The following is a 72,089-nucleotide window of genomic DNA, read 5'->3' as shown; positions in this document are numbered from 1 at the left end:
CCTTGCAACCTTGGTGGCTTACTCTTGATTTCATAATCAAATTCCTGCAAAGTGATTAACCACTTCGCTAAACGATCAGGCGGCTGTAACTTATTCATCAATAGTCGAAGTCCCTCCGCCTTCGTATAAAGCACGACTTTCTCATAGAGAATGTAATGCCTGAATTTCTTGGTCCCAAAGACCATCGCTAGACACAGCTTCTCCATGTAGGTGTAATTGATTTCGGATACCCCCAGCTTCCGACTAGCAAAAGCAATCGGGTGGTACCACTTCTCTTCCCAAATTTGGGCTAAACAGCAGCTGATACTATACATGGTGGCTGCTGAGAATATATAAAACGCCTCACCTCTTTTAGGTGCTTTTAAAACGGGCGCTCTTGCTAGCTCTTGTTTCACATCCTCGAATGCTACCTTACAAGGGTCACCCCATACAAACGAACAGCTAAAGGACAATAAATTTGTAAGTGGCAACGTTCTTTCTGCTAAGGCGTTAATGAATCTACGGTAGTAACCAACCGAAGACAGAAAGCTATGAACTTCTTTCGGAGTGCGTGGTGGACCCATGGCAACTATGACTTTCACCTTCTCGGGGTCTGTCGCAATTCCTACCGAACTGACCACATGGCCCAGCAATAGCCCATAAGGTACTCCAAAAGCACACTTCCGTGGGTTTAGGGCGATGCAAAATTGTCTACAGCGCTCAAAGCATTTTCTCAAAATGATCAACTGCCTTTCTCTCACGGTGGCGGCCCCTAAGTCATCAATAAACACCCTCAACTCTTCAGGGGATATGTCACCGAATGTCTTATCGGCTGTTCGTTGCCACGAACCAGGCGCATTGCATAAACCAAAAGCCATCACGTGGTAAGCAAAAGTGCCAAATACAGTGATAAAAGTTGTTTTCAACTTGTCCTCTTCTGCAATTGCCATTTGGTTGTATCCTGCAAAGCAATCCATAAACGAATATATCTCCCTACCCGCTAATTGATCCAAAATCTGGTCAATAAATGGTAATGGGTAGTAGTCCTTAACTGTCTGCTTATTCAGCTCCCTAAAGTCTACACATAAACGGATCTGATTATTCTTCTTCTTTCTAATCACAACTGGCGAACACCATTCCGTGTGTTGTACAGGGAAAATCAAACCCGCTTTTCGAAGCTTCTGTAACTCTTCAAACAACCCGTCCCTTAATTCGAAAGGCATACGCCTGACTTTCTGCCGTACAGGACGACTACCCTCTTTCAACGGAATTGTATGAACAGCAAGACTGGGAGGGATGCCTCTCAACTCATCATAACTCCAGGCAAAGATATCACGGAATTCCTGGATCAAGGCCACATAGTCCTCCCTTTCTGCTGAGCTGAGCATAGAGCCTAATTTGATTGGCCGCGAATCATCAAGCGTACCAAGGTCTAGCTCGATAACATCTGCATCTCTTATACGATCTTGGGCCTCTATCGGCTCGTTCAAAGTGATCTGATAGATGTCCTCCGTGGTGGATCCCTCTTTGGACTCATCACTCGATGATGCCTCACTAACAGATGAATCTTCTAATGTCTCCAATTCTGTAGAAGATAGAGGAGCCCTCTCACTCTGCGGGGACTCAGGATAAGCATCAACCACCACACGCTGGGCACCTCTGCCGAATAACAATCGACCGGCGGGTATATCCACTTGGCAATCCGCTTGCAAGATCCAAGGTCGTCCAAGTAATACTTGGTAACTTGGCCGCCCTGCAAAACGAATCACCCTAAAGTCCAACAGGCATTCTACATTTGCAACAGTGACATGGACCTTAGTAATGCAGCCTTCCGGCTGTCTCAAACTGTCATCTGCCATTCTGAGAATTGTGGAAGTATCTTTCTGAATCGCAAGACCCAACCTTTCCATCAGTTCAGAACTCATAATGTTAACAGATGATCCCGTGTCGACAATGGCATAATCTACTAATATCCCATCGACATAGGCTGCAACCCTTGGGCAATGCTTCTCAGCATGCTCGAACCAGTCATCACCAACTCGCGCAATACCCAAAGGTTCTACAATATACCCGGTACGTAGGATCTTTCTAAATTCCTTACGTACTCCTGGGGAAAGCTTAATAAGCTGCAAAAGGTTCACATCCGGCTTGACTTCGCAAAGAGAGCCCGCCAAATCGAATTCATGATAGTTCGATAGGGCTCGCTTTTCACGCCAAACCATCCGCTCTTTAGGTCGCTGAACTGGCTTCATTGCCTCTTTCCTAACTTTCACCTTCTTCTTTGGTGCTTCCTTATCGGCTTTACTCTCTACGGGCTTCAAAGGTCCCCCTTCTAGGGCAGGATCCAAAACTTGCGTTCCTTTGTCGCCTTGTTTAGGGTTTCCGTCGACAGGCTTATCCATGTCGGCTTCTCTACCCTTTTTACCTCTTGTAAGGACAGCTCGTAGATTAGAGGTTTCAGCATCATTAACGCGTACAGCCTCAATCAAACTAACCCCACTACCACTTGGTAGTTCTTCCACCGTCGTCTTTGGTCGTTGAAGTATTTGTTTAGGCCCATTTTCTGGCTGGGAATCATTTCCTTGGGCACGATGATTAACAGGCCCTGGTTGCCGACTACCCCGCTGGAGGGAACTGATCTTACTCCAGCAAGTAGCTGCTAGATGGCCGGATTTTCCACAAATGTCGCACTTAACATTTGGGCAATTTCTTGGATAGTGCTGCCCGCCACACCATTTGCAACTAAACCTCGACGGTGCACCCTCCTCCGGGTATCTACTTCCTATCAAATTTTGTTGTTTTTTAAGGAAGTTGACATCAACGGCTATTTGTCGATACTGCTCCGTAATCATGTCGGTATAATGCTTCATCATGTCCTTAACCTCGCCAAGAACATTGGAAGAACTCGACTCATAGCCTTGGTCATTACCGTGTCTTTCAATCGGCCTAACAATTCGATTAGGCACAGGCTGTTGAGTCACAGGCATGGTATTGGAATTGACCGCCTGGCCTCCACCACTTGGAGCCATTTGGCTGCCCGTCGGCATCGACATGCTAGGAGGAGCTGGTAATAAAGGGACATTCTGTATCATGTTCCCTCTCCCATTAGGGTTAGCCATCGCTATCCCTTGGCCACTACTGCCATTGGCTATTGCCATATTGTTTCCCAATACTAAACCCATGTTCGAATTGCCTCTAGAAGCATAGGCTGCTTGTAGTCGGGATTCCACCTCTTGTGCTCGTGTAATGGCAGTATCTATATCCCCCAAGGGAACACTACTCAACTGCAATTGGATATTAAAGTCCAAACCATGTAGGAAATATTGCAATTGGGCAGCTGCGGGGATAGGAATAGAGGTGTCCAACTTACGGAAGACCTCTTTTATCTTCTTCGCATAAGCACGAATATCCTCGTGTGGATCTTGGCGGGTCACGTTGAGTACACGCAACCAATATTGCCCACCCCTTTCAGGGGCAAACTCCCTTCGAAAAGCTCCATAAAATGCATCAATGTTCAATATGGTTCCGGCTTCTAAACCATGATACCATATAGCGGCTCTTCCTTTGAGAGTCATGTTGAAGAACATCATTAAATGCCCTTCTTCTTGAATGCGACAGTTAAACATCAGCTTTTGAAACTCCCTAATGTGGAGTTCCGCATCTTCCTCAACTAGCCCATTAAAAATGGGCAGCGGGTAACCTAGAGCCGGCAAATCTGTCGTTCCTGCTGGAATTGCAATAGGCTGCGCCATGACGAGGATTGGATTTGCACTAGGAATAGGGAACGGTGGGGTTACACCTCCCGCAATTGACGTGGACTGACTTATGGCAGGAAGGGGAGCACTAGAGCTTCCACCTTCTCCTAACTTACTGCTTGTGGTCCTAAGACCACTAGATCCACTCCCTCGTAAGGGTTCAGCACCGCTACGCTTAGGGGAATATCTCCTAAAAATTTCAGCACGTCGCCTAGCTCTTTCGTCTCTTTCTTGCTTCTGGATTTCTGCTAGACGATGCTTATCACTAAATAACGGATCAAGCCCAGTATCCTCTGGCATAAACTGCTAGTTGGTCCTTAAACAACCAGGATTCGAGAACCGCCACTTTTAAGCAGCTCCCGGCAGACGCACCACTGATGGACCTAAAAACGGGCCGGCACTGGCTCATGCACTAGCCGGACCTCGTCACTATGCGCAAGACAACCCCTCGGCCTCGCGGCCAGGAGCGTCTATCAAAATCTCTGCCTTCCTAAACATTGCGTTTGTAATACGTTGTAGTCCAACTAATCCTAACCCAATATTACTCCTCAGAGGGAGTCCCTTTCACATAGCCAAAAGGCTCGAATCACATACACATGGGGTTCCTCCTACGGCTGAATGCCGACAACCCTCTGCGACTCTCCTACACCTTGGGGATTGGCCCCTCGATGCGCCGCTCAACATTTAGACATTTCGCACAACCGTCACTCAAGGTACCAAATAAACGTATCCAGGAATGTACCATTGTCCTTACTTGACTTCCCCTTTAACCCTCGTCTATCCTACAGCATAGGAACCTCACGCTCTCAACGGTGGGTCACAGGCCTACTGAAAACAATTGCTATGCATATCCAGGAGCTAACTCTGATACTTTTAATTTCCTCTAAATGATCATGCAAAGAGGTGGATGCCTAGTGCTCAAACATTTTAAAAACCACCAGCGTGCAAGTGCAAAACATCTCTTTCATGCTTTTCTTTCTAACCGCTTTGTGCTTCGCTGCAACACCTAGCACCAAAGTGATCTTCGTGCTACTAGGTTTTAATTTTTATCATTATTATTCCGTCCTAGATGCAATGCATATAAAATCAGCAAATTATTCCTCATGCTCAGCGGCATTTAACCATTTTTTCCACAACTCTACCCTCCCCCGCTGATAGTGCATCATTATATTCATTTCTTTTTAGGGTTTCCTTGTCATTTTATGTGGAGAAAGGAATGAAACACGCACCAAAACATATAAACAAGGCTGAACTGAAGCATAACTTCATGCCCCAACCTTGCTATACATCAACAAACATAAATCCTATTTTTCTGTATTTTTCGTAGCCCCAAATGTATTTTTCCCCTATTTTTCATGGTGTTTTTATCATTTTTCCCCATTTTCTTCATTTTCTTGTATTTTTTAAATTGCTGAAAATGAAAACCAGTTTGTGGGCTGTGGCCCTTAGTTCATTTGCAACAAAATTGAAAGATTAGTTGATGTGTATCGACGGTTTTCCCCATTTATATGCCCAAAACCCTTGTTTTTCCCCATTTTTATGGTTTTTCGTGTCTCGGTTCCCTATTTTCTGCTATCCCACACATGTTTTCCTGATTTTTAAATGATGAACAGCTAGAAACCAACTCAAAGCACGACATACTCAAAACTCAATCCATATGAACACATTTTTATCAACCAAATTTGCATCAAAAGACCATTTTCCTTGAAAAAACAATTATTACCGTGTCTTGCGGGTTTTTTCATTAAATTTGGCACGTCCCACGATTGATTTCCAGCCATGAATTCTGCTTGGAATCAGCAATCTACAATGGTTTTGCATTGCTCTTTCATCCCGTCAAGAATCGGCATCCATCCGGCCGTCCATCTTCATCCTATTCCTTCAAGCACGAACGGGGGCTAAGAGGAGAGAGAGAGAGGAGAGAGAAAGACTGGTTTTCTCTCTCTTCAACCAGTCCACCATTGCGGGAGCGGAGACCGGCGAATTGATCGGCACATCATCTTCATCAGGCCTGGAGGTCCATAACCATGGCTTCTTTGTGAGCCAGCAATCGATTGTGGGGGGGGGGGGTCGCGTTTTTTTCGGCGGCTGTTTTCAGCCGCCGCCCCCCCTCCATATCCACGATTTTTTGAGGGGGGGGTGCCAAAGGTCACCCCCCCTCCTTCACACCTTTTCAAATTTCCATTTTGGACCCCCTCTTGGGCACCCCGGCCGGTTTCGGGCCATCTTCCGCACCCGGACTCGGAACTTCGATCTGAAAATTCCTATGAGCTCGTCTCAACATCCCGGACAGGCCTGCAGCTTCACTGACTGGCACAGGCGCACGGAAAAATTATGAAAATTCACGGAGTGTCGCACGGGCGCCCGTCAAGCACTTAATGCTTAAAATCGTCCTAGGTCGAGCTGCCGCCTTCGTGGTTGAGCATTTTCCCCCGCATTTCCATATTTTTCCCCTATTTTTAGGCATGTTCCGGGGCCTAAAATCCATCCTTCATAAGTTTATATTGTTTTTAAATTTCATGTTGTATAATAAAATTATAGATATAGGAGAAAAATTACACATGTGATGTGTAGAAAGTGGCTTAAGAGAAGTAGCAGGGCAAGAGATTAACTACTTCAAGGGCAAAGACAAATAGGGTGGTGGTCAAGGAATTGATCGAGGCCAATGCAAGGAAGGGATTGTGAGCTACAAGGGTAGTAGCTCTCATGAGAGATGGCCTCATATATTTTTCCATATTATATACAAGGATTTTGTACCTAATTTTACGTCACAATCACAAGGATTTGATATATTCACATTATGCTTTTATAATTTACATATTTTTTTTGTACATTAACTATCATACACCATATTAGAGAATAATTTGGGAATCTCCCAAGTCCCACTTTCAAATAAGGGGTAAAGATTTGGCCATGTGGCTGAATCCTAAACCATGCTTCAAAGTGGGACTTGGAAAGACAACCTATATAGTAATTAGGGTAGATTTCACTTTCAATCAAGGAGACATGATTGGATAATGTGGTCAAATATCAACTATATTGGGAATTCCCAAACTATATGAGAATTCCCGAATTCCCTCATATAGTGTCTAGACTTCAGCTCTTACTTTCTAGCTTTGGTATCTGCACCAAAGAGTTTGATCAGGTTATTCCATGCTTTTGTAGGACTATTTGTATCATGTATATGCCTAACCATATTATCTAAAAAATTGATGGAAAGTTAGTACATAACTTTATGAGAACCTTACTTCCATTCCATAAATGTTGTGGCCTACTCAAGTGTTGCATTTTCCTCTCATCATTTTGGAGCTTGAACATTATCTCCTTCAATATAGTTGTAGTAATCTTTATTGATAATGAAATTTTCCGATCTAAACCTCCAAGGATGGATGTTGTACTTGTCAAGTTTGTCACTGACAATTTGATTCAATCCCTTAGACATTGTGTAGTAGAACCCATAAATTTGCCCTTATCAATAACTTCTTACTTCAGGTAAATTGTCACCCATATTGAACTCAATACATAAACATACCTTGAGAAACACTTGTAATGCCTAATAATATCCAAAGATTGTCTGCCACACCCATTACTTACAACCTATTTGCAAAATGACAAGGCTTCCATAGTGCATGAATCTTACTAGACTCGCATACGAACAAGCTCAAATTCCCAAACGAAGGCCAAATTTCAAATCCAACCACACAAAACTAGATTAAATGCTTGTAACACTCCCTCAAGCACTTCAAGCTTGCGAAGAGGGGTCGTCAGTTTGAGATCATATAAGAGAGACCTCCACTAGTATACTCCACAATATGGTTTCCAACCATATTAGCGATATGAATGCGAAAACAATCATCTAGGTACGTGTTAACTCATGTTGAGCTTCACATCTCAACACTAAACCCATTCTACAAGTCTAAACAGGACTTACTCATGCTTGGCCCTTTTTACCAATGCTTGAATTTTAATTAATAAATTTTTAGGGGTGATTTTTTATCGTATGAAATTTAATTTTTAAAATTTTTATATATGTTTTGCTTTTTTATGTTCATTTTGTCTTCTATGTTCATCATTAGAATTTGATTGCTATCTTTTGAATGCTTGCACATCATATTTTGACCTTTTCTTTTTCCACCACTATTTTTGAGGATGAATTTTTTACTCCATTAAGTCTCGTTTTTATGTTTCTTCAATTCCAAAGTATCCCTGGTTGTAGTTGGTTGGTTGAGTTGGTGGACTTTATATGTATATTTTCATTTTTTTCCTCTAGCTATTTTTAGCTTGGCCTATTTCTTTTGTTTCTTTAAATTGTTAACATTGAAAAGGGTGCTTTATTATGATTGATTTTGTGTTTGATTTAATTAGACCAAAGATTATGGTACCTTTTTCACTCTAATAGAGATGAAGTACATGAAATAGAATGGTTATCAAGCCCTACATCTGATTGTTTCTTTGGTGATCTATTGTATAATTGTCCTATCTCATTCTTAAAAACATTTCTTATTGTTGATAAGTTTATATTGTTTTTAAATTTCATGTTGTATAATAAAATTATAGATATAGGAGAAAAATTACACATGTGATGTGTAGAAAGTGGCTTAAGAGAAGTAGCAGGGCAAGAGATTAACTACTTCAAGGGCAAAGACAAATAGGGTGGTGGTCAAGGAATTGATCGAGGCCAATGCAAGGAAGGGATTGTGAGCTACAAGGGTAGTAGCTCTCATGAGAGATGGCCTCATATATTTTTCCATATTATATACAAGGATTTTGTACCTAATTTTACGTCACAATCACAAGGATTTGATATATTCACATTATGCTTTTATAATTTACATATTTTTTTTGTACATTAACTATCATACACCATATTAGAGAATAATTTGGGAATCTCCCAAGTCCCACTTTCAAATAAGGGGTAAAGATTTGGCCATGTGGCTGAATCCTAAACCATGCTTCAAAGTGGGACTTGGAAAGACAACCTATATAGTAATTAGGGTAGATTTCACTTTCAATCAAGGAGACATGATTGGATAATGTGGTCAAATATCAACTATATTGGGAATTCCCAAACTATATGAGAATTCCCAAATTCCCTAATATAGTGTTTAGACTTCAGCTCTTACTTTCTATCTTTGGTATCTACACCAAAGAGTTTGATCAGGTTATTCCATGCTTTTGTAGGACTATTTGTATCATGTATATGCCGAAAGATGAGCTCAAGACATAGCATCAATACCATGGGATCTTGCATATCCCTTGACAAGTGATTCATCAAGTAGTAGAGCACTATCCACCCTTCCTATGCCTTGGGCTAGGCCAACAGAGTACAGGTAGAAATCATCCCCAAAATACGTGATCTATTTGGAGATATGTTTACCTCAGACCTGCTAGTTATGAAGATTAGCACCCACTTTACCATGCCCAACCAAGCTTCTCTAACCTTTACATAGCATTGCTCCTCCTTCATGAGCAATAGAGTGCATCAATGGATGACTTGAGCTGTCCAGTCCTTCCAAAAAAAAATTAGCGTAGAAATTCGAGCACCACATCTACATTTTTCTACTCATGTTGAGCATGAATGACATCATACATAGGCTCTCCTACATTTTTTTGATCCCTTAAGCAACCGCCAATAAGCTCGGACAATTCTAGAGACTCAAACTGAAATGCATACTTTTCACATGAGATTAATGGCAGCATGCTTCTTCAAGGAACATGCTTTGTCTTCAAGCTTCATGACGTGCTCCACCAATACCATCCTCCAAAGAGCCCATTCATGGCTCTGATACCATGTTAACAGTGAGAAAGATAGAGACATAGAATAGAAACCACTGTGTGGAGCTGTATGCTCTCACTACTTCTTTTATGTTTTATTACCCATATATATCAAATGATTACAACACACTAAGATCTATTGGAAAAATCAAGGGACACTACAATTGGGGCTGAAGTAAGTCCTTTAATTGGTTGAAACTCCTATCTACAATAGCATCCCAGAAATAATCTTCCTTCTTAAGTCTGTTAGTATAAGAGGCTGCAATAGTTGCATAATGCCTGACAAACCTGCGATAGGAGGAAAGACCCAAAAATCCTCTCAATGAAGTAGTGTTTGTAGGGGTAGGTCAATCACCACATTGCACTTTCTTTGGGTCAGCCTTAATGTCTACCTCACTAAAAATATGGCCCAAGTACTCTACCTCGGTTTGCATAAAAGAGCATTGTGACTCATTGGAGAAAAGTCTATGGTGTCTTAGTATATCAAACACTTGTCTCATTTCTGAGACATGAGCTTCCAATGAATGGCTATAGATAAGGATATCATCAAAGAAAACCAATACAAATTTGAATAAAAATGGATGAAGTATCTTGTTCATTAAGTTTTGAAAAGTTGCAGGTGCATTGGCCAATCCAAAGTGCATGACTAAGAAATGATAAAGCCCTCAATCAGTCGTGATTGCTATTTTGACCTCATGCCCTTTACGCATACTGATTGAATGATAGCAAGATCTTAAATCAATATTTGTAAAGTACCTAGCCCCCTTGATTTCATCAAGTAGATCATCCACCCTAAGTATGAGATACATATTCTTCACATTAATCTCGTTTAAATCATGATAATCAATACACATCATGAATGAGTCATCTTTCTTCTTCACGAGTAAAACAGGTGAAGCATACAGGGATGAGCTAGGCTCGATGAATTGCTAGTTCAACAGTTCTTTAATTTACTTAGCAAGCTCTTCTTTGTCACATTTGGACTATCTATAGGGTGGTTTACTCACTAGCTTTGAATGTGGCTCTAAATCTATGGGATGATCAAGTGCTCTTCTGGAGGGTAGTGATGTGGGTAACTAGAACAAGTCCTTATACTCTTCAAGGAGGGCTTTCAATGCTAAATTATTCACTATTTTTCTAGGCTGATCTGAAGTATTGTTATTTAAGTACAATATAAAGAGTTAGGAACGTCTCTTAAACTCTTTATTGAGTTGTTTGGTGGTAATGAGATGAAATTCAATTTTTTTTTAACTCCCTACATATGAATGAGATGTCTAGCATTAACAAAATCCATGCAAAGCAATGAGAAATCCATGGTAATTGTGCCTAAATTTTTCAGCCACTCACAACATAAGACTACATCTATAGGCCCCATCTCTAATGCAATTAAATCCATTTGCTGTCCAAAAATTTCAGCCAACTATATATGCACGGAAGGGCACTTTTAAGTGCTTATTTCCTCATCTCCATTGGCAAATTGCACCTTAAGATGTTGATGTAATTTTTTGGGAAAACACTTCAGCTTATCCATGATTTCTCTATTGATGAAGCTATGTGTACTACCACTGTCTATTAATATAAACACATCCTTGCCATGAATTTTGCCTTCAATGTGTAGTGTAGTAGGACTTCTTGATCCTGTCCAAGCATCCAATGAGATATCACAAACAGTGAAAGCATGTAAGTCACTCTTTCAACCCACATCCAAAGACATATGACCACTTGGGTCAAAGGGAAAGGTATTTGTGGGGTCAAGGAACTCCTCTTGACCAAGTAGGGAATTTGCATCCTCATGATCATCCTATGAATCCTCAAATACCAATATACTTTAAACCCTTGCTTTTTCATTTCGATAGGCACATTTTGTGGCATGTTCAACTGTATATTTTTCACCACGTTTAGAGAAAAGTCATTTCTCTTTTCATTCCTTGTACAAGTCCATAGGAATGGATTTTTGGCTACCAAAAGCTAAAGCGTTTTTATTCTTACTATCCCCTTTTGTATTATCCATTCTTGCATTGTTTGCTATCATGAAATTACCTTCTTGTCTCGAGATATTGAAGGTGGGGTATGTGGGGATTTTAGGAGTGTTGAATGGTGTATTACCACCACCATAAGTAGTCCTGAACTGTCCCTATTTCACAACGCCTCTTTTTGCTATCCAAAAGATGACTGCACATGCCCTCTTTGCTATCCAAAAGATGGTTGAGATACTCCCCTTTGTTCTCCATAATGTGATTGAAATGAAGTATCCCTACGATACTTTCCAGAGTATCTTTCAGCTAATTCAATGGCCTTAAACTAATCTGAACAAGATTGTGTTGAAACATGTAACGTGTCCACTAGAATCCTCTAGGACACGTCTTGGCAGTCCATCGGAAGGCTGTCTACAGAACTCCGCCCGGCACTCCTATGGAATGTTACGGGTTTTGTAATCTAGGTCTTTCCGCGTCTGCCACGTAGCGGAAGTGTCCTGGCCGTTTCCCACTTAGGATCGACCGAAATTAAGGTTTTCTAGTTTGGTCATTAGCTAGCAGTAACTAGCGTCAGACCCGAGCGAACTACTTTACGCAGAAACGCCAGGTACGAAGCGGATTCACGCTGCACTTGGTTCAAGGAGAATGGGAAACGAGAGGGATGCAAGGCTCGACCTCTCTGCCATAAGGCATAGTCCCATTCCGTTCCCCTAAAACAGCGTGAATTGGGTAATAGTTAATTCTAAGTCATCGTTCTCGTTACTTGTTTTGGAGATGACGATCATCCTCTGTTTGCCGAAGACTTTGAGAAAAGTTCCCGGCTAACCGGGACCACCCATCCATAGGACGGACCCATGGTCCATCCTCCGCACTTTCCTCGGTTTGTTTTAGTTATGTAATTACCTACCACATTAGTTTGACATATAACAAACAGCTTCTTTGATTAACCCTGTTATGTACTAGTTCCTTCACGTAATCTTATCACAGGACCTAAAGAAAAACAATGCCAAACAACTTCTTTGTTATCATTTTATCCCTTTATCTTTGAAATACAAGGAGTTCCGCCCGTAGGCGTATTCATAATCCGCCCGAAGGCTATCCAGTAATCCACCAGGGATCACTAATCCAAGATTCCGCCCGTAGACTAGTATGCGGGCCTCCAGATCCAATCTCGAATCACGTTAGCCTCTTGTGCAGGGCCCGGAAGGCGAGGGATTTACGGCCAGAGCCCCCTCTGGCACCCAAGAGTCCTCCTGCTCCAAGTAGAACTCAACGGAGAGACCTCTCACGGCGGGTTCGGTCCACGTTCCCGGCGCGGTTAACAACCCCCTTGGTAAGGGTCAGGCAGGCAGTCGGGGGTAACTGAAGCTACCTCTCCCTTCAGGCCTTCAACCTGAAGTATTTAGATATCTTTTCATCCTTTAGTTCATTGAGCAAACAATGCAAACAGTGCTTTCTAAACTGTTACAAGCACAATCAATTCCAATGGTCGTTTAGCTGGCAAACTGTTAAGGAGTGACTCCTTTTCTCCGAATGCAACCCGCATTCGATCCGGAATCAATTGCAACTTTGCAAGATTCCTATCATTCTTGGGTTAGGGTCATACCCTACCAATACTTTAGGTTTTGTTATGGTAGGTTCCAGCGACATGTCGCTTCAATCTATTGATTGGTCAATTGCTTCCAGGCAAATACCTAACTTTCCTTTTCCTTAGCAACTATTTCCCAGGAAAGGTGATGTAACAGGATGATTACTAATCCTTTTGTAGGTTAACTTAGCGCAATAACTTGCCAACATCATTTCCAAGAAATGACAAAACTCTCTCGTGGACAAATCTCAAGTCTATGCGATGTTGCAACTTTTTGTACATGTGTTGTATCTATTCCACGGGATCATTTCACCCATTGAATGGCGTATTCAGGTGCGGAATTAACTTCAGGCGAGTAGCAGGGTTTAGGGTGTCTTCTTACCCAACCCATTCCTAATTATATTGGTCCACGGTCCTAGGAATTTCCAACCCAGTCGGAGTTTCATCATTTGAACGAATGATCCTTAGGATAAAACCTTAGATCATTTTATGCATGAGCATCCAATTGATTCGACATCTCGTGAATGTGTGTAAGATCTTTGGGTTTGCGGGTTTTGACTTGGCAACCAGTGTAAAACTAGGTCGAATTCTTATTGCACTAAACCCTAGTTAGCACTTGAGATACCTATCATATCGACCCAACCATGTCCATAAGAATCCTTGTGGTTTAGGTGACTTAGTCAACTCAATATACTTGTCTTGCGTCACGGATGAACCTTTCCTAAAGGTAATAAACTAGATCTAGTGGAGATTAATAGTTACAATTATACCAATACGTGTAAACATGCGATTCACTGCTTCTACGCATCACATGGTTCACAATAACCCTATCCTTCCTTGGTAAGGTAAAAATGCCTGATAACCTGGACACTAACTTTCCTAGGTCCTACTAGGACTTACATTAAATAGTCATGCCTACAACCTTATTGTCTATACTTAGAATCTTATGCTTTGACTCCTAAATGCGGCTCCTAATGAATGACATTTTTTTGCATGATGACTATGCAATACGCAACGTTCTCCTAGCTACAATGAAGTTCATACAAAACTACAGCTAGTGATAATTTATTCCATTTTACATGCCACTTGCAAGCCCATAAGATCATTTCCGTACTCTCTTCTATTTCTTTTCGGATAATATCTTATGGGTGTTAACTTTTCCTCATGAAATCATTACGAGGAGGATGTTGCCTAACATGCGGCACATACTTATTCCTACCATGTCTAAGAAGAAAAAATGCACTTATAAATTCCATTTCTTTGCCTAAGTAATATATGTTTAGACTCATTACTTTAATAATGTACCAAAATAGCATCATGCAGCTAGTCTCCTAAGGCGGGCAACCCGTTTCGAATTCATGACATACTTCAACCTTGCCTAACGTTTCAAGAGATACTTTATCAAATGTCTTTTTACCACTGCCACATGCATTAAAAATAAGCGTAAAATGCATTCTTCCCTTATGGAATTAAGCGCACCTAATCATTTCTTTAAGCGAAAATAAACTTGAAAGAACCTGGACTTGTGGGCTCGGGGAGATATCCACTTGTATGCTCGGAGATGAACCTCCCGCAGGCGCACCTTGTGATCTTTTTGGGGCCATCGTGGGCGTGGTCTCGGCTTCTGGTTAGCCTTTGCGGTCTACGAATTGACTTGCCTTGGCATGCAACCTCCCGACCTTTGCCATTTTCCCTCGTATGCAGGAGATTCCTTTACGAGATTTTGGATAGATGGTGCTTGCGGAAGAGGGCTTTATGAGTTCTTTAGGGAAAACCCGGGTTGGCACGGAATTGATTCACGGATGGCTTGTGGGCTTTGAAGTCTTTTTGCGAAAAGCCTTTTACGAAGGGTCTTGTGGGAGGTCTTTATGGGCTTCACCTTCTCCTCTTCAAAGTCCCGGGGAGGGGGGGGTATGAATGGGTCTATGGGGGATGTAGTGGGAAGGGGGATTAAGGAAGGCCCCCCCTTAGAAGCTTCTTAAGAAGCTTCTGAGCTTCTGCAGCGACGTCGAGGGGGGGGGAGTCGTAATCCAGCGGGCGGCGGCGGACTAAGGTGGCCTGGCGGTCTGGGGCGGCAGCTATGGCGGCTGGCAGCCGGCGGCTGGCGGACTGGGGCGGCAGCGTGGTGGCTTCACGACGGCGACCTTCTCCTTCTCATAGCCCACCCTCCTCTCTCCCTGACTCCCTGGGGAGGGGGGGGTTTTTATAGGCCTTGGGGGGGGGGTGGGGAAGAGGGCCTCCACACACGTGGAGGACTCCCCCTCATGCAGTCCAACTCACTCCTCCTTGGCCATTCCCCCCCCCACACTCCCTCTCCTCTAGCCATGCATCGGGTAGGGGAAGGGATAATAATTTAAAAAAAAAATTGCCTTGAATTTATCCAATTGCCCCTTCAAAAAGGGTGTTCCCACGCGGTTTTTACGGTCCTCAACCCCAGCCTCTAATTTACAATGTGGCGGCCTCATTTTTGAGCGTGAATGGTATGGATTAAGCTACCAATAATACGTAGTAGGTGATACCCTTGCACAGGATTTACACGGCGTGCGGGAAGTCAATATTTACGGTACGCAGTGTGCGGAAATATTACATTCTCTCCCCCTTAGAAGAATCGAGATGTCCTCATCTCGAGAAAAACTGGGGATATTGAAGACTGAGAGAGCCCTCATCCATCCAGGTAGCATCCTCTTCGGGATAATCTTTCCACTGGACGAGGTATTCCTTCAAGGTTCTAGATCTTAGCTGTCTCTCCCTAACATCTAAGATCTTATCCGGTCTTAGTTCAAGGACTCCTTGACTAGGCATTACAATTTGTTGGTCATCAAGTACATGATTTGGGTTGGGTACATATTTTTTTAAGAGGTTAATATGGAATACATTGTGAACTTTTAGGTTATCTGGAAGTTGCAATTTATAAGCATTGGGTCCTAGGCATTTGAGGATTTTATACGGTCCACAATACCTTGGACTTAGCTTCTTGCATTCACCTAGAGATAGAGAACTCTTTTTCGGCCGTATACGAATGAAGACCATGTCTCCTTCTCCGAAGACCCTCTCTTGGCGTTTCAAATCCGCATATGCCTTTTGTCTATCTTTGGCTGCTTGTATATCTTGTCTTATTGACCTTATTTGGTCATCCATGTCCTCCAACATTTGTCTTGAAGCTTCCACCCTTAGGGTAGGATCAGAAAAGTTTAGGGGACTTCGACAATCATGATCATACAATGCCTGAAAAGGCGTCATTTGAATGCTCTGCTGGTAAGAAGCATTGTAAGCAAATTCTACTAACGGCAAGTATTGAATCCACCTCTTCGGCTCTCGACAGCAGTAAGCCCTAAGCATATCCTCAATGATTTGATTTACTTGCTCTGTTTGTCTATCTGTTTGGGGATGGTAGGCAGTGCTAAAACAGAGTTGGGTCCCAATAGCTTCAAAGATAGCTTTCCAAAAGTGTGAAGTGAAAAGAGAGTCTCGATCGCTAATGATCCTTCTAGGTAACCCATGTAGCTTGAATATTTCTTTGATAAACACTCTAGCAATGTCAGAGGCTTTATAGTTTGTCTTTACTGGAATCAGGTGTGCAACCTTAGTAAGCATGTCAACTACAACCATAATGGAGTTGTACCCTCGTTGGACTTGGGGTAAGCCCACCACAAAATCCATACTGATGAATTCCCATTCCATTTGGGGAATGTCAAGTGGTTGCAATTTTCCTGGCATCAAGACATGTTCAGCATTGATACGTTGGCAAGACAAACATTCAGTGACATATTTGAGAACGTCACCCTTGAGCCTCTCCCAATGGTAGCTTTTCCTAACTGCATTAAGAGTTTTTGCATAGCCAGGATGTCCTGCGAAAGGGGAGTCATGAGCTTCCCATAATATCTTTTGCTTAAGTGACTGGCTTGTTGGTATACATAACAAGTCCATTATCAGTGGAAAATTCCCGATACTTAGCTTGTGACTTCAGATTCTGCTCTTTGGTAGCTATTTCTTTTATCATGGTTTGGTAGGCCAAATCATGGCATGCCTCCTCTCTAGCTAGTTCGAGTATAGGGTTGCTTGGCATAGATACCTTTGTAGCCAGAGATCTGGCCGTTGATGGATTCTGCAAGATTAGGGAATTTAGGAATGCCTTGCGACTGAGTGCATCAGCAACTACATACTCCTTTCCAGTTCGGTACTTGATCTTAAGGTCATACCCCTCCAATACTTCAATCCACTGACATTTCCTCATGTTGAGCTTGTTCTAGGTAAAGTTCCACTTGAGACTTTTTATGATCAGTCACTAGTGTAAACTTGTTACCCAGCAAGTAGTGTCTCCAAAGCTTGACAACTAAAAGTTCAAGGTTATGGGTAGCATAATTCTTTTCATGGGTCTTCAGTTTCTTGAAGATTAGGCTATAGGATGACTTTTCTACATAAGCATGCTAGTATCAGTTACTACCTCTACTTCTTACTGTGGTCTAGAAGTTTTAGGATCGGTACTAATACCAAACTTTGCTTCAACCTATCAAAGCTAGTTTGTTCGGCAGTTGACCATGCAATGGATGTTTGCTTCTTCAATAATTTTGTCAAAGGTGCTGCAATCAAAGCATAGTTTTTGATGAAGACCCCATACCATCTTGTCAGTCCAAGAAAGCTGAGTATTTCTTTGACAGTTGTTGGTATTTGGCCATCCTAGAACATTTCTAACTTAGGTTGGCTCCACTGAGATTCCCTTCTACCGATATGATGAATCCCGGATAACCAATTTGATGTTTGGGGAATGCACATTTCGTCATCTTAGCATACAGCTTGTATGACCTCCTTGTCTCAAGGAAAATCCGAAGTTGGCGTTCATGATCTCCTTCTTGTTTGGAATAGTCTAGAGTGTCATCAAAGAAGACGAGCACAAAGTTTATCAAGATATGGTCTAAAGATATCCTTCATTAACCTATTGAATGTGGCAGGCACATTCGTAAGCCCTAATGACATAGCTAGAACTCAAAGTGTCCATAATTAGTGTTGAAGGTCGTCTTTGGGATATCTTCTTCTTTGATTCTTATCTGATAGTAACCAGACCTAAGATAATCTTGGAGAAGATTTTGGCACTCTGAAGACTATCAAGAAGCTCACCTATTCTAAGAATATGATATTTGTTCTTGACTGTTGATTGATTCAACCTACTGTAATCAATACATAGTCGAAGTGTACCAACTTTCTTTTTCTAGAACAGTACTGGTGCTTCCCATGGTGAACTGCTAGGACGGATGTAGGTCTAATCTAGTAGTTGCTTGAGTTGTTCCTTCAACTCAGTTGCTCTCGGTATAGACATTCTATAGGGTCTCTTCGCAATTGGCGCAGCTCCTATTACTGGCTTGATCTCATGATCTACTTCTCTTTGAAGTGGGAGTTATGTTAACTCTTCAGAAACTACGTCCCATATTCCTTCAGCCAAGTGACCAAATCACTTTACTTCTTTATCAATATTCATAGTCAAGACAATCGGAAAAAAAAGTTTTATTCCATTCATATCAGCATAGCCCTTTCGGGGTACAATTATTTCTTGGGGTGATGGAACAAGTTAATACATTAATTCGAGGAGAATAAGATATTATTGCATTCAGCTACAGGAACTGAGTAGTAGTACGGATTGGGGTCATCGATTTTCAGGAATCGATAGTTCATTGGAAGATTAGGGTATCTTTTCCTTCGATATCCATTCTTCTCATGACGCCCCAAAACCTTGATTCGGTCGGCAGGGATTCTTTGAATCACTTCCCCGTACACATACTTATTCTGGTTAACCCTTCGACCTCCGACCTGTAGGGTCGCGTTTGCGTGAGCCTCAACAAAGACGAACAGCTTCACAATCTTCAAATCCTCCATCCACTTGATTCTCTTCAAGTTAATTTGAAGGTACGCAGGTTGATAGGCAGTTATGTAATAGATCCCTGAAGACTCCATCCATCTTCGTTCTATATATAAAGGTGATGGATTATAAATCTGCTCCACGATGTTCATCATTTCAATTCTCTGCCTATAATGCGGAGAATGCATTGCAGTCATAAACATGATCCGGAACACCAAAAACTTGTTCCACACTTCATAGTTCTGCAAGACAGTATTGAAGATGAGGAAATGTTTGGACAGGAACAATTTCTTTACTTCATTTTTAATGAAATCTCATGAAAACAATTCCATTGTTGGTCGGCTCTGATACCAACTGTAACGTGTCCACTAGAATTCTCTAGGACACGTCTTGGCAGTCCATCGGAAGGCTGTCTAGAGAACTTCGCCCGGCACTCCCATGGAATGTTACGGGTTTTGTAATCTAGGTCTTTCCGCGTCTGCCACGTAGCGGAAGTGTCCTGGCCGTTTTCCACTTAGGATCGACCGGAATTAAGGTTTTCTAGTTTGGTCATTAGCTAGCAGCAACTAGCGTCAGACCCGAGCGAACTACTTTATGCAGAAACGCCAGGTCCGAAGCGGATTCATGCTGCACTTGGTTCAAGGAGAATGGGAAACGAGAGGGATGCAAGGCTCGACCTCTCTACCATAAGGCATAGTCCCATTCCGTTCCCCTAAAACAGCGTGAATTGGGTAATAGTTAATTCTAAGTCATCGTTCTCGTTACTTGTTTTGGAGATGACGATCATCCTCTGTTTGCCGAAGACTTTGAGAAAAGTTCCCGGCTAACCGGGACCACCCATCCATAGGACGGACCCATGGTACATCCTCCGCACTTTCCTCGGTTTGTTTTAGTTATGTAATTACCTACCACATTAGTTTGACATATAACAAACAGCTTCTTTGATTAACCCTGTTATGCACTGGTTCCTTCACGTAATCTTATCACAGGACATAAAGAAAAACAATGCCAAACAACTTCTTTGTTATCATTTTATCCTTTTATCTTTGAAATACAAGGAGTTCCGCCCGTAGGCGTATTCATAATCCGCCCGAAGGCTATCCAGTAATCCACCAGGGATCACTAATCCAAGTTTCCGCCCGTAGACTAGTATGCGGGCCTCGAGATCCAATCCCGAGTCACGTTAGCCTCTTGTGCAGGGCCCGGAAGGCGAGGGATTTACGACCAGAGCCCCCTCTGGCACCCAAGCGTCCTCCTGCTCCAAGTAGAACTCAACGGAGAGACCTCTCACGGCGGGTTCGGTCCACGTTCTCGGCGCAGTTAACAACCCCCTTGGTTAGGGTCAGGCAGGCAGTCGGGGGTAACTGAAGCTACCTCTCCCTTCAGGCCTTCAACCTGAAGTATTTAGATATCTTTTCATCCTTTAGTTCATTGAGCAAACAATGCAAACAGTGCTTTCTAAACTGTTACAAGCACAATCAATTCCAATGGTCGTTTAGCTGGCAAACTGTTAAGGAGTGACTCCTTTTCTCCGAATGCAACCCGCATTCGATCCGGAATCAATTGCAACTTGGCAAGATTCCTATCATTCTTGGGTTAGGGTCATACCCTACCAATACTTTAGGTTTTGTTATGGTAGATTCCGGCGACATGTCGCTTCAATCTATTGATTGGTCAATTGCTTCCAGGCAAATACCTAACTTTCCTTTTCCTTAGCAACTATTTCCCAGGAAAGGTGATGTAACAGGATGATTACTCATCCTTTTGTAGGTTAACTTAGCGCAATAACTTGCCAACATCATTTCCAAGAAATGACAAAACTCTCTCGTGGACAAATCTCAAGTCTATGCGATGTTGCAACTTTTTGTACATGTGTTGTATCTATTCCACGGGATCATTTCACCCATTGAATGGCGTATTCAGGTGCGGAATTAACTTCAGGCGAGTAGCAGGGTTTAGGGTGTCTTCTTACCCAACCCATTCCTAATTATATTGGTCCACGGTCTTAGGAATTTCCAACCCAGTCGGAGTTTCATCATTTGAACGAATGATCCTTAGGATAAAACCTTAGATCATTTTATGCATGAGCATCCAATTGATTCGACATCTCGTGAATGTGTGTAAGATCTTTGGGTTTGCGGGTTTTGACTTGGCAACCAGTGTAAAACTAGGTCGAATTCTTATTGCACTAAACCCTAGTTAGCACTTGAGATACCTATCATATCGACCCAACCATGTCCATAAGAATCCTTGTGGTTTAGGTGACTTAGTCAACTCAATATACTTGTCTTGCGTCACGGATGAACCTTTCCTAAAGGTAATAAACTAGATCTAGTGGAGATTAATAGTTACAATTACACCAATACGTGTAAACATGCGATTCACTGCTTCTACGCATCACATGGTTCACAATAACCCTATCCTTCCTTGGTAAGGTAAAAATGCCTGATAACCTGGACACTAACTTTCCTAGGTCCTACTAGGACTTACATTAAATAGTCATGCCTACAACCTTATTGTCTATACTTAGAATCTTATGCTTTGACTCCTAAATGCGGCTCCTAATGAATGACATTTTTTTGCATGATGACTATGCAATACGCAACGTTCTCCTAGCTACAATGAAGTTCATACAAAACTACAGCTAGTGATAATTTATTCCATTTTACATGCCACTTGCAAGCCCATAAGATCATTTCCGTACTCTCTTCTATTTCTTTTCGGATAATATCTTATGGGTGTTAACTTTTCCTCATGAAATCATTACGAGGAGGATGTTGCCTAACATGCGGCACATACTTATTCCTACCATGTCTAAGAAGAAAAAATGCACTTATAAATTCCATTTCTTTGCCTAAGTAATATATGTTTAGACTCATTACTTTGATAATGTACCAAAATAGCATCATGCAGCTAGTCTCCTAAGGCGGGCAACCCGTTTCGAATTCATGACATACTTCAACCTTGCCTAACGTTTCAAGAGATACTTTATCAAATGTCTTTTTACCACTGCCACATGCATTAAAAATAAGCGTAAAATGCATTCTTCCCTTATGGAATTAAGCGCACCTAATCATTTCTTTAAGCGAAAATAAACTTGAAAGAACCTGGACTTGTGGGCTCGGGGAGATATCCACTTGTATGCTCGGAGATGAACCTCCCGCAGGCGCACCTTGTGATCTTTTTGGGGCCATCGTGGGCGTGGTCTCGGCTTCTGGTTAGCCTTTGCGGTCTACGAATTGACTTGCCTTGGCATGCAACCTCCCGACCTTTGCCATTTTCCCTCGTACGCAGGAGATTCCTTTACGAGATTTTGGATAGATGGTGCTTGCGGAAGAGGGCTTTATGAGTTCTTTAGGGAAAACCCGGGTTGGCACGGAATTGATTCACGGATGGCTTGTGGGCTTTGAAGTCTTTTTGCGAAAAGCCTTTTACGAAGGGTCTTGTGGGAGGTCTTTATGGGCTTCACCTTCTCCTCTTCAAAGTCCCGGGGAGGGGGGGGTATGAATGGGTCTATGGGGGATGTAGTGGGAAGGGGGCTTAAGGAAGCCCCCCCCTTAGAAGCTTCTTAAGAAGCTTCTAAGAAGCTTCTGAGCTTCTCCAGCGACGTCGAGGGGGGGGGAGTCGTAATCCAGCGGGCGGCGGCGGACTGAGGTGGCCTGGCGGTCTGGGGCGGCAGCTATGGCGGCTGGCGGCCGGCGGCTGGCGGACTGGGGCGGCAGCGTGGTGGCTTCACGACGGTGACCTCCTCCTTCTCACAGCCCGCCCTCCTCTCTCCCTGACTCCCTGGGGAGGGGGGGGTTTTTATAGGCCTTGGGGGGGGGGTGGGGAAGAGGGCCTCCACACACGTGGAGGACTCCCCCTCATGCAGTCCAACTCACTCCTCCTTGGCCATTCCCCCCCCCACACTCCCTCTCCTCCAGCCTGCATCGGCTGGGGGAAGGGATAATAATAATAAAAAAAATTTGCCTTGAATTTATCCAATTGCCCCTTCAAAAAGGGTGTTCCCACGCGGTTTTTACGGTCCTCAACCCCAGCCTCTAATTTACAATGTGGCGGCCTCATTTTTTAGCGTGAATGGTATGGATTAAGCTACCAATAATACGATGTAGGTGATACCCTTGCACAGGATTTACACGGCGTGCGGGAAGTCAATATTTACGGTACGCAGTGTGCGGAAATATTACAAAACATGTGTCATCAACAACTGGGGATCTAGCCCATATATGTATCTGTGAAACTTGGCATCATTACTAATTGATTCCACATACATAGTGAGGTTGAGAAATCAATTGGCCTAATCCCAAATAGTGAGACTATGCTGCTCTAGGCTACACCATTGACGAGCAAGCTTCTTTTTTTCCATAGGTCACACAAAAACTTGCACCATAAGTGCCTTGAGTGCATCGCAAGTGTTTATTTGCTGATTTTCTCTTTTTATATACCTCCACCATGTGTGAGCAAACCCTTCCAAATGTATAGTGGCAAAGTGAATTTTTTGGTCATCACTCCTTAGCAAAATGTCAAAGTAATCCTATAGTTTTGAGAGCCACTCTTGAAGTTTGATGGGGGATGATGATTGACCATTGAACTTAGAAAAAATGATCTTATCCCTTAGTTCCCTTTCATGGGGAGGGGGACTGTCCAAACTATCCAAACTCAGGCTGATCAATATGGCTACCAAAGAAGGTGCTATTATTGGAATAATTTCTTCCAAAAGAGTTTTGAAATCTTGTGGGAGGCATGGAACTTTTTTGGACTTGAGAAGTACCCTATAATGCATTGCCCCTTGATTCATCTTGCCTATGTGAAGGCTCTCCATGCTCAAAACTAGTGGTAGGAATACCCATTTTTCCCAAGATACTTTGAGAGCTTACATTTACTGATGGTAGAGTCACTCTTTTAGCATGTACATGTGATTTTACTACAAGGATATGAGCCTATAGCGATGGGCATTAGCGATGATAAATAGTGGCATTGCTATTTGCGTCGCTATTAGTGTCACAAATGCGATGCTAATAGAGATTGTATCTAGAGAAAAAAAATGAGGGCTGAAACCGGAGCGCGTCATTTGTCGTGCATTCATGAAACAAAGAGCAAGAGGGAGAGTGACCATCTTGCTGAGAGGGAGAGAAAGAGAGAAAGAAAGCTTCTCACCACCACCGTCGCCACCACTGCCATTTGCAAAGAAGAGGAGGAGGTGTACGGAGGGCGAAGAGGAGTCGCAATCACGAAGAGGAGCCGCCACACCCTTCTTCGAGTCTTTACGGTGAGTGAATTTTCCATTCTTGCTTTGCTTTTGTATTTTCTCTCTCTCTTACTTGTTTTTTGTATAATTTGTGTAGATTGAGAGAGAGAGATAGGAAATGAGAGAGAAAGAGAGGGAGAGGGAGAAGGAGAGGGAGAGGGAGGGAGAGGAAATGAGAGAGGGAGAGGGAAAGGGAGGAAATGGGAGATGGAGGGAGAGAGAAAGAGAGGGGGAGGGAGAGGAAATGAGAGAGGGAGAGGGAGTTTTCTCTCTCTCTTTTACTTTTTTTTGTATAAAATATGTGTATTGATAGAGGGAGAGGAAATGAGAGAGAAAGAGAGGGAGAGGGAGAGGGAGAGAGAAGAAATGAGAGAGGGAGAGGGATGGAGAGAGAAAGAGAGAAAGAGTGAGAGAGGGGGGAGAGGGAGAGGGAGAGGGAGAGAAAATGAGAGACGGAGAGGGAGTTTTCTCTCTCTCTCTTACTTGTTTTTGGTATAATTCGTGTGTATTGAGAGAGGGAGAGGAAATGAGAGAGAAAGAAAGGGAGAGGGAGGAAGAGGAAATGAGAGAGGGAGGAAATGGGAAAGGAAGAGGAAGGGAGAGGGAGAGGGAGAGGGAGGGAGAGGGAAAGAGAGGGGGAGGGAGAGGGAAGGAGAGGAAATGAGAGAGGGAGAGGGAGAGCGAGACATTAAACATATTAGGGAAATGAGAAGTGCTTAGATGTGTTGGAGTCAAAGGTCCAGTGAGATTGGAAAGGCTAAGGTGAAGGCCAGTGAGGGCTTAAGGTCCTAGTTGACCAAGGAAAACCTCATTTACAGTTTTGGCTTTGTGAGAGAGAGAGAGAGAGGGAAAGCTTGCAAGTGTAGGTCTACATCATGTTGATCGAAGCATAACGAGTTTTTTAGTGACATTTAGGTATGGAATGCCCTTGTCCTACACTCATCCTTCATTCATGGAATTTTTGGTAGCTACTAGCAACATCTATCTTTTGAGTTTTGGGCAAATAAGTGATTGACATGGTCGACGGGATCGAACGCCCCCCAAAGTGTCCGATTTTCATAATCAAATTGAGCAGCCTATCCGATTCCTAGAGTCAGACCAAATGACCTATGGGAATCCCAGAATTGGACCACTCGAACAAACCTACATGGTCTGAGGAAATGAGAGAGGGAGAGGGAGAGAGGAAGGAAATGAGAGAGGGAGGGGAGAGATAAAAAGAAATGAGAGAGGGAGAGGAGAAAGAAAAAGAGAGAAAAAATATTAAACATAATAGGGGAAGAGAGAGAGAGGGTGAGGGAGGGAGAAGAAATGAGAGAGGGAGAGGAAGAGAGCAAAAGGAAATGAGAGAGAAAAAAATGAGAGAAGAAAAGGAGAGAGAAAAAGAGAGAAAAAACATTAAACCTAATAGGGAAAGAGAGAAAGAGAGGGTGAGGGTGAGGGAGGGAGAGGAAATGAGAGAGGGAGAGGAAGAGAGAAAAGTAAATGAGAGAGGGAGAGGAGAGAGAAAAAGAGAGAGAAATCATTAAACCTAATAGGGAAAGAGAGAAAGAGAGGATGACGGTGAGGGAGGGAGTGGAAATGAGAGAGGGAGAGAAAGAGAGAAAAGGAAATGAGAGAGGGAGAGGAGAGAGAAAAAAATGAGAGAGGGAGAGGAGAGCAAAAAATCATTGAACCTAATAGGGAAAGAGAGAAAGAGAGGGTTAGGGTGAGGGAGGGAGAGGAAATGAGAGAGGGAGAGAAAGAGAGAAAAGCAAATAAGACCTTACAATAAACTCATCCTAGGATCATAGGGGTTAGGCCGATCCAACCTAAGGGATATATGGCTAGAGAACCCTAGCACACTTGCGCCTCCTAGCATAATGTTATTCCTATAAAGAGACCTCTCATACATGGGGCTACCATGCTCAAACTATCCCCTTGGTGAAGGGATCTAGCCACTAACCTTGGGGGGACATTTAGTGTGTAACCAAATATCCACCTATGAGGGCACAAGAGCTTTTGTAGAATTATACAACGAAGGCAATTAGCCTATGAGTTAGAAAAACATTCATTTTTCATAACATAAATCCAAAAATAACTTTGGATATTCCATAAAAATCAATCTCTTCTTAAAAAGACAAATACAAAAAACTAAAACAACATCATTCTAATGCTTCAGAAAAACTAAAACAGTATCACCACAAGATCTCTTAGGAAACTCATCTTCAACTATCAATTTTAATTAAAAAATATAATATAAAATCACTTGTAAGGAAGCATACTCTTTTATCATTAACTCTCTTTCATCCTTAGAATAGTCTTAGGAACAAATTTATGCTCTAATAAGCATATATTTGAGCATAATAACTATTTTAAGGTTTCTTCCATGAGTAGTAGTAGTATATATACAACCATCAAGCTACAAATCATGCTTTGGTATTTGTGGAGATCCCAATCTCATGCCCTCATAGAGATTGTAGTGTGCAATAGTGTGGACAGAAGGTGGGTGAGTTGTAAATAGTAAAGGGAAACTTGTAGTCGTGGTCGTGGTCATGGTCGTGGTCATAGTCGTAGTCAATTTGTGCTTGTGTTCTCCACAGTGTGTTGGCTATGGGTGTCAAATGCTCTAGTCGGATCTCTCTCTCTTTCTCTTCTCTCTTCTCTCAACCATTCTCTCTCCCTCAATCTTCCCTCTTTCTCTCTTCCTATACTCTACCTAAATCCTTCTCTCTCCCCCTATCTATTTTCTCTCTCTATCTTTCTTTCTATTTCTACCTCTCTCACTTCTCTCCTCTTCTTTTCTAACTTTACTCTCTACCTAATTCTTGTCTCTCTCTTCATCTCTATATAAGTAGTCGTAGTTGTAGTTGTTGTCGGAGTTGTAGTTGTGGTTGTGGTCATGGTCGTGGTTGAGGTCGTGGTTGTGGTCGTGGTTGTGGTCGTAGTCGTAGTCGTCAGTCATAGTCATAGTCGTAGTCGTGCTCGTGGTTATAGTTGTGGTCATGGTCATCATAGTCATAGTCGTGGTCCTGGTCCTGGTCCTGGTCATGGTCGTGGTCATGGTCCTGGTCTTTGTCGTGGTTGTAGTCGTGGTCGTGGTCGTGGTCGTGGTCGTGGTAGTCGTGGTTGTATTCGTGGTCGTGGTCGTGGTCGTGGTCATGGTCATGGTCGTCGTCGTAGTCATGATCGTGGTAGTAGTCGTCGTCCTAGTCATGGTCATATGTAGTATTTCTTGCTAAAAAATATTACGTATACGCATGAGTCTCATGCAATGACGATGCCGGCATTGAATATACAGACAGTGCAATTGTACAATCTCCATTGGCATAAAAAGACCAAAGAAAAAGAAATTGAATATCCTCGTATGAACCTCCTTTTGGGAGGAGGTCAAGAGGATAAGGATTAATTTATGGCAAAAAAAAAATTCTAATTATCCAGTCGAAGGCTGTGCTGGAGGAGAGGGGTTAGGCACGGATGACTAAGCTAGTTTGCTAGAGCTTGTGGAAGGGGATAGGCCATGCATCAAGCCGCGTGGGGGAGGGGAGGTACCTCTCCCTCTTGCTATAAAAACCATTGCTATGGGGTGAAGAGGGGGAGTTGAAAGGCGGAAGGAGTGAGACGTAAGGTTGCTGAAGACTATCGTGGAGAATTAGAGAGGGTCGTGAGGTTGTCAAAGTCCGTCGTGGATTGGATAAGGATAAAACGCTACCGCTGGATGACAAAAATGCCGCTGCTTCCATCATTTCGGCCTTGCCTGCCAACACGCTGCCATTGAAATCATCTCCTTTCCTCCACGTAGCTTCTCCAAGCTTACAGAAGCTTCAAGAACCTTCTTGAAAAGCTTCTAAGGGGGCTTTCATAAGCCCACTTCACAAGCAATCTTTAAACCCTCTTTTCCCCCCTGTTTCATTCCACCAAGTCCATCTAAAACCCCCTTTCCGTGGGGTTCCATACAAATCCCTTTTTGGCCACTTTTAACCCCCACGTTTCTTAAAACCCATTTCCTATTGTGTCTCAAGCGGGATTTTATAACCCCCCAAGATTTAAGCACCCCCTTTCCGTGGGGTTTTCATCCAAGTCAATCTAAACCCCCCTTCTATGGATTTTCCTCCCCTTATATCCCCCATAAGCTCACATTAGGCCAAGTTTTAAACCCCCTTCCCATGGACCCTTTTTCATTGCCCCTACAAAACCCGTTTTTTTTACAAACCGGGGACTTAAGCACCCTTTCCCCTTGCATCCTCAGGATTTGAGTACTTCTCCTTGCATGCCACAAAGCCATTTTTAACCCTTCCATGGATTTCCCCCCGCTCGAGTTCTTTAAAGCCTCCCATGGCATTCCCACTCAAACTGTATTAGCAAGTTTTACACCCTCTTTCATTGGTCCTCCTTAAGTTCACTCTAACCGTCGGATTCAAGAACCATCTTTCCTATTGCAACTCCCATAAGTCTATGAGGTTTTCTAAAGCCCGATTCCGAAAGACGGTGCAATCGGTCAAGGAAGTCGAATCTCAAAGGGAGTTTTGCATGCGAAGGAGATGGGCCAAGATCATAAGTCCACAACCAAGGCAAGAAGGTCGAAGTCTCGATGGCCCCTAAGAAGGCACAAGGCACAACTGTAGGAGGATCATCTCCTAACATCCATGTGGACATTTCACCACAAGTCTAGGTTTTTCTTCCTATTTTTGATTAACGTCGTAATATTTCAATTGTGCATGGATCATTTATGGAATTAGGATGCACTTTTTTGATTGAAATACTTTGGCTAAATTAAAGGAAATAACTTACGATCAAAGAATCAGTCATTTGTATTAAATGAATGAAAAAGAAAAGCATAAGATCTCTGTGCATTCCTAGCAAGTGGTTTTTATGCATTGCAAAGTAACGAAATTAGATTAAATAATGCCCATATTTACAAGTTGAAATAATGATAGTACACTTCGATTATGCATGGAGGGAATAAATTGAATGTCGCATTATTGGATGTCTTTTCTTCAAAATGATTCTTTAAATAAGGTTGCTAACAACCGTAGGAAATTGCTAGGTATGAAAATGACTCTAGGGCTGCATGAAGAAGATTAAACTCTAGGCAATTGGCATAAATCTGGTTTCAACTCCGTAGTTGTTAGAAAAGGCTGCATGGTTTAAACATAAAACCCTAAAGCTTAGTAGCATGAATCTTGATTGCATGTTATAGAAGGATCAATAGGAATTATGCCATAACTTAACTTACGCTTTGATCTTAACCAAAAAAGTTAGGGATTGTAAATCTACTCATACGTAGGCAATGAATCATGTGGTTACGAAAATGGTATCGTAAATATCTTCAAGAATAGACAAGCAAATTGGTTTAAACCTAAACACCTAAAACTGCAAAGAATCACTTAGGAAGGGTTAAATCAATGCAACATATCCCAAAGAGATAACTTGGGTTTAGCACGTTGAGGACGTGACCTAATCACTCTTATCGCCAAAGTTGAAACTCTTATACCCTAAATACTTGCCCACATTCACAGAATGTAGGGACAATAGGACATACTTGCGAGAAACGATCTAGGGTTTCTACCCTAAGGATCGCTCGCTAAAAAGATAAAAGAACATGGTTTGAGTTTGAAACCCTAGGACTGACAACGTCAGCCTAGTGCAATCAGGAACGGATTGGATATAAAGATACCCTAACCCTCTTTCCTATCTAATCATGATTCCATGATTAGAAGACACTGTTCAATGGGTTTTGATATGACACTTATGCAACAAGTTGCAGAGTCGCATGATCTTATGATTTGATCATAAGGGAATGGCCAAATTCCTCGGAATGAGATTGGCAGATTCTTGTGCAAGTTTATCTTGAAAACGGATGAGTAGTCATCTTGACATAGCACCTTTCTTGGAAAAGAACCAAGATAAGGGGATTAGATAATTGCTTGGAAGCAAATAATCAATCAGTAAATTGGAATAACATATTTATTGCTAGTAGAACTTAAGGTATTGGTAAAGTTGGGTTAATATGGTATGGCTCTAACCCAAGGATATAAGGGTTGTCAAACAAACCCTTGGGAATCTTGCCAAGTCGCGATTGATCCGGGATCGAATGCTGGATGCATTCAGAAAGAAGGATTCACTCCTTAGCAATTGACCAAATAACGACCACTCGAAATGATTGTGGTTTTGATAGTTTGAAGAGCATTGTTTGCTTTGTTTTCTCAAGGAACTAAAAGTTGAAAAGATATCTAATGCTTCAGGTTGAAGGCATGAAGGGAGAGGCAACCTCAGTTACCCCCAACTATCTGCCTAACCCTAACCAAGGGGATTGTTAACCACGTCGGGTAGTTGGACTGAAAACGCCGTGAGAGGTCTCTCCGTTGAGCGCTACTTGGAGCAAGAGGACGCTTGGGTGCCAGGGGGGCTTTGGCTCTAAATCCCTCACCTTCTGGGCCCTGCACAAGAGGCCAACGTGACTCAGGATTGGATCTCGAGGCCCGCATACTAGTCTACGGGTGGGATCTTGGATTAGTAATCCCTGTGGATTGCTGGATAGCCTTCGGGCAGATTATGGATAAGCCCTACAGGCTGGACTTTATGAATGTATTCCAAAGATAAATATGATAACCTGTTACAAAGGAACTTTTTTGACACTGCTTTTCTATGTCAAGTACTAAGATTATGTAAAGGAATCGGTGCCTAATGGGCTAATTAAGAAAGCTGCTTGATGCATGTCCAACTAAATGTGGTAGATAATTAGATAACTAAAAAACTTGAGAAAAGTACGGTGGATGTGGCCATGGGTCCATCCTATGGATGGGTGGTCCCGGTTGACCGGAAACTTTTCTTAATCATAAATGACAGCAAGAAGATCATTTCAAAGGAAATGAACAGCAAGGGCACTGACCTAGAGTCTAAGTTATAATAATCCTGATTTACGTTGTTTTAGGGGAACGGAAGGGGGACTATGCCTTATGGAAGAGAGGTCGAGTTTTGCATCCCTCTTGTTTCCCATTCTCCTTGAACCAAGTGCAGTGTGAATCCGCTTCGCCCTTGGCGTTTCTGCGTAAAGTAGTTCACTTGGGGTTCGACGCTAGTTGCCATTTACGAAATGACCATTAGGAAAAACCTTAATTCAGGTCGATCCTAAGTGGGAATGGCCAGAATACTTCCGCTATGTGACATACGCGTCTGCGTAAAGTACTTCACTTGGGGTTCAACGCTAGTTGCCGTTTACGAAATGACCATTAGGAAAAACCCTGATTTAGGTCGGTCCTAAGTGGGAACGGCCAGAATACTTCTGCTATGTGGCATACATGGAAAGTCCTAGATTGCAAACCCTGTGACATTCCATGGGAGTGCCGGGCGGAGCTTTCTAGACCTCCTTTCCAATGGACTGCTAAGACGTGTCCTGAAGGGAATAGGTGGACACGTTACAATTGGTATCAGAGCGAACCAACAAAGGATTTGTTTTTAAGAAATCTTAATAAGATGAAGCAAAGAAAATGTTGATGTTCTGAACATTTCCTTACTTTCGATGCTGTTGTGTAGAATTATGAAGCATGGAATAGGTTCTTAGTGTTCCGAGTCATGTTTATGACCGCGATGCATTCCCCGGTTTATTGACAAAGGGTTGAGATGATGAACATTCTAGATCATATCTATAATCCATCACCTTTGTACGTGGAATGAAGATGGACGGGTGACTCAAGAATCTACTATATAGCTGTCCACCAATTTGCATACCTTCAAACCAACGTAAAGAGGATCAAGTGGTTGGAAGACCTAAAGATTGTGAAGCTATTCCTTTTTATGAAGGCTCATGTAAACTCAACTTTACATATTCGAGGTTGGAGGATTGAGCTGAACTCATATGTATATGAGGAAGTGACCCGTGTAATCCTTGCCAATAGGATCAAGGTGTTGGGGCGCTATGAGAAGAATGGGTTCCAAAGGAAAGGATACCCTAATCTTCCGATGACTTACCGATTCCTGAAGATACATGACTCGAAACCATACTATTATCCAATTCCCATAGATAAATGTAATACAACATTATTCTCCCCAAACTAAACGTAAATAGTTGCTCTATCATCTCTGGATATGTTATACTCCAAAAGGGCTATGCCCATATGAATGCAATAAGACTTCTTTTTATCAATGTCTGTTTTGTCGATGAGAATTGATAAAAAGTTAAGTGGCTAGGATTCTTGGTTGATAGGTGAAATGGAGATGATATATAGATCATAACGATTAATGAGTAATAATGTTAAGAAACCTTTATCCAGGCACAACCCTAGGTACAGAGTCCTTGTTCGCCCCCTACATCAAGTACTGCCGTAATCCAGGAGAAGACGTTTCTTCTCAAGCAGATTAAGTCACCTCAATTTGACGGGAAAGGCAGGTCTGTCCAAGCAGATGCTGAAATTTGGATTGAATCCATGGAGGATTACTTTGAAGCAGCCGGTATTGCACCCGCCAACCAGGCTATGCTCGTCAAGCTGAAGCTCACTGGCAAAGTCAGGCTTTGGTGGAAGCAATGGTGCATAGATCAAGGGATCGCAGAAGGATCAGTTACTTGGGAAAAACTGAAGAAAGCTGTGCAAGGAAGATACTTACCACCTGTGTATCGCATGCAGAAAATGAATGAATTCTACGAGCTGAAACAGCTGGGACTCTCTCTTGACACATACTACTCTAAATTCATCTCACTTCTTAAGTATGCACCACAGATGGACATGACACAACATGTGTCAAAATTTTATGCTGGTTTAAACCCACCATTGAATACCTATCTCAAATCTATGCGCCCATCAGATCTATAGGACGTAGTCATTCGAGCCATGCCTATAATTCAGGAAGTGCAGGCTAGACCAAGAGGTAACAAAACTTGGTCTTATAATGACCCAAACAAAGGAGAATATAGGCCTCAAATGAAGAGAGTTCAAGGACAGAATCGTGGACAAAGGAAGAAAGCAAAGACTAATAATGTCAACAACTTTGTCCCTACCCAAAGCAATGGCCGGAACTTCCGTTGTTTCCACTACAACGAGCCTGGTCATTTCAAGAGGCAATGTCCCAAGCTTGGAGGAGGACATCGTCATGCACCTTTCCAAGGAACGGACCATGGCTAGGGAGCCGCTACCCGAGGCAGAGGAAGAATTGCCTGCGTTGCCAATAGGGAAATGTGCGAAGAAGAAGATCCAACCATTGAAGCAGAGTTTGAAAGGGCGACCGTCCATGCCGCTCTACACAAGAAAGGCCCGAATCGCCAGTTCTCGGTGATTTAGACACCATCGGGCTATTAAGGTAAAGGTTTCAAGACCTTGATTGATTGTGGCAGTACACATTCCTTTATCTCACTAGCTTGTTCAAAAAGATAAGGAATAGCCACAATAGAAGCACCTACCTTGCTTGTGGAATTAGCAAATGGTCGTGAGGTCACTTGTACCAGGCAAACTACTAAGGTGGAATTCTTTCTGGGAGGAAAGACGACTTTGGTCAAATTCAAAGTCATGAACTTAGGTATCCATGAGTGCCTACTCGGAATGGATTGGCTTCAACCTAATGACGCCCACATTCATTGTGGAAAGGGCCAAATCTCCTTTCGGAAATCTTAAGGGGATTTAGTTACAACTCAAGTTGAGGCTGGAAAGTCAAAAATTCAATTGGCCAAAGCATCTCGGATTATAAAGGGAGTCAGAAAGGGACTACATGTCTACTTGATTAAGCTCAATAAGTTAGATCAAAAGCACGAGTCTAGTGAAGAACCTTCATGGCTAAAGGAATACGCGGACGTATTTCCTGAAGAGTTAACAGAACTCCCATCCCAAAGAGAAGTGGATCATGAGATCAAAGCTAGTTTGTTTGGCAATTGACCATGCAATAGATGTTTGCTTCTTCAGTAAATCCGTCAAAGGTGCTATTATTAAAGCATAGTTTTTTATGAAGACCCTATACCATCCTATCAATCCAAGAAAATTGCAGATTTCTTTGACAGATGTTAGTATTGGCCATTCTAGCACATCTCTGACTTTGGCCATATCCACTCAGATTCCTTCTGTTGATACGATGAATCCTAGATATTCAATCTGACATTTGAAGAATGCACACTTCTTCATCTTAGCATACAGCTTATGTGCCCTCATTGTCTCAAGGACAATCTGAAGTTGGGGTTCATGATCTTCTTCTTGTTTAGAATAGACTAAAGTGTCATCAAAGAAGACGAGCAGTAAGTCATCAAGATATGGCCTAAAGATATCCTACATTAACCTGTTGAAGATGGCATGCACATTCGTAAGCCCGAATGACATAACTAAAAACTCAAAGTGCCCATATCTTGTGTTGAATGCCGTCTTTGGAATATCTTCATCCTTGATCCTTATCTGATAGTAACCAGACCTGAGATCAATCTTGGAGAAGATATTCGCACCCTGAAGACGATCAAGAAGCTCATCTATTCTAGGAATAGAGTACTTGTTCTTGACAGTTGATTGATTCAACCCTTTGTAATCAATACATAGTCGAAGCGTTCCATCTTTCTTTTTCTGGAACAGTACTGGAGCTCCCCATGGGGTGAACTGCTAGAACGGATGTAGTCCTGATCTAGCAAATTCTTGAGTTGTTACTTTAGCTCAATTGTTTTTGGTATGGATATTCTATAGGGTCTCTTTGCAATTGGCACAGCTCCTGGTACTAGCTTTGATAAATTGAAGCAAAGTTTGGTATTAGCACCTATCCTAAAACTTCCAAACCTCAGTAAGGAGTTCGAGGTAGTAACTGATGCTAGCATGCTTGCCTCAGGATGTGTGCTCATGCAGGAAGGTCATCCTGTAGCATACTCTTCAAGGACACTGAAGAGCCATGAGAAGAATTATGCTACCCATGATCTAGAACTGTTAGCTATCATCCATGCTCTAAAGCTTTGGAGATAGTACCTATTGGGTAACAAGTTTACAATAGTGACTGATCATAAAAGTCTCAAGTGGATCTTTACCTATAACGAGCTCAACATGAGGCAACGTCGGTGGATTGAAGTGCTGGAGGAGTATGACTTTGAAATCAAGTACCGACCAAGAAAGGAGAATGTAGTTGCCGATGCACTTGGTCGCAAGGCATTCCTTAATTCTCTAATCTTGCAAAACCCATCAAAAGCTAGATCCCTAGCCACAAAGGTGTCCATGCCAAACAACCCAATACTTGAGCTAGCTAGAGAGGAAGCATGCCATGATCCATCCTATGAAAAGATGCTAAGGGAGATCTCTATCAACGACCAGGACCAAAAAATACAGGCTAAGTATCATGAATTCTCTATCGATAGTGGACTTGTCTACTATAGAACGAGATTATGTATATTGGCAAGCCAAACACTTAAGCAGAAGTTACTATGGAAAGCTCATGATTTCCCTTTCTCAGGACATCTTGACTATGCCAAGACTCTCAATGCAGTTAGGAAGAGCTACTATTGGGAGAGTCTTAAAGGTGACGTTCTCAAATATGTCACTGAGTGTTTGTCTTGTCAACGTATCAAAGCAGAACATGTCAAAATGCCAGGGAAGTTGCAACCACTTGACATTCCCCAAATGAAATGGGAATTCATAAGTATGGACTTTGTCTTTGGCCTACCCCAAGTTGAGGGAGGATTCAACTCCATCATGGTTGTTATTGACATGCTTACTAAGCTTGCACACCTTATTCTAGTAAAGTCAAACTATAAAGCCTCAGACATTGCAAGGTTGTTTATCAATGAGATATTCAAGCTACATGGGTTACCCAGAAGAATCATTAGTGATCGTGATTCTCTCTTCACATCACACTTCTGGAGGGCTATCTTTGAAGCCATTGGGACTAACCTCTATTTTAGCACAGCTTACCATCCCCAATTTGATGGCCAAATAGAGCGAGTCAATCAAGTTATCGACGATATGCTTAGGGCACACTGCTGTTGTGAGCCAAAAAGGTGGATTCAATATTTGCCTTTGGTGGAGTTCGCCCACAATGCTTCTTACCAAGAAAGCATTTAGATGACCACTTTCCAAGCATTGTATGGTCATGATTGTCAAAGTCCCCTAAACTTCTCAGATCCAACTTTGTGGGTTGAAGCTTCTAGGTAGATGTTGGAAGAGATGGATGACCAAATAAAGTCAATAAGACAGGACATCCAAGCCGCCAAGGATAGACAGAAGGCATACGTGGATTTGAAGCATCAATATAGAATCTTTGAGGAAGGAGACATGGTCTTCATTTGTGTACGCCCAAAGAAGAGTTCTCTATCCTTAGGAGATTGCAAGAAGCTAAGTCCAAGGTATTGTGGACCATACAAGATCCTCAAGTACCTAGGACCTAATGCTTATAGACTACAACTCCCTCAGAACCTCAAGGTTCATAATGTATTCCATATCAGCCTATTGAAGAGAGGGTCATGAGGCTACAGAAGTCCGTCGTGAAGTGGAGAAGGACAAAACACTGCTGTCGGATGACAAAAACGCCACCACTTCCATCATTTTAGCCCTGCTCGCCAACACGCCGCCATTGAAACCCCTTTCCTATTGCCTCTCAAGCGGGTTTTTATAACCCGCCAAGATTTAAGCGCCCCCTTTCCGTGGGGTTTCGATCCAAGTCAATCTAAACCCCCCTTTCGTGGATTTTCCTCCCCTTACATCCCCCATAAACTCACATTAGGCCGGGTTTTAAACCCCCTTCCCATGGACCCTTTTTCATTGCCCCTACAAAGCAGGTTTTTTTATAAACCAGGGACTTAAGCACCCTTTCCCTTGCATCCTCAGAAATTGAGTACTTCTCCTTATATGCCAGAAAGCCATTTTTAACCCTTCCATGGATTTTCCCCCAGTCAAGTTCTTTAAAGGCTCCCATGGCATTCCCACTCAAACTGTATTAGCAAGTTTTACATCCTCTTTCATTGGTCCTCCTTAAGCTCGCTCTAACCGTTGGATTCAAGAACCATCTTTCCTATTGCAACTCCCACAAGCCTATAAGGTCTTCTAAAGCCCATTGCCGAAATATGGTGCAATCGGTCAAGGAAGTCGAATCTCAAAGGGAGTTTCGCATGCGAAGGAGACGGGCCAAGATCATAAGTCCACGACCAAGGCAAGAAGGTCGAAGTCTCGATGGCTCCTAAGAAGGCACAAGGCGCAACTATAGGAGGATCATCTCCTAACATCCATGTGGACATTTCACTACAAGTCTAGGTTTTTCTTCCTTATTTTGATTAACGTCATAATATTTCAATTGTGCATGGATCATTTATGGAATTAGGATGCACTTTTTTTATTGAAATGCTTTGGCTAAATTAAAGGAAATAACTTACGATCAAAGAATCGATCATTTGTATTAAACGAATGAAAAAGAAGAGCATAAGATCTCTATGCATTCCTAGCAAGTGGTTTTTATGCGTTGCAAAGTAACGAATTTAGATTAACTAATGCCCATATTTACAAGTCGAAATAATGATAGTACACTTCGATTATGCATGGAAGGAATAAATCGCATGTCGCATTATTCGATATCTTTTCTTCGAAATGATTCTTTAAAGAAGATTGCTAACAATCGTAGGAAATTGCTAGGCATGCAAATGACTCTAGGGCTACATGAAGAAGATTCAACTCTAGGCAATTGGCATAAATATCGTTTCAACTGCATAGTTGTTAGAAAAGGCTACATGGTTCAAACATAAAACCCTAAAGCTTAGTAGCATGAATCTTGATTGCATGTTATAGGAGGATCAATAGGAATTATGCCATTGGGTTAATAGGGTACAGCCCTAACCCAAGGATATAAGGGTTATCAAACAAATCATTGGGAATCTTGCCAAGTCGCAATTGATCGCGGATCGAATGCTAGATGCATTCAGAAAGAAGGATTCACTCCTTAGCAGTTGACGAAATAACGACCATTGGAAATAATTGTGCTTATAACAGTTTAAAGAGCACTATTTGCTTTGGTTGCTCTAGGAACTAAAAGTTGAAAAGATGTCTAATGCTTCAAGTTGAAGGCCTAAAGGGAGAGGCAACCTCAGTTACCCCTGACTGTCTGCCTGACGCTAACCAAGGGGGTTGTTAACCACACCGGGTAGGTGGACCAAACCCGTCGCGAGAGGTTCTCTATTGAGCGCTACTTGGAGCACGAGGATGCTTGGGTGCCAGGGGGGACTCTAGCTGTAAATCCCTCGCCTTCCGGGCCCTACACAAGATGCCAACATGACTCGGGATTGGATCTCAAGGCCCGCATACTAGTCTACAGGTGGAATCTTGGATTAGTAATCCCTGTGGATTGCTGGATAGCCTTCCGGCGGATTATGGATAAGCCTATGGGCTGGACTTTATGAATGTATTCCAAAGATAAATCTGATAACCTGTTACAAAGGAACTTGTTTGACACTGCTTTTCTATGTCAAGTGCTAAGATTACATGAAGGAATTGGTGCCTAACGAGCTAATTAAGGAAGCTGCTTGATGCATGTCCAACTAAATGTGGTAGGTAATTAGATAACTAAAACAACCTGAGAAAAAAGTGGTGGATGTGGCCATGGGTCCGTCCTACGGATGGATGGTCTCGATTGGCCAGGAACTTTTCTCAATCATAAATGACAGCAAGAAGATTGTTTCTAAGGAAATGAACAGTAAGGGCACTGACCTAGAGTCTAAGTTATAATAATCCTGATTTACATTTTTTTAGGGGAATGGAATGGGGCTATGCCTTATGGTAGAGAGGTCGAGTTTTGCATCCCTCTCATTTCCCATTCTCCTTGAACCAAGTGCAGCGTGAATCCACTTTGGCCCTAGTGTTTCTACATAAAGTAGTTCGCTCGGGGTTCGATGCTAGTTGCCATTTAGGAAATGACCATTAGGGAAAACCCTGATTCAGGTCGGTCCCAAGTCACTACAAGAGAAAGGCCCTATAGACACGCACTGTATACGCCAAAAAGCGGGCGCGTTTATAAGCGCGTGTATCAGCGTGTCTATTCACGCTAGTATACAGAATGCGTCTATATATCCGTGTTTATAAACACGCCTATAGATGCGAAAATAACACACATATTTTTTCTTTCTCATAAAGTCCCTGAATATGACCAAACCTCTTAACAACTAGTATTTGTTTGAATACATTATCAACTTTACTTCTTTCTGAGTATTACAAATATACATCCAATCATTCAAAACTAATTATATATGTTTGATTTCAAGCCCTATATACATCCAATCATGCCCTTTACAAATGTGATTAGATAGGGCATGATTGGATGCATATATGACATAATTACACCTGGATCATAAGGACATGATATACATGTATAGGATCATAAGGAAATGATATACATGTATAGGGCATACATGTATATCATCCAATCATTCAAAGCTAATTATATATGTGTGATTTCATGCCCTATATACATCCAATCATGCCCTATAAAAATGTGATTGGATAGGGCATGATTGGATGTATATACGACATAATTACATTTGGATCATAAGGACATGATATACATGTATATACGACATGATACACATGTATAGGGCATACATTTATAGGACATGATATACATTACCAACTTTATTTCTTTCTGAGTATTACAAATATACATCCAATCATTCAAAGCTAATTATATATATGTGATTTCATGCCCTATATACATCCAATCATGCCCTATACAAATGTGATTGGATAGGGCATGATGATTGGATGTATATACGACATAATTATTAGAGAAGTGATTGATATATGCACATGTTGCATCTATTGTGCACTTAACCTAGCCATAGCTAAGACTTATAGATCAAAGATTAACTTGTGTATTTGCAATATATATATATATATATATATATATATATATATATATATATATATATATATATATATATATATATATAGAGAGAGAGAGAGAGAGAGAGAGAACTGATCAATACACTCACATGTCTCATTTGTTGTGCACTTAACCTAGCCATGCATAAACTTATAGATCAAAGCTTAATCCGTGATTCAAGGGAGTACCCTCACTTTTTAGGGTAGTCCCTTGATTCTCATTATTCTTGAGGAATATACATCACAATCAATACAATCAAAGCAAAAGCAAGACATGCATGCCAATTCATAACATGAGTAGATTGATGTAAATTAGTTGGCTTGTGCATGTGCAAGCTATTCCAATCATGTCAATGTGCACTTATAGCTCACATATAATTTTAGATAAGGTGGACCACATGTAGCCAATGTGCACATGTCCTCTTTTCATCATCTTTAGCTAGTGTGTCCACTTATTGGTGACTAAAATAGATCACTATAAGGGTACTTTGCAATACCAACAAGCCAACTACAAATCTCTTATCTATGACATGTATAAGTAAATTAACTTGGTTAATATGATGAGGTGAAGTTCTCCTTCCATGGACAGTGTGGTTGGCTATCTACTTCAAGGTTATGAGAACTTGCACAAGTCAATGGAGCATCTTAAAAATGACGATACTCTAATTACTATATCAAGTCACTTCATGTACATATCTTTGATTGATTGATGGATAATATGCCTTTCTCTATCTCTTTCATATACACCTTCATTGCATTATCTCTCTCTAGCTAAAAACCATTCGTGCTTTATCCACCTATTGATACTTGCATGCAATTGCAAATGGGATGGTCTAGTAAGTCACCACATATGTGCCAATTATTGACTTGCCAATGTGTTATCTCTTATCCTCAAGCTTTGTTATATATGTCACCACATAGGTCAATTGATTTGCTAGTGTATCATCTCTTATCTCAAGATTTTCTATATATTTCACCAATATTCTCAATCAGAAACATCATATCAAGCATATCTTGCATTAATCAAGTAGATTGGCCAACCCAACATAAATGAAATTGTATGAATAGCAATGTAGATCAAGATCTTAGCTTAAATCAATGACACTTTTTTGCACAATATAAACTATTAGAGTTTAACATTTGTGCTTTTTCAAGGTGTTTTTTTCAGGTTATTGAAATATCATATATTATCACCTCCAAATACCATGCCTGAGTCTCTTGATGATACACGACATGTTTTATGAAAGCTTGGCATGGACTACAACAGCATCCATACATGTATCAACGATTGCATACTGTTTCGAGGAGAATACGAGACTATGGGGACATGTCCAAAGTGTGGTACTCACAGGTATCGAGAGGACTTGCAAGGACAAACCATCCCTCAAAAAGTTCTCAAACACTTTTCGCTTAATTTCCCGCACAAACCACATGTTTCGTACTTCCGACATGGCGAGCTTGACAACGTGGCATGCGCAAAATAGGTCCACAGATGGAGTTCAACAAATATCACTGGATTCACGCCCATGGAGCCACATTGACTCTACCTTCCCAGGCTTTGCCCGAGACCCATGGAATCTTCAACTGGGTCTTGCAATGGATGGCGTGAACCCATTCGCAACTTCTTACAGTGTGTGGCCTATAGTCCTTGTCAACTACAATATCCCTCCATGGCTCTCTACGAAGAAAGGACATCTCATCCTTATCTTCCTCGTCCCTAGCCGCTACAAAGTCCAAAATATGGACGTGTACCTTTTTCCATTAGTCGATGAGCTTAAGATTTTGTGGGAGGAGGGGCTTACCATGCAAGATATGAGTAAGCTCAATAGTCGACGGTCCGCCAATATTCATGCCATTCTCATGTGGACGATGCATGAATTTTCGGGATTCAGAGAGTGCTCAGGTAAATAGGCTTCCATTCTCATTGGTAATATCTATATTTTATCTTGTTCAAGTTTGTATTCATTGGATAGAGGTGTTGGAGCAGGTCTGGTTACCTCAGCTTATCATGCATGTCCATTGTGCAGGCCACAATTAGACTCCCGAAGGTCACGAACAATAAAGAAGGTGATATATCAAGGACACATCGCTTTCTTGCCAAAGGGTCATGAAATAGGGAAGGTTTTCTTGGACGACCTCCAACACGTATGAATGCTGCAAGCTAGTATGAGCTGAAAATGGTCCATGCGGAGTCACATCCAAACGGAATGCGATGGTTCTCAGTTTTCTACGAGTTGCCATATTGGACCCACTTATAGATCAACCACTTGTTGGATCCCATGCATATTTTCAAGAATGTGGGCAGCTTGTTATGGGACCATATCACAAGAAAGAGAGACACTATAGGGGCACGAATGGATTTGAAGGAGTTAAGAAAGATAGAGCCACTTTGGTTGCAGTTGAGTGCTAATGGTCGCCAATATGTACCTTGCACTCCTTGGGTTTTGTCCACTAAAGAAGAGTGCATTGTGAAGCAAGTAGTCAAGTCTATCCACACTCTGACGGGTATGATGCGTTCTCTCAGGTTTGCATTTTCTAAAGATGACCAATTATAAGGGCTAAAATCCCATGACTGGCATAAGATATGTCAGGTTTGTACTATGAATGGATTGTAATTGGCGTGCGCATTTTGCTATTTGGAGTATAGCCATTGTTCATAATTCTTTCTCATTTGTAGCAGTTTGTACTACTGATCGCGATCGCAGGATGCCTTACTCCAGAAATACGCGGGGCCATTTACAAGTTGTCAACTTTGGTGCAATGGATCTCATAGAAGGAGATTAAGATGCCCTCTATTGAATCCGTGAGGTGGGAAGCAGTGGAGACCGTCTGTCTCTTTGAGAAATACCTGTCTATCAGCATACTCACGATACAAATCCACCTTCTTGTGCATCTTGTAGGTGAAGTAGAGATTGCTAGACCTCTCCATACACGATGGATGTTCTTCTTGGAGCGCTTCGTGAAAACCCTGAAAAGGCTTTGTCCGACAACAAGCTCGGCCAGAAGGTAGAATGGCTGAAGGTTGGTTGGTATCTGCGATGCTAGTGCATATTTCATAATGGCTACCAACAGTGGATCCAGACAACAATATGCTATGGTCACTAAAGGATGATGGTAGACTGACCGGAGATGTGGTGGTTGGAAATGGGGTAGAAAAAAGAATGGATGCTGCAATGAAGGAGAAGGTGAATCACTTTTGTATGTTGCACCATGCCTCTATGGAGAAGTGGCTTGCCAGGTACCAGCAAGCTAGGCAAGATCGAGAGGAAGCGTGATTTTAATTTTGACATAATACGCATCATCGACTGATTTGATATCTGGAGGGCATAAAGAAGATGCCTTGGTTCATGTCAACGCGATGGTTCCATGGAGCTTTAAGTGCAGCGTCTCGCAAAGAGGCAGAGGTCTCAATGGAGGAGTGGGAATTCTTGAGGGGATGTAGTTCAAACGTGATGACGTGTTTAGGATTTGTCATATCTATATTTTATATGTGACAACTAATTTGAGTATTTCAATGTACAGTACAAAATATATAATGCAGCATGGTCGTGCGGACAACATTTTCACATGGAGCGTATTGACAAAATACGCTCTACAATGGACTATGGTATCATGGCAAGGTTCCAGTAGGAGAGCCGACGACGAGCAACGGATCCAAACACGGTTATAGATGAGATGGAGTATTTTGGGAACTTGCAAAGTATTGTTACAATGGAGTACCGTACCTTCTCCATGATACTATTCGATGTGCAGTGGCTCAAAGTGGTACTTGAAGGAGCTGGAGCAATAGTTCGATGAGGTCCATCTGGATTTCTCGAAATAGATTTCGAAAAAAAATGGATGAATTTACGCGACACCTTTGTGTTGCCGGCCCATTGTGAACAGGTACATGAACTCATTTGTTTAATAATTGTATTACGATATGGTACATGTCACAATAGTTTAATCTCTCTTGTACATGTTTGTGAACATGCAATCTTTTATCCAAACCCCCGATAACCTCAATGGTGGTATGTTATACCTTCAGCTCCCCGAAGTGCGAGAGCATATGATCAAAGCAATGTTTCGAGCATAGATGAGGACAATATGCAAATAGAGGGGTCGATATTGCAAGGGATGTAGGCCACCGAAAGCTTGGAGCATGTAGAGGAGCCAACATTGGCTAACAATGATGGAAATACAAGAGTCCAAGAATTCTTTGAGAACAAGGTGGACTCATCTTTTTGTGGTGACATGTCTATCGACCTTCCAATGTATGCAGAGTTGTGTCAGGAGATTGATATGGGACCATATGATACTTCATATTTGGAGCATCCACTTACTCAATTCGTTGACTAATCACTTATAAGGGTACATGAGATATGCATTTTAAGTGAGATCATTTTTTTAGGATTTATATTATCGTGCTTTGTATGATTTAAATTGATTATGCTAACATCATTTTTTGTCTATGCAGGTAACCTTTTCAGGATGAGTCGAGGGATGAGCGATGAGGAGTTGCAAGATATCTTCACGTGCATGTCCCCTGATCAAATGGTGAGATTCAAAGACATGGCAAACCAAGAGCTCTCTCGAACATTGTCAAGCCGCTCTACTAGATCTACTTCGGCGTGATTAGATGCTTTGGCTTCGAGCAAATGAGGTCCACACTCCACACTTGGGCCAGAGGAGGGATTGCTTCAGGGTCAAGGAGATGCTATAGAGATACGGAGGTAGTGAGCCCATGGTCAGCACGAGATACAGGTGGGACTCCTTGCTCTCGTGGCAGTTCCAGGGAACGTGGCTCAGATGGATGCGGTGTCTCCATCTTGTTGTTCTGGTGGAGTTGCGTCACCTCTAGGATTTGTCACACTTGTGGGGATGTCTACTCCAGTTACTCTAGCTTTTGATCAGCCATCTGCAGGTGGCATCCCTATGGGTGCTACTTCAATAGATACTACCCCCGTCAGTACATCGAATGTATAGGGGTCTTCTAGATATGCCCAGGAGCATGGACGCAGGTGGGAGAGGACTCATCCTAGGCATACCGTAGAGGGATATGCCTATCTTGTCGATGATAGGTCAAGAGCCATCATCATGAGTGATGAGGGGAGGAGGATGATGGCTCGCATGAGAGAGTTGTGCCAACAAGTTTTTCGGCACGTCTTAGATCATTGGAAACACATACCGGCGGAGAGAAAGGACTACATAGTAGCATCCTTGCATAAGGAGTTTTCGGTTCCAGCCACAGCATATAGATTTTCTACGGGTTGGATGATGGACTGCATGCATGCTTATATGTCACACAGACAATCGAACGCAAAGGCACTCAAGAGTGGGGCTACAAAGCGCGAGTGGCTAGACTTGGATGACTGGCACCGACTGAGGGAGGAGGCTATAGATTCTCTAGGACATTGGAGTTAGCAGCGCAAGGTGGTGAGGGCATGACAAGAGGCTTGAGTGTTCCATCATCTTGGGAGTAGCGGCCACAGTGTACATCCTCATTTTCCTTTTCTTTTCTTTTATTCCCTACCATTGTAAAGTGTAGTCCAATCCAAATCATTACTTACATCAACACACCTCTACTAACCATAACCATAAGCATCTCAATGCAAAAATTTACCTAGCATAGGCATCTCATATGCAACTTGAGCATAGGCATTCCACTACCAATGACTGCATATACATTCTCATGAGTACATCTTGTACATTTGTAGTCAAGAATGCATCTCAGTGTATCCCATACATGAATACATTAGTGAATACATCAATGGCACATTGATTTTTTGCTATTCGAAGGGGGTACATGCACCTACACCTAATCTTGAAAATGCATGGGCTTTGAGACACATGGAGGTGTGCAAAAGTTCCTCCCTGACTGGGTTGTGGACCCCTTCTAGATCTTCTATGTGAGGGAGGGTGGCCTCTCTTTTGTCCCACATCTCACTAGGCATCCACTTTTCCTTGTGGGAATATACATGGCAATGGAATGCTAAGGTTAAAAATCAGTATGAAGTGCATGATTTGAATGGAAATTTTCAGCCCATTCCATGAGATGCAAGAAAATTGATAATGGAATGAAAAGGGATAGGTGAAGGCTTACCATGTAGTGACTCACTACTTACTTACACTTATTACAATGGATTTCTCAATAATGTCTTATACTCAGTCAATCAACAACTCATTCTAATGCAAGGGAAGCATAACTAGAGGACTGAGATAAAATGGCCAACATTCAAGCAATCAAGCCTTCACCTAATGCATCAATTATCTCCTGAATATCTAACGAGTGGCTAGGCTCAACAAGAGGATGAAAAGAGAGAGAGAAAGAACAAGAACAAAACACCTCTTATTCTCGATGAAGATATATGGTTCAATCAATAGCCATAGCCTCCAAGATTACTCCCTATTGCTCAATAATACTCCATAATCACAATGCTCAACAATGGATGGTCCCTGGATACTTGAAGATGAAGATTTCTACTATATAAAGGACTCCCAAAGAGGGAAAATTATATATTTTGAGCAAAATCTTGAGCTGAATGATGGGCGACATGTTAATTGCAACAATCCTATTTCAGATGAAAACTATGCTATATTCACTACAAGGATTTAAGCCTATAGCGATGGCAGGTAGCGACGCGTGTACCGACATTGCTATTTGTGTTGCTATTTATGTCGACGCAAATAGCGACCCTCCACAGGAAAAAAAAACAAGTTGAAACCGAGCACGGGCTTATTTCGCATTTTTGCGTTTTGTATTTTGAGAGCGAGAGCGAGAGAGAGAGTGACCGTCGTGAGAGAGGGAGAGGAAGAAGGATTGCCGTCGCCACTGCTGCCGCCATTGTTCAGAAAGGAGAGGAGGAGTCTTCATCGCGAAGAGGAGCCGCCCCACAATCGCCATATCTCATCAGTGAGTCTCCCTCTCTCCTTCTTTTGTTTGTTTAGGGTTTAAATCACTTTCTCTTTTGCTTGTTTAGGAGAGGAAATGAGAGAGAAAGAGAGGGAGAGGGAGAGGGAGGGGGAGGGAGAGAGAGGGAGAGAAAGAGAAAGAGAGGGAGAGGGAGAGGGAGAGGGAGGGAGAGGGCATTCTCTCTCTCCCTCTCCCTTTTGCTTTTGGAGTGTTAGGATATATTGTGAGAGGGAGCAGAAATGAGAGAGAAAGAGAGGGAGAGGGAGAGAGAGGGGGAGGAAATAAGAGAGGGAAAGCAAGAGAAAGAGATGTATACTCAAATGGATAGCTTTATGGAGATGTATGTCTACTCAAATGGATAGCTTTTGTCTACTCAAGATGTAGTCCACCTGTGTGTGTATATATTGGAACGATAACATATCCATGATTATGGTAATGGTATGCACTTTGCTTTTTTTATGGGTACCATTAAATCAACGACTCCTTAAGAGGGCTAAAAATTGGTCATACGCTTTATAAATTCTAATTAGGAGATTTAAGATGCACAATAATGGACTTATTGATAATGGTATGCAATGTGCTTTACCATGGGCCACGTACATTGGTGACTCTTTGAGATGGCTTAAAATTGGTCATATCCTTCATAATGTCCAAGTAGGGGATCTAATTGTGATATGCATAATTCCTTGTTTTTGTATTAACTTTATAGGCATAACAAAGTAGTAATCATGCCAACTAGTCAACGGAAGGACTAAAAGAAAATGATCCCCTAGCTAATGGTCATTATGATACTTCATCAAAATGAACCCAAAAGTATTGCCATAGAAGAAGAATCCCTTAAATTGAGCATAGGATATTTTCTTCAAATGTTATGACTATGAGTATAATTGATTGGAACAAATTTTATAACTATGGTACACACACACACACCCCCACACAGGCACAAACATTTTTACTATTTGATATTGTCTTTGATATGGTAACCTTGTATTACATTGTTGCATTTGATGTCTTCCAATCATTACAATAAAAGTTGATAAATTTCATAGATGGCATTAATTTTTATACATGGACCTAGGACAAAAAAACCACATTACTAAGATGATTTTTGTTGAGACTATAACGTGTCCACTAGAATCCTCTAGAACACGTCTTAGCAGCCCATCGGAAAGGTTGTCTAGAAAACTCCACCCGGCACTCCCATGGAATGTTGTGGGTTTTGCAATCTAGGACTTTCCGCGTCTGCCACGTAACGGAAGTGTCCTGGCCGTTCCCACTTAGGATCAACCGGAATTGTTTGGTCATTTACTAATAGCGACTAGCGTCAGACCTGATCGATCTACTTTACGCAGAAACGCTTGGTCTGAAGCGGATTCATGCTGCACTTGGTTCAAGGAGAATGGGAAACGAGAGGGATGCAAGGCTCGACCTCTCTGCCAAAAGGCATAGTCCCATTCCGTTCCCCTAAAACAGCGTGAATCGGGTAATTCGGTAATTCCAAGTCATCGTTCTCATTACTTGTTTCGGTGATGTTGATCATCCTTCTGTTCGTCGAAGACTTTGAGAAAAGTTCCCGGCTAACCGGGACCACCCATCCATAGGACGGACCCATGGTCCATCCTCCGCACTTTCCTCGGTTTGTTTTAGTTATGTAATTACCTACCACATTAGTTTGACATATACAAACAGCTTCTTTGATTAACCCTCTTATGCACTGGTTCCTTCACGTAATCTTATCAGAGGACATAAAGAAAACAATGCCAAACAACTTCTTTATTATCATTTTATCCTTTTATCTTTGAAATACAAGGAGTTCCTGCCCGTAGGCGTATTCATAATCCGCCCGAAGGCTATCCAGTAATCCACCAGGGATCACTAATCCAAGCTTCCGCCCGTAGACTAGTATGCGGGCCTCGAGATCCAATCCCGAGTCACGCTAGCCTCTTGTGCAGGACCCGGAAGGCGAGGGATTTACGGCCAGAGCCCCCCCTGGCACCCAAGCGTCCTCCTGCTCCAAGTAGAACTCAACGGAGAGACCTCTCGCGGCGGGTTCGGTCCACGTTCCCGGCACGGCTAACAACCCCCTTGGTTAGGGTCAGGCAGGCAGTCGGGGGTAACTGAAGCTGCCTCTCCCTTCAGGCCTTCAACCTGAAGTATTTAGATATATTCTCATCCTTTAGTTCATTGAGCAAACAATGCAAACAGTGCTTTCTAAACTGTTACAAGCACAATCAATTTCCAGTGATCGTTTAGCTGGCAAACTGTTAAGGAGTGACTCCTTTTCTCCGAATGCAACCCGCATTCGATCCGGAATCAATTGCAACTTGGCAAGATTCCTATCATTCTTGGGTTAGGGTCATACCCTACCAATACTTTAGGTTTTGTTGTGGTAGGTTCCAGCGACCATGTCGCTTTAGTTTATTGTCTGGTCATTTGCTTCAAGGCAAATACCTAACTTTCCTTTTCCTTGGCAATTATCCCCCAAGAAAAGTGAGTAATAGGATGATTACTCATCCTCTTGTAAGTTAAATTCTTTCAATAACTTGCCAACCTCATTTCGAGAGATGACAAAACTCTCTTGTGGACAAATCTCAAGTCTATACGATGTTGCAACCTTTTTGCACATGTGTTGCATCATTCCACGGGATCATTCCACCCATTGAATGGCGTCCTCCGGCCACGGAATTACCTCTAGCCGAGTAGCAGGGTTTAGGGTATCCTCCAACCCATTCCTAATTATGTTTGGCCCATGGTCCTAGAAATTTGCAACTCCGTCGGAGTTTCATCATTAGAACGAATGATCCTTAGGATAAAACCTTAGATCATTTTATGCATGAACATCCAATTGATTCGACATTTCGTGAACGTGTGTAAGATCTTTGGGTTTGCGGGTTTAGACTTGGCAACAAGTGTAAAACTAGGTCGAATTCTTATTGCACTTGGCACTTGGGATACCTATCATATCGACTGAGCCATGCCCATATGAATCCCTTGTGTTTTAGGTTACTTAGACAACTCAATATACTTGTATTGCGACAAGGATGAACCTTCTAAAGGTAATAAACTAAATCTAATGGAGAACAATAGATATAACTACACCAATACGCGTAAACATGCGATTTATCACGATAACTTTATCTTTCCTTGGTGTAGTAAAAATGCATGATAATCTGGATACTAAGTTTTCCTAGGACCTACTAGGACTTACATCAATAATCATACCTACAACCTTGTTGTCTACACTTAAGCATCTCATGCTTTGACTCCTAAATGCGGCTCCTAATGAATGACATTTTTCGCATGACGACTATGCAATACGCAACATTCTCCTAGCTACAAAGTAGTCAATGAAACTCATACAAAGCTAGTGTTAACTTATTCCATTTTACATGCTATTTGCAAGTCCATAAGATCATTTTCGTACTCTATTATTTCTTTTTGGATTATATCTTATGGGTGTTAACCTTTCCTCAAGAAATCATTACGAGGAGGATGTTGCCTGTCATGCGGCACACGCTTATTTCTACCATGTCTAGAAACCAAATGCACTCATCAATTTCATTTCTTTTGCCTAAGAATATGTGTTTAGGCTCATTACTTTGACAATGTACTAAAATAGCTACATGCAACTAGTCTTCTAAGACGGACAACTTGTTTCAAATTCATGACATATTTCAACCTTGCCTAATGTTTCAAGAGATACTTTATCAAATATTTTTTTCCAATTTCCACATGTATTAAAATTAAGCGTAAAAATGCAATCCCCTTTATGAACTAAGCGCGCCTAATCCTTTCTTTATGCGAAAATAACTCGAAATAACCTCGACTTGAGGGCTCGGGGAGATGTCCACTTGTATACTCGGAGATGAACCTCCCGCAGTCGCACCTTGTGATCTTGTTGGGGCCATCATAGGCATAGAGTCGGCTTCTGATTTGCCTTTGTGGTCTACGAATTGACTTGCCTCGGAATGCGGCCTTCCGACTTTTGCCTTTTTCCTCGTATGCGGAGGATTCCTTTGCGGGATGGCGCTTGCGGAAAAAGGGCTTTAAAGTCTTTTTGCGAAAAGCCTTTTTCGATGGGTCTAGTGGGGGTCCTTACGGGCTTCACCTTCTCCTCTTCAAAGTCCCGGGGAGGGGTATGAATGGACCTTTGGGGAGATGTTGTGGGAAGGGGGGTTAAGGAAGCCCCCCCCCTTAAAAGCTTCTTAGGAAGCTTCTAAGAAGCTTCCAACTTCTGCAGCAACGTCGAGGGGGGGGAAAAGGGGTTGTGACCCAAGCGGCGGCGGATTGTGGCTGTCTGGCGGCTGTGGCAGCGACTATGGCGGCTGGCAGACTGTGGCGGCAGCGCGGCGGCCTCCCTCCAGCTCCGCGACCTCCTGCAGCACGGCGACCTTCCTCTCCAGCACGGCCCTCCCTCTCCAGCACGGCCCTCCCTCTCCCCCCCCTCTAGCTAGGGGGTGTTTTTATAGGCCTTGGGGGGTGGGGAAGAGGGCCTCCTCATACGTGGCCAATGCATGGGTTTACCCCCCCCCCCCCATGCAGGCCACGACTCAACCATGGGCCATCCCTCCCGACACTCCCTCTTCTCCAGCCATGCATCGGCTGGGGAAAATGGATTAAAGGAAAAAAAAATTGCCTTAAATATTTTAAATTGTCCCTCCCAAGAGGGTGTTTTTGTGAGACTTGCGGTTTTGAACTCCCGATTTTGATTTACCAATGCGGAGGACCCCATTTCACGCGTGCGGGTCACACATTATACTGCCAATAATTTCAATGCAAGAGATAACCTTTGCACAGGGTTTGCACGGCGTGCGGAAAGTTTAATATTTACGGTACGCAGTACGCGGAAATATTACATCCTCTCCCTCTTAGAAGAATCGAGATGTCCTCATCTCGAGAAAAACTGGGGATATTGAAGACTGAGAGAGCTTTCATCCATCCAGGTAGCATCCTCTTCGGGATAATCTTTCCACTGGACGAGGCATTCTCTCAAGGTTCTAGATCTCAACTGTCTCTCCCTAACATCTAAAATCTTTTTGGGTCTTAGTTCAAGGACTCCTTGACTAGGCATTACAATTTGTTGGTCATCAAGTACATGATTTGGGTTGGGTACATATTTTTTTAAGAGACTAATATGGAACACATTGTGAACCTTTAGGTTATCAGGAAGTTGCAATTTATAGGCATTGGGTCCTAGGCATTTGAGGATTTTATACGGTCCACAATACCTTGGACTTAGCTTCTTGCATTCACCTAGAGATAAAGAACTCTTTTTCGGCCGTACACGAATGAAGACCATGTCTCCTTCTCCGAAGACCCTCTCTTGGCGTTTCAAATCTGCATATGCCTTTTGTCTATCTTTGGCTGCTTGTATATCTTGTCTTATTGACCTTATTTGGTCATCCATGTCCTCCAACATTTGTCTTGAAGCTTCCACTCTCAGGGTAGGATCAAAAAAATTTAGGGGACTTCGACAATCATGACCATACAATGCCTGGAAAGAGGTCATTTGAATGCTCTGCTGGTAAGAAGCATTGTAGGAAAATTCTACTAACGGCAAGTACTGAATCCACCTCTTCGGCTCTCGACAGCAGTAAGCCCTAAGCATATCCTCAATGATTTGATTTACTCGTTCTGTTTGTCCATCCGTTTGGGGATGGTAGGCAATGCTAAAACAGAGCTGAGTTCCAATAGCTTCAAAGATAGCTCTCCAGAAGTGTGAAGTGAAGAGAGAGTCTCGATCGCTAACGATCCTTCTAGGTAGCCCATGTAGCTTGAATATTTCTTTGATAAACACTCTAGCAATGTCGGAGGCTTTATAGTTTGTCTTTACTGGAATCAGGTGTGCAACCTTAGTAAGCATGTCAACTACAACCATAATGGAGTTGTATCCTCCTTGGACTTGGGGTAAGCCCACCACAAAATCCATACTGATGAATTCCCATTTCATTTGGGGAATGTCAAGTGGTTGCAATTTTCCTGGCATCATGACATGTTCAGCCTTGATACGTTGGCAAGACAAACATTCGGTGACATCTTTGAGGACGTCACCTTTGAGCCTCTCCCAATGGTAGCTTTTCCTAATTGCATTAAGAGTTTTTGCATAGCTAGGATGTCCTGCGAAAGGGGAATCATGAGCTTCCCATAATATCTTTTGCTTAAGTGACTGACTTGTTGGTATACATAACCTTGTTCTGTAATAAACAAGTCCATTGTTAATAGAAAATTCATGATACTTGGCCTGTAACTTCGGATTCTGATCCTTGGTAGATATTTCTTTTATCATTGCTTGGTAGGCTAAGTCATGGCATGCCTCCTCTCTAGCTAGTTCGAGTATAGGGTTGCTTGGCATAGATACCTTTGTAGCCAGAGATCTGGCCGTTGATGGTTTCTGCAAGATTAGGGAATTTAGGAATGCCTTGCAACTGAGTGCATCGGCAACTACATTCTCTTTCCCTGGTCGATACTTGATTTCAAAATCATACTCCTCCAATACTTTGATCCATCGACGTTGCCTCATGTTGAGCTCGTTCTGGGTAAAAATCCATTTGAGACTCTTATGATCGGTTACTAGAGTGAACTTATTTCCCAACAGATAGTGTCTCCAAAGCTTTAGAGCATGGATGACAGCTAATAACTCCAGATCATGAGTGGCATAATTCTTTTCGTGACTCTTCAATTTCCTTGAAGAATATGCTACTGGATGACCTTCCTGCATAAGAACACACCCCAAGGAAAGAATGCTGGCATCAGTTACTACCTCTAACTCCTTATTGAGGTCCGGAAGTTTCAGAATAGGTGCTGATACCAAACATTGCTTCAATTGGTCGAAGCTATTTTGTTCGGGAGTAGACCATGTAATAGAAGTCTGCTTCTTTAATAAGTCGGTAAGAGGTACTGCAATCAAAGCATAGTTTTTGATAAAGACCCTATACCATCCTGTCAAGCCAAGAAAACTGCGTATCTCTTTGACGGATACTGGTATTGGCCATTCAAGCACATCTCTAACTTTGGCTGGATCTATTGATATTCCTTCTAATGATACTATGAATCCTAGATATTCAATCTGACGTTTGAAGAATGCACACTTCTTCATTTTTGCATACAGCTTATGAGACCTCATTGTCTCCAACACAATCCGTAGTTGAGGTTCATGATCTTCTTCCTGTTTAGAATAGACTAAAATGTCATCGAAGAAGACAAGCACGAAGTCATCAAGATATGGTCTAAAAATATCCTGCATTAATCTATTGAAGGTGGCAGGTGCATTTTTAAGCCCGAATGACATAACCAAGAATTCAAAGTGCCCATATCTTGTATTGAAGGCCGTTTTTGGAATATCCTCATCCTTGATCCTGATTTGATAGTAACCTGACCTGAGATCAATTTTGGAGAAGATCTTTGCACCTTGAAGGCGATCAAGAAGCTCATCTATTCTAGGAATAGGATACTTGTTCTTGACCGTTGATTGATTCAACCCACGGTAATCAATACATAGTCGAAGTGTCCCATCTTTCTTTTTCTGGAATAGAACTGGAGCTCCCCATGGTGAGTTGCTAGGCCGGATGTAGCCCTGATCTAACAGTTGCTTGAGTTGTTCCTTCAACTCAATAGCTTCCGGAATAGACATTCTATAAGGTCTCTTTGCAATTGGCGCAGCTCCAGGTATTAGCCTTATTTCATGATCAACTTCTCTTGGAGGTGGAAGTTCAGTTAATTCCTCAGGGAATACGTCAGCGTATTCTTTTAGCCAAGAGGGTCCCTCATGAGACTCTTGCTTTTGATCTAACTTGTTGAGTTTGATCAAGTAAACAGGTAATCCTTTCCTCAACCCTTTTATGATCCGCGATACTTTGGCTAACTGGATCCTTGGCACTCCTGCCTCACCTTGAGTTGTAACAAACTCTCTTTCAGAGTTTCGAAAGGAAACTTGACCCTTGCCATAGTGGATGTGAGCGTCATTAGGCTTAAGCCAATCCATCCCGAGTAGGCACTCATGGATATACCTAAATTCATGACTCTGAATTTGATTGAGGTTTTCTTTCCTCCCAGATAGAACTCCTCCTTAGCAGTTTGCCTAGCACAAGTTACCTCACGACCGTTTGCCAATTCCACAAGTAGGGTAGGTGCTTCTACTGTGGCTATTCCTAATCTCTTAGCACATGCTGGTGAGATAAAGGAATGTGTACTGCCACAATCAATCAAGGTTTTGAAACCTTTACCTTGATAGTCCGACGGTGTTTGAATTACCGAGAACTGGCGATTCGGCCCCATTTTGTGTAAAGCGGCATGGACCGTTGCTCTTTCGAATTCCGCTTCCATAGTCGGGTCTTCCTCTTCTTCTGCATTACATCTTTGCCTATTGGTAATGCAGGCAGCTCTTCCCCTTCCACGGGCGGCGGCTCCCTGCCCGCGGCCAGCACCTTGACGGTGTCCCTCGCTAAGCTTGGGACATTCCCTTCTGAAGTGACCGAGTTCGTTGCAGTGGAAACTTCGGAGGTTTCGGCCATTACTGTGAGTAGGAACAAAGTTGTTGACGTTATTTGTCGTTGCTTTCTTTCTTTGTCCTTGATTGTGGCCTTGAACTCTCTTAACCTGGGGTCTGAATGCTCCTCTACTTGGGTCGCTATAAGACCAATTCTTAATATTCCTTGGTTTAGCTTGTACTTCCTGAATTATAGGTGCCGCTCGAATGAGTGCATCCTGAAGATCTGATGGACGCATAGATTCGAGACGGGTATTTACAGGTGGATTTAAGCCTGCGCAAAATTTGGACACCTACTGTGTCGTGTCCATTTGTGGCGCATACTTTAAGAGTGAGACAAACTTAGAGTAGTATGGGTCAAGAGTGAGTCCTAATTGTTTTAGCTCATAGAACTCATTCATTTTCTGTGTACGATATGCAGGCGGCAAATATCTCCCTTGCACGGCTTGCTTTAACTTCTCCCAGGTGACGGACCCCTCTGAAATCCCTTGATCCCTGCACCATTGTTTCCACCATAGTCTGGCTTCACCGGTGAGTTTTAATTTGGTGAGCATGGCCTGATTGGTAGGTGCAGTGCCAGCTGCTTCGAAGTAGTCCTCCATAGACTCAATCCAAATCTCAGCGTCCGACTGGACGAATCTGCCTCTCCCGTCAAACTGGGGTGGCTTTATCTGTTTGAGGAGGAACTTCTTCTCCTGGATCACAGTCGTACTTGATGTAGGGGGCAAATTTGGAACCTGTACCTGGGGCTGTGCCTGGATAAAAGTTTTCTTAACATTATTATATGATAATTGATATTAGCTTATCTTTAGTTCAGCTAACTCGTAACTCATGAAGCTACTTAACTTTTTGCAACAACCCTGATGCACAATCAGATAGTGGTAAAAGAAATCCTTATTTATATTTATATGGCGTAGCCTCATACAACATCTCGAGTGATGATAATCCAATCATTACATTTAGTTTGGGGAGAACAACATTGTATTGGATTTGTCTACAGGAACTGTGTAATAGTAGGGTTTTGGGTCATGAATCTTTAGGAATCGATAATTCATCGGAAGTTCAGGATATCCTTTCCGCTGGAATCCATACTTCCCATGGCGGCCCAATACCTTAATTCTATCAGCTGGAATTACACGGGTTACTTCCTCATATACATATGAGTTTAATTCAACTCTACGACCTCGAATATGCAAAGTCGAATTTACGTGAGCTTCCACAAAAATGAACAGCTTCACGACTTTCAAATCTTCCAACCACTTGATCCTCTTCAGGTTGGTCTGTAGATAAGCGAACCGGTGGGCAGCTATGTAGTAGATTCCTGAAGACCCAGTCCATCTTCGCTCTATATATAGAGGTGATGGATTATAAATTTGCTCCAAGATGTTCATCATTCCAATTCTCTGCCTATAATGCGGAGAATGCATTGCAGTCATGAACATGATCCGGAACACCAAAAACTTGTTCCACGCCTCATAATTCTGCAAGACAGTATTGAAGATGAGAAAATGTTTGGACATGAACAATTTCTTTACTTCACTTCTAATGAAATCTTATGAAAACAATTCCATTGTAAGTCGGCTCTGATACCAACTGTAACGTGTCCACTAGAATCCTCTAGAACACGTCTTAGCAGCCCATCGGAAAGGTTGTCTAGAAAACTCCACCCGGCACTCCCATGGAATGTTGCGGGTTTTGCAATCTAGGACTTTCCGCGTCTGCCACGTAACGGAAGTGTCCTGGCCGTTCCCACTTAGGATCGACCGGAATTGTTTGGTCATTTACTAATAGCGACTAGCGTCAGACCTGATCGATCTACTTTACGCAGAAACGCCTGGTCTGAAGCGGATTCATGCTGCACTTGGTTCAAGGAGAATGGGAAACGAGAGGGATGCAAGGCTCGACCTCTCTGCCAAAAGGCATAGTCCCATTCCGTTCCCCTAAAACAGCGTGAATCGGGTAATTCGGTAATTCCAAGTCATCGTTCTCATTACTTGTTTCGGTGATGTTGATCATCCTTCTGTTCGTCGAAGACTTTGAGAAAAGTTCCCGGCTAACCGGGACCACCCATCCATAGGAGGGACCCATGATCCATCCTCCGCACTTTCCTCGGTTTGTTTTAGTTATGTAATTACCTACCACATTAGTTTGACATATACAAACAGCTTCTTTGATTAACCCTCTTATGCACTAGTTCCTTCACGTAATCTTATCACAGGACATAAAGAAAACAATGCCAAACAACTTCTTTATTATCATTTTATCCTTTTATCTTTGAAATACAAGGAGTTCCCGCCCGTAGGCGTATTCATAATCCGCCTGAAGGCTATCTAGTAATCCACCAGGGATCACTAATCCAAGCTTCCGCCCGTAGACTAGTATGCGGGCCTCGAGATCCAATCCCGAGTCACGCTAGCCTCTTGTGCAGGACCCGGAAGGCGAGGATTTACGGCCAGAGCCCCCCCTGGCACCCAAGCGTCCTCCTGCTCCAAGTAGAACTCAACGGAGAGACCTCTCGTGGCGGGTTCGGTCCATGTTCCCGGCGCGGCTAACAACCCCCTTGGTTAGGGTCAGGCAGGCAGTCGGGGGTAACTGAAGCTGCCTCTCCCTTCAGGCCTTCAACCTGAAGTATTTAGATATATTCTCATCCTTTAGTTCATTGAGCAAACAATGCAAACAGTGCTTTCTAAACTGTTACAAGCACAATCAATTTCCAGTGATCGTTTAGCTGGAAAACTGTTAAGGAGTGACTCCTTTTCTCCGAATGCAACCCGCATTCGATCCGGAATCAATTGCAACTTGGCAAGATTCCTATCATTCTTGGGTTAGGGTCATACCCTACCAATACTTTAGGTTTTGTTGTGGTAGGTTCCAGCGACCATGTCGCTTTAGTTTATTGTCTGGTCATTTGCTTCAAGGCAAATACCTAACTTTCCTTTTCCTTGGCAATTATCCCCCAAGAAAAGTGAGTAACAGGATGATTACTCATCCTCTTGTAAGTTAAATTCTTTCAATAACTTGCCAACCTCATTTCGAGAGATGACAAAACTCTCTTGTGGACAAATCTCAAGTCTATACGATGTTGCAACCTTTTTGCACATGTGTTGCATCATTCCACGGGATCATTCCACGCATTGAATGTGTAATATTTCCGCGTGATCGTATCGTAAATATTACTTCCCACAAGCCGTGCAAACCCTGTGCAAAGGGTATCTCTCGCATTTAAATTATTGGCCACGTAATGTGTGAGCCGCACGAGGGAAATAGGGTCTTCTGCGAATGGTAAATCGAACCGGGTGTTCAAAACCGCAAGCCGCACGGAAACACCCTCTTGGGAGGGGCAATTTAATTAATTAAATGCAAATTTTTTATGTTTATCCCTTCCCCCAGCCGATGCATGGCTGGAGGAAAGGGAGTGTGTGGGGGGGGATGGGAAAGTGGGGGTTTGCATGGGAAGTTCCCCACGTGAGTGGAGACCCCTTCCCCACCCCCACGGCCTATAAAAACAACCCCTTGATGGGGGTGTGCGGAGAGAGGGAGAGAGGAGGAGGGAGAAAGGTCTGTGTGAAGGGAGAGAAGAAGGAGAAGCCGCCAGCGCTGAAGATTGCCGCTGTGCTGCCGCCCAGCTCCGCCGCCAGTCCACTCTGCCGTCGCCCTGGCCGCCGGTCTTCTGCAGCTACCACCCCTCCGTCCGCCACGCTGATCGCCACTCGCCAGGCCGCCATCCCACCGCCACGTCGTCCACGACCCTGCCCACGTGCTCTCAGAAGCTCCTTTGGAAGCTTCTTTAGAAGCTTCCATAGGGGGGCATCACTAAACCACCTTCCCACGACCCAATTTTTCCACCCTTTTCCACCATTTCAAAGGCACTTTTCCACCACTTGTCCCAAAGGACCTTTCCCACGGCATCTTCCCGAAGATCCGTTAAATACCCCGGGATTTCTAAAGAAGGAGACGGTGAGGCCATAAAAACCTCACAAGAACCTTCGACAAGACTTCGGACAAAGACATTAAATCCGCAAGCCGTCCAAATACCGCGCTGAATCGAGTTCGTGGGAATTCCGAAGCTTTTGTCGCAAGCTCTATTCCGAAGAGGAATCCATCCGCATACAAGCACAAAGGCAGATCGGAAGTGGAATTTACGACTACGATGGCTCCAAAAAGGTCCCAAGAGGCAACTGCCGGAGGCTCGACTCCAAATGTGCAAGTGGACATCACCCCGACACCACAAGTCCAGGTTCTTCCGTGTTAATTCCGCATAAGGAAATGTTTAGGCGCGCTTAGAAAGGGAATTTCATGTTTACGTTTAAATTAAAAGCATGTGGAAATTGAAAGAAATGCATCTTTTGAACATTATGAAAGATTGAACGATTAGAGAATTAGATGCATGTAGATGGTACCTTATTAAGGTAAAGAATCTAATCCTAAGCAAGGAAACGGAGTTTATATGTGCATTAGTTGCCACCCTAGATATGGTGAATTAAGCGTATATGCACATTAGGTAACATACCTCTCGTAATGATTTCATAAGAAAAGGTTAGCACCATAAGGTTTCATTCGGAAAGAATTAATAGGGTACTAAAGTGAACTTATAACTTGCAAAATAGTTATAAGATGGAATAGAATAACACTAATTTCGCTTGAGTATCATCAACGACTTAGTGGCTAGGAGAATGTTAGGAATTGCGTAGTCGTCATGAGAAAAAGGTCAATCATTAAGAGCCGTAATTAGGTGTAAATGCATAAAATGAAAAAGGGTAAACAACAAGGTTGTAGGAACGACTATTGATGTAAGACCTAGAAGGTCCTAGGAAAAGCTATAGCTAGATTATCGTACACCAAGGAAAGATTGTATGATTCGCCAAGGCATAAGTTTCGAGAGCATAGACTACAAAGTAGTAGGCTTGATTAATTAGGAAAGTTAGCGTACATATTAGTAAGTAATTTTACCTTACCAAGGAAACGGAAATCAATCGCATGTTTACGCGAATTGGATCCCGTTAGATTTGGTTTATCACCCTAGAAGGATCATTCTTGTCGTAGAACAAGCCTAATTGAATTGACTAGGTAATATAAACATCAAGGACTCGTATAAACATGACTGAGTCAATATGATAGGAATCCTAAGAGATAACTAGGATTTAGTGCAAGGATAATTCGACCCCGCTTAAGACAAAAAAAAACTGTGAGTCTAAGGATCTTACACGCATTCACAAAATGTCGAAGCGATTGGTTGTTTATTCATGAAATGATCTAAGGTTTTATCCTAAGGATCATGATGGAACTCCGACGGAGTTGCATATTCTAGAATCATGAGCCAAACCTAATTAGAAATGACTTGGAGGATACCCCAAAATCCCGTTACTCAGCTAGGGTTAAAATCCGTGATCGGAACGCTAAGAAATGGATAGAAGGATTCCGTGAAATAGATGCAATACTTGTGCACCAAGCTGCAGTATTGTATAGATTTGGGATTTGTCCGCAAAGAGTCTTGTCATCTCTCGAAATGAGATCAGCAAGTTATTGAAAGAATTTAACTTACAAGAGGATGAGTAATCATCCTGTTAACTCACTTTCCTTGGAAAAGTAATTGCCAAGGGAAAGGAAGATTAGGCGTTGCCTTGAAGCAAATGACCGACAATAAACTAAGGCGACATGGTCGCTGGATCCTGCCACAACAAACCTAATGTATTGGAAGGGTATGACCCTGACCCTAAGAATGATAGGAATCTTGCCAAGTTGCAATTGATTCTGGATCGAATGCGGGTTGCATTCGGAGAAAAAGGAGTTACTCCTTGACAGTTTGCCAGCCAAACGGCCATTGGAATTTGATTGTGTTTGTAACAGTTTAGAAAGGACTGTTTGCATTGTTTGCTCAATGAACTAAAGGATGAAAATATATCTAAAGCTTCAGGTTGGTGCCTGAGAGGCAGCTTCAGTTACCCCCGACTGCCTGCCTGACCCTAACCAAGGGGGTTGTGAACCGCGCCGGGAACGTGGACCGAACCCGCCGTGAGAGGTCTCTCCGTTGAGTTCTACTTGGAGCAGGAGGACGCTTGGGTGCCAGGGGGGGCTCTGGCTCTAAATCCCTCGCCTTCCGGGTCCTGCACAAGAGACTAACGTGACTCGGGATTGGATCTCGAGGCCCGCATACTAGTCTACGGGCGGAAACTTGGGATAGTAATCACAAGAAGGATTACTGGATAGCCTTCGGGCGGATTATGAATACGCCTACGGGCGGGAACTCCTTGTATTCCAAAGATAAAAGGATAAAATGATAATAAAGGAGCTGTTTGGCATTGTTTTCTTTATGTCCTATGATAAGATTACGTGAAGGAACCAGTGCTTAACAGGGTTAATCAAGGAAGCTGTTTGTATGTGTCAAACTAATGTGGTAGGTAATTACATAACTAAAACAAACCGAGGAAAGTGCGGAGGATGGACCATGGGTCTGTCCTATGGATGGGTGGTCCCGGTTAGCCGGGAACTTTTCTCAAGATCTTCGATGGACAGAGGAGGATCGTCATCACCAAAGCAAGCAAGGAGAACAATGACTTGGAAGTACCGATTACCCGATTCAGACTGTTTTAGGGGAACGGAATGGGACTATGCCTTTTGGCAGAGAGGTCGAGCCTTGCATCCCTCTCGTTTCCCATTCTCCTTGAACCAAGTGCAGCATGAATTCGCTTCAGACCGAGCGTTCTGCGTAAAGTAGTTCGATCAGGTCTGACGCTAGTCGCTGTTAGCAAACGACCAAACAATTCCGTTCGATCCTAAGTGGAAAGCGCCCAGGACACTTCCGTTACGGGGCAGACGCGGAAAGTCCTAGATTACAAAACCCGCAACATTCCATGGGAGTGCCGGGTGGAGTCTTCTAGACAACCTTTCCGATGGACTGCTAAGACGTGTCCTAGAGGATGTTAGTGGACACGTTACAGTTGGTATCATAGCCGACTTTTAATGGAATTGTTTTCATAAGATTTCATTAGAAGTGAAGTAAAGAAATTGTTCCTATCCAAACATTTTCTCATCTTCAATACTGTCTTGCAGAATTACGAGGCGTGGAACAAATTTTTGGTGTTCCGGATCATGTTCATGACTGCGATGCACTCTCCGCATTATAGGCAGAGAATTGGAATGATGAACATCTTGGAACAGATTTATAACCCATCACCTCTATACATAGAGCGAAGATGGACTGGGTCTTCAGGAATCTACTACATAGCTGCCCACCGGTTCGCCTATCTACAGACCAACCTGAAGAGGATCAAGTGGTTGGAAGATTTGAAAGTCGTGAAGCTGTTCATTTTTGTGGAAGCTCACGTGAATTCGACTTTGCATATTCGAGGTCGTAGAGTTGAATTAAACTCATATGTTTATGAGGAAGTAACCCGTGTAATTCCAGCTGATAGAGTTAAGGTATTGGGCCGCCATGGGAAGTATGGTTTCCAGCGGAAAGGATATCCCGAACTTCCGATGAATTATCGATTCCTAAAGATACATGACCCAAAACCCTACTACTACACAGTTCCTGTAGACAAATCCAATACTATGTTGTTCTCCCCAAACTAGATGTAATGACTGGAATTGTTGTATGAGGCTACGCCATATAAATATAAATAAGGACTTCTTTTATCACTATCCGATTGTGCATCAAAGTTGTTGCAAAAAGTCTAGTTGCTTCATGAGTTACGAATTAGCTGAACTAAAGATAAGCTAATGGCAATTATCATATAATAACGTTAAGAAAACTTTTTACGCCAGGCACAACCCCAGGTACAGGTTCCAAATTCGCCCCCTACATCAAGTACTACTGTGATCCAGGAGAAGAAGTTCCTCCTCAAACAAATAAAGCCACCCGAGTTTGACGGGAGAGGCAGATTCGTCCAGACGGACGCTGAGATTTGGATTGAATCTATGGAGGACTACTTCGAAGCCGCTGGCAATGCACCAACCAATCAGGCCATGCTCGCCAAATTAAAACTCACCGGTGAAGCCAGACTATGGTGGAAACAATGGTGCAGGGATCAAGGGATTTCAGAGGGGTCCGTTACCTGGGAGAAGTTAAAGCAAGCCGTACAAGGGAGATATTTGCCACCAGCATATCGTACTCAGAAAATGAATGAGTTTTATGAGTTAAAACAGTTAGGACTCACGCTTGACGCATACTACTCTAAGTTTGTCTCACTCCTGAAGTATGCGCCACGAATGGACACGACACAGCAGGTGTCCAAATTTTGCGCAGGCTTAAATCCACCTGTAAATACCCGTCTCGAATCTATGAGACCATCAGATCTTCAGGATGCACTCATTCGAGCGGCACCCATAATTCAGGAAGTGCAAGCTAAACCAAGGAGTATTAAGAATTGGTCTTATAGCGACCCAAGCGGAGGAGCATTCAGACCCCAGGTTAAGAGAGTTCAAGGCCACAATCAGGGTCAAAGAAAGAAGGCAAGGACAAATAACGTCAACAACTTTGTTCCTACTCACGGTAATGGCCGAAACATCCGATGTTTCCATTGCAATGAACTCGGTCACTTCAGAAAGCAATGCCCCAACCTCAGCGAGGGACACCGTCAAGGTATTGGCCACGGTCAGGGAGAGACAGTTGAGATCTAGAACCTTGAGAGAATGCCTCGTCCAGTGGCAAGATTATCCCGAAGAGGATGCTACCTGGATGGATGAAAGCTCTCTCAATCTTCAATATCCCCAGTTTATCTCGAGATGAGGACATCTCGATTCTTCTAAGGGGGAGAGAATGTAATATTTCCGCGTGATCGTATCGTAAATATTACTTCCCACAAGCCGTGCAAACCCTGTGCAAAGGGTATCTCTCGCATTTAAATTATTGGCCACGTAATGTGTGAGCCACACGAGGGAAATAGGGTCTTCTGCGAATGGTAAATCGAACCGGGTGTTCAAAACCGCAACCCGCACGGAAACACCCTCTTGGGAGGGGCAATTTAATTAATTAAATGCAAATTTTTTATGTTTATCCCTTCCCCCAGCCGATGCATGGCTGGAGGAAAGGGAGTGTGTGGGGGGGGATGGGAAAGTGGGGGTTTGCATGGGAAGTTCCCCACGTGAGTGGAGACCCCTTCCCCACCCCCACGGCCTATAAAAACACCCCCTTGATGGGGGTGTGCGGAGAGAGGGAGAGAGGAGGAGGGAGAAAGGTCTGTGTGAAGGGAGAGAAGAAGGAGAAGCCGCCAGCGCTGAAGATCGCCGCTGTGCTGCCGCCCAGCTCCGCCGCCAGTCCGCTCTGCCGTCGCCCTGGCCGCCGGTCTTTTGCAGCTACCACCCCTCCGTCCGCCACGCTAATCGCCACTCGCCAGGCCGCCATCCCACCGCCACTTCGTCCACGACCCTGCCCACGTGCTCTCAGAAGCTCCTTTGGAAGCTTCTTTAGAAGCTTCCATAGGGGGGCATCACTAAACCACCTTCCCACGACCCAATTTTTCCACCCTTTTCCACCATTTCAAAGGCACTTTTCCACCACTTGTCCCAAAGGACCTTTCCCACGGCATCTTCCCGAAGATCCGTTAAATACCCCGGGATTTCTAAAGAAGGAGACGGTGAGGCCATAAAAACCTCACAAGAACCTTCGACAAGACTTCGGACAAAGACATTAAATCCGCAAGCCGTCCAAATACCGCGCTGAATCGAGTTCGTGGGAATTCCGAAGCTTTTGTCGCAAGCTCTATTCCGAAGAGGAATCCATCCGCATACAAGCACAAAGGCAGATCGGAAGTGGAATTTACGACTACGATGGCTCCAAAAAGGTCCCAAGAGGCAACTGCCGGAGGCTCGACTCCAAATGTGCAAGTGGACATCACCCCGACACCACAAGTCCAGGTTCTTCCGTGTTAATTCCGCATAAGGAAATGTTTAGGCGCGCTTAGAAAGGGAATTTCATGTTTACGTTTAAATTAAAAGCATGTGGAAATTGAAAGAAATGCATCTTTTGAACATTATGAAAGATTGAACGATTAGAGAATTAGATGCATGTAGATGGTACCTTATTAAGGTAAAGAATCTAATCCTAAGCAAGGAAACGGAGTTTATATGTGCATTAGTTGCCACCCTAGATATGGTGAATTAAGCGTATATGCACATTAGGTAACATACCTCTCGTAATGATTTCATAAGAAAAGGTTAGCACCATAAGGTTTCATTCGGAAAGAATTAATAGGGTACTAAAGTGAACTTATAACTTGCAAAATAGTTATAAGATGGAATAGAATAACACTAATTTCGCTTGAGTATCATCAACGACTTAGTGGCTAGGAGAATGTTAGGAATTGCGTAGTCGTCATGAGAAAAAGGTCAATCATTAAGAGCCGTAATTAGGTGTAAATGCATAAAATGAAAAAGGGTAAACAACAAGGTTGTAGGAACGACTATTGATGTAAGACCTAGAAGGTCCTAGGAAAAGCTATAGCTAGATTATCGTACACCAAGGAAAGATTGTATGATTCGCCAAGGCATAAGTTTCGAGAGCATAGACTACAAAGTAGTAGGCTTGATTAATTAGGAAAGTTAGCGTACATATTAGTAAGTAATTTTACCTTACCAAGGAAACGGAAATCAATCGCATGTTTACGCGAATTGGATCCCGTTAGATTTGGTTTATCACCCTAGAAGGATCATTCTTGTCGTAGAACAAGCCTAATTGAATTGACTAGGTAATATAAACATCAAGGACTCGTATAAACATGACTGAGTCAATATGATAGGAATCCTAAGAGATAACTAGGATTTAGTGCAAGGATAATTCGACCCCGCTTAAGACAAAAAAAAACTGTGAGTCTAAGGATCTTACACGCATTCACAAAATGTCGAAGCGATTGGTTGTTTATTCATGAAATGATCTAAGGTTTTATCCTAAGGATCATGATGGAACTCCGACGGAGTTGCATATTCTAGAATCATGAGCCAAACCTAATTAGAAATGACTTGGAGGATACCCCAAAATCCCGTTACTCAGCTAGGGTTAAAATCCGTGATCGGAACGCTAAGAAATGGATAGAAGGATTCCGTGAAATAGATGCAATACTTGTGCACCAAGCTGCAGTATTGTATAGATTTGGGATTTGTCCGCAAAGAGTCTTGTCATCTCTCGAAATGAGATCAGCAAGTTATTGAAAGAATTTAACTTACAAGAGGATGAGTAATCATCCTGTTAACTCACTTTCCTTGGAAAAGTAATTGCCAAGGGAAAGGAAGATTAGGCGTTGCCTTGAAGCAAATGACCGACAATAAACTAAGGCGACATGGTCGCTGGATCCTGCCACAACAAACCTAATGTATTGGAAGGGTATGACCCTGACCCTAAGAATGATAGGAATCTTGCCAAGTTGCAATTGATTCTGGATCGAATGCGGGTTGCATTCGGAGAAAAAGGAGTTACTCCTTGACAGTTTGCCAGCCAAACGGCCATTGGAATTTGATTGTGTTTGTAACAGTTTAGAAAGGACTGTTTGCATTGTTTGCTCAATGAACTAAAGGATGAAAATATATCTAAAGCTTCAGGTTGGTGCCTGAGAGGCAGCTTCAGTTACCCCCGACTGCCTGCCTGACCCTAACCAAGGGGGTTGTGAACCGCGCCGGGAACGTGGACCGAACCCGCCGTGAGAGGTCTCTCCGTTGAGTTCTACTTGGAGCAGGAGGACGCTTGGGTGCCAGGGGGGGCTCTGGCTCTAAATCCCTCGCCTTCCGGGTCCTGCACAAGAGACTAACGTGACTCGGGATTGGATCTCGAGGCCCGCATACTAGTCTACGGGCGGAAACTTGGGATAGTAATCACAAGAAGGATTACTGGATAGCCTTCGGGCAGATTATGAATACGCCTACGGGCGGGAACTCCTTGTATTCCAAAGATAAAAGGATAAAATGATAATAAAGGAGCTGTTTGGCATTGTTTTCTTTATGTCCTGTGATAAGATTACGTGAAGGAACCAGTGCTTAACAGGGTTAATCAAGGAAGCTGTTTGTATGTGTCAAACTAATGTGGTAGGTAATTACATAACTAAAACAAACCGAGGAAAGTGCGGAGGATGGACCATGGGTCTGTCCTATGGATGGGTGGTCCCGGTTAGCCGGGAACTTTTCTCAAGATCTTCGATGGACAGAGGAGGATCGTCATCACCAAAGCAAGCAAGGAGAACAATGACTTGGAAGTACCGATTACCCGATTCAGACTGTTTTAGGGGAACGGAATGGGACTATGCCTTTTGGCAGAGAGGTCGAGCCTTGCATCCCTCTCGTTTCCCATTCTCCTTGAACCAAGTGCAGCATGAATTCGCTTCAGACCGAGCGTTCTGCGTAAAGTAGTTCGATCAGGTCTGACGCTAGTCGCTGTTAGCAAACGACCAAACAATTCCGTTCGATCCTAAGTGGAAAGCGCCCAGGACACTTCCGTTACGGGGCAGACGCGGAAAGTCCTAGATTACAAAACCCGCAACATTCCATGGGAGTGCCGGGTGGAGTCTTCTAGACAACCTTTCCGATGGACTGCTAAGACGTGTCCTAGAGGATGTTAGTGGACACGTTACAGTTGGTATCATAGCCGACTTTTAATGGAATTGTTTTCATAAGATTTCATTAGAAGTGAAGTAAAGAAATTGTTCCTATCCAAACATTTTCTCATCTTCAATACTGTCTTGCAGAATTACGAGGCGTGGAACAAATTTTTGGTGTTCCGGATCATGTTCATGACTGCGATGCACTCTCCGCATTATAGGCAGAGAATTGGAATGATGAACATCTTGGAACAGATTTATAACCCATCACCTCTATACATAGAGCGAAGATGGACTGGGTCTTCAGGAATCTACTACATAGCTGCCCACCGGTTCGCCTATCTACAGACCAACCTGAAGAGGATCAAGTGGTTGGAAGATTTGAAAGTCGTGAAGCTGTTCATTTTTGTGGAAGCTCACGTGAATTCGACTTTGCATATTCGAGGTCGTAGAGTTGAATTAAACTCATATGTTTATGAGGAAGTAACCCGTGTAATTCCAGCTGATAGAGTTAAGGTATTGGGCCGCCATGGGAAGTATGGTTTCCAGCGGAAAGGATATCCCGAACTTCCGATGAATTATCGATTCCTAAAGATACATGACCCAAAACCCTACTACTACACAGTTCCTGTAGACAAATCCAATACTATGTTGTTCTCCCCAAACTAGATGTAATGACTGGAATTGTTGTATGAGGCTACGCCATATAAATATAAATAAGGACTTCTTTTATCACTATCCGATTGTGCATCAAAGTTGTTGCAAAAAGTCTAGTTGCTTCATGAGTTACGAATTAGCTGAACTAAAGATAAGCTAATGGCAATTATCATATAATAACGTTAAGAAAACTTTTTACGCCAGGCACAACCCCAGGTACAGGTTCCAAATTCGCCCCCTACATCAAGTACTACTGTGATCCAGGAGAAGAAGTTCCTCCTCAAACAAATAAAGCCACCCGAGTTTGACGGGAGAGGCAGATTCGTCCAGACGGACGCTGAGATTTGGATTGAATCTATGGAGGACTACTTCGAAGCCGCTGGCACTGCACCAACCAATCAGGCCATGCTCGCCAAATTAAAACTCACCGGTGAAGCCAGACTATGGTGGAAACAATGGTGCAGGGATCAAGGGATTTCAGAGGGGTCCGTCACCTGGGAGAAGTTAAAGCAAGCCGTACAAGGGAGATATTTGCCACCAGCATATCGTACTCAGAAAATGAATGAGTTTTATGAGTTAAAACAGTTAGGACTCACGCTTGACGCATACTACTCTAAGTTTGTCTCACTCCTGAAGTATGCGCCACGAATGGACACGACACAGCAGGTGTCCAAATTTTGCGCAGGCTTAAATCCACCTGTAAATACCCGTCTCGAATCTATGAGACCATCAGATCTTCAGGATGCACTCATTCGAGCGGCACCCATAATTCAGGAAGTGCAAGCTAAACCAAGGAGTATTAAGAATTGGTCTTATAGCGACCCAAGCGGAGGAGCATTCAGACCCCAGGTTAAGAGAGTTCAAGGCCACAATCAGGGTCAAAGAAAGAAGGCAAGGACAAATAACGTCAACAACTTTGTTCCTACTCACGGTAATGGCCGAAACATCCGATGTTTCCATTGCAATGAACTCGGTCACTTCAGAAAGCAATGCCCCAACCTCAGCGAGGGACACCGTCAAGGTATTGGCCACGGTCAGGGAGAGACAGTTGAGATCTAGAACCTTGAGAGAATGCCTCGTCCAGTGGCAAGATTATCCCGAAGAGGATGCTACCTGGATGGATGAAAGCTCTCTCAATCTTCAATATCCCCAGTTTATCTCGAGATGAGGACATCTCGATTCTTCTAAGGGGGAGAGAATGTAATATTTCCGCGTGATCGTATCGTAAATATTACTTCCCACAAGCCGTGCAAACCCTGTGCAAAGGGTATCTCTCGCATTTAAATTATTGGCCACGTAATGTGTGAGCCACACGAGGGAAATAGGGTCTTCTGCGAATGGTAAATCGAACCGGGTGTTCAAAACCGCAACCCGCACGGAAACACCCTCTTGGGAGGGGCAATTTAATTAATTAAATGCAAATTTTTTATGTTTATCCCTTCCCCCAGCCGATGCATGGCTGGAGGAAAGGGAGTGTGTGGGGGGGGATGGGAAAGTGGGGGTTTGCATGGGAAGTTCCCCACGTGAGTGGAGACCCCTTCCCCACCCCCACGGCCTATAAAAACACCCCCTTGATGGGGGTGTGCGGAGAGAGGGAGAGAGGAGGAGGGAGAAAGGTCTGTGTGAAGGGAGAGAAGAAGGAGAAGCCGCCAGCGCTGAAGATCGCCGCTGTGCTGCCGCCCAGCTCCGCCGCCAGTCCGCTCTGCCGTCGCCCTGGCCGCCGGTCTTTTGCAGCTACCACCCCTCCGTCCGCCACGCTAATCGCCACTCGCCAGGCCGCCATCCCACCGCCACTTCGTCCACGACCCTGCCCACGTGCTCTCAGAAGCTCCTTTGGAAGCTTCTTTAGAAGCTTCCATAGGGGGGCATCACTAAACCACCTTCCCACGACCCAATTTTTCCACCCTTTTCCACCATTTCAAAGGCACTTTTCCACCACTTGTCCCAAAGGACCTTTCCCACGGCATCTTCCCGAAGATCCGTTAAATACCCCGGGATTTCTAAAGAAGGAGACGGTGAGGCCATAAAAACCTCACAAGAACCTTCGACAAGACTTCGGACAAAGACATTAAATCCGCAAGCCGTCCAAATACCGCGCTGAATCGAGTTCGTGGGAATTCCGAAGCTTTTGTCGCAAGCTCTATTCCGAAGAGGAATCCATCCGCATACAAGCACAAAGGCAGATCGGAAGTGGAATTTACGACTACGATGGCTCCAAAAAGGTCCCAAGAGGCAACTGCCGGAGGCTCGACTCCAAATGTGCAAGTGGACATCACCCCGACACCACAAGTCCAGGTTCTTCCGTGTTAATTCCGCATAAGGAAATGTTTAGGCGCGCTTAGAAAGGGAATTTCATGTTTACGTTTAAATTAAAAGCATGTGGAAATTGAAAGAAATGCATCTTTTGAACATTATGAAAGATTGAACGATTAGAGAATTAGATGCATGTAGATGGTACCTTATTAAGGTAAAGAATCTAATCCTAAGCAAGGAAACGGAGTTTATATGTGCATTAGTTGCCACCCTAGATATGGTGAATTAAGCGTATATGCACATTAGGTAACATACCTCTCGTAATGATTTCATAAGAAAAGGTTAGCACCATAAGGTTTCATTCGGAAAGAATTAATAGGGTACTAAAGTGAACTTATAACTTGCAAAATAGTTATAAGATGGAATAGAATAACACTAATTTCGCTTGAGTATCATCAACGACTTAGTGGCTAGGAGAATGTTAGGAATTGCGTAGTCGTCATGAGAAAAAGGTCAATCATTAAGAGCCGTAATTAGGTGTAAATGCATAAAATGAAAAAGGGTAAACAACAAGGTTGTAGGAACGACTATTGATGTAAGACCTAGAAGGTCCTAGGAAAAGCTATAGCTAGATTATCGTACACCAAGGAAAGATTGTATGATTCGCCAAGGCATAAGTTTCGAGAGCATAGACTACAAAGTAGTAGGCTTGATTAATTAGGAAAGTTAGCGTACATATTAGTAAGTAATTTTACCTTACCAAGGAAACGGAAATCAATCGCATGTTTACGCGAATTGGATCCCGTTAGATTTGGTTTATCACCCTAGAAGGATCATTCTTGTCGTAGAACAAGCCTAATTGAATTGACTAGGTAATATAAACATCAAGGACTCGTATAAACATGACTGAGTCAATATGATAGGAATCCTAAGAGATAACTAGGATTTAGTGCAAGGATAATTCGACCCCGCTTAAGACAAAAAAAAACTGTGAGTCTAAGGATCTTACACGCATTCACAAAATGTCGAAGCGATTGGTTGTTTATTCATGAAATGATCTAAGGTTTTATCCTAAGGATCATGATGGAACTCCGACGGAGTTGCATATTCTAGAATCATGAGCCAAACCTAATTAGAAATGACTTGGAGGATACCCCAAAATCCCGTTACTCAGCTAGGGTTAAAATCCGTGATCGGAACGCTAAGAAATGGATAGAAGGATTCCGTGAAATAGATGCAATACTTGTGCACCAAGCTGCAGTATTGTATAGATTTGGGATTTGTCCGCAAAGAGTCTTGTCATCTCTCGAAATGAGATCAGCAAGTTATT

This window comes from Lygodium microphyllum, chromosome 2, assembly GCF_053477565.2.
Source record: "Lygodium microphyllum isolate KBCC chromosome 2, Lygodium_microphyllum_v1.1.10, whole genome shotgun sequence".
Taxonomy (NCBI): domain Eukaryota; kingdom Viridiplantae; phylum Streptophyta; class Polypodiopsida; order Schizaeales; family Lygodiaceae; genus Lygodium; species Lygodium microphyllum.
The sequence above is the reverse complement of the archived record's forward strand: the minus strand, read 5'-3'. Positions refer to the sequence as shown.